Consider the following 58,185-nt stretch of genomic DNA (forward strand, 5'->3'; position numbering starts at 1 on the left):
TACATATATATGTATGTATATGTATATATACACACATATATATGTATATATACACATATATAACATATATCATATATGTGTATATGTACACATACACATACACACACACATATATGATATATATCACATATGTTACATATTATATTACATGTATGTATATATTATATATTATATATTATATATATTATATTATATATTATATATATTATATTATATATTATATATATTATATTATATATTATATATATTATATTATATATTATATATATTATATTATATATTATATATATTATATTATATATTATATATATTATATTATATATATAATATATATTATATTATGTATTATATGTATTATATATGTATATTTAGAATTGGCCAGCTTTTTAGATGATCTCAATTTTGTTGGCAACACCCAAAGCATTGTAATCAGGATCCAGTCAAACATATGCCTTCTTCTCTCCATCAGGCCGAATCAGGGAGTTGACCTTGGCCACATCCATGTCATAGAGCTTCTTCACAGCCTGTTTGATCTGGTGCTTGTTGGCTTTAACATCCACAATAAACAGAAGTGTGTTGTTGTCTTCTGTCTTCTTCACGGCCGACTCAGTGGTCAGCGGCAACTCGATGATAGCATAGTGGTCAAGCTTGTTCTCCAGGAGACGCTCTCCCGAGGATATTTTGGCGCTTGTTCTCCCGGTGGGGGGGAGCTCTCTCGAGGATATCTGGGCTGCTTGTTCTCCAGGGGGAGCTCTCTCGAGGATATCTGGGTGCTTGTTCTTCGGGGGGCGCTGTCTCGAGGATATTTGGGCTGCCTCCGGAGTCGCAGTGTTATCGGAAAGTGGGTGACGTGCGGATCTTCTTTTTTTTTTGTGGCTGTGGACGCCTTTCAACACTACCTTCTTGGCCTTCAAAGCCTTCACTTTGGCTTCCGCTTCAGGAGGGGCAGGAGCTTCCATCTTTGCTTTCGGCGCCATCTTGTGAAAAGGCTACGTTGTTTTTTTTTTTTAATTATGGAAAAATCTATATAACATAAAATTCACCATTATAACCATTTTTAAGTGTGCAGTTCTGTGGCACTAACTATATTTGTATTGTTATGCAACCACCACCACTATCCATCTCTAGATATTTTAAAATCTCTCCCAGTGGAAACTCTGTACCCATGAAACACCAACTCTCCATTTCCCTGGTAACCCCCATTCTACTTTCCATCTGTATGAATTCAGCTACTCTAGGTACCTCATATGAGTGGAATCATACAGTATTTGTCCTTTTGTGACTGGACTTATTTCACCTAGCGTAATGTTTTCAAGGTTCATTCATGGAGTAGCACGTGTCAGAATTTCCTTCCTTTCTAAGGCTGAATAATGTTCCATTGCCTGTGGACGACCCATTCTGTTCATCCATTCTGCAGTCCATGGACACTTGGGTTGCTTCCACCCTCTGGCCATTGCGAATAATGTTGCTGTAGACATGAATGTACAAATATCTGTTTGTATCTCTGCTTTCACTTGTTTTGGGTATGGATATGGTTTGGCTGTGTGTCCCCACCCAAATCTCATGTTGAATTGTAATCCCCTGTGTTGGGGCAGAAACCTGCTGGGAGGTGATTGGATCATGGGGGCGGATTTCCCCCATGCTGTTCTCATGATAGTGAGTGAGTTCTCACAATATCCGGTTGTTTAAAAATGCATGGCCTCTCCCTTCTTCTGCTCTCTCTTGCTCCTGCTCTGGCATGTGAGATGTGCCTGCTTCCCCTTTGCCTTCTGCCATGATTGTAAGTTTTCTGAGGCCTCCCCAGCCATGCTTCCCGTACAGCCTGTGGAACAGTGAGTCAATTAAACCTCTTTCTTTATAAATTACCCAGTCTCAGTCTCAGGTATTTCTTCATAGCAATGTGAGAATGGACTGGATCATATAGTAAATCTATGTTTAATTTTTAAGGAACCACCATGATGTTTTCCATAGCAGCTGCACCATTTTATATTCTCACCCATAGTGTGCAAGGGTTCTGATTTCTCTACATCCTCATCAATAAATGCTATAACATATAGTTTGCAGGCATCATATTTCATTCTTACAACAACCCAGCAAAGCAGACCGTAATGCCCAAATATAGACAGGCAGTTTGGAGATATTAGTGAAATACAAAACAACCTTTCCAGGGCCAGCTAGGAAAAGAGTGAAGTCAGGATCCAGACTTGGCTTTGGATTCCAAAGCCCATGCCCTTCCCAGCCTATCAGACTATATCTCTAATAGATGAATGCATTCTTAATTCACCTAAAATGTTAGTATAAATTATTACCTTTTAAACTGGGTACCTGCTCAATAGAGTATTTTGGGCACTGGGTTGTCAACAAATCATCTCTGCACCATGGTGTGCCTTGGTTCCGGGAGAGCATATTCTAATGCATAATTAGTAGAAATAATGGAGTCTATCATAGATTTGCTCTGATCTGAGATGGTTAGTAACAGGGCACACGGTGCACAGATTCCTTTCCTTTTACTCATTTGGCAAACAGTCACGGAGCCTATCCTCTGTGCCGGGATGTGCATGGGGCTGGGATTTTAGGGATTCAAAGGTTTGGTTCCTGCCTACGAGCCACTGAAGCCACAGGTGGCAGGGACAGTAAACAAGGTCTGCCCACAGCCGGATGAGATAAAAGCTGGTGGAGGTTAAGTGAAAGCCATCCCTGCTCTACTTTTGAAGGTAGGAACCACAGCCAGGTTTCACAAATAAAACTGATGACAGAACCCATGTGTCTCATTGCGCTGGCTGCTGAGAAATTGCGCAAACCGTGGCAACAATGAGCTTTTGTTTTGTGAACCCAAAGTATTAGAGACGGGTCTCAATCAATTTGGAAAGTTTATTTTGCCAAGGTTAAAGACTTGCCCGTGACACGGCCTCAGGAGGTCCTGATGACATGTGCCCAAGGTGGTCAGGGGACGCCTTGCTTTTTAAACATTTTAGGGAGATATGAGACAAATCAATATGTGTAAGCTGTACATTGGTTTGGTCTGTAAAGTTGGGACAACTCAAGGCGGGGGCTTCCACGTCATAGGTAGATAGGAGCCCAAAGTTTGCGTTCTTTTGAGTTTTTGCTCAGCCTTTCAGTGAATATACAATATATATGTGAGAGTGGGATAGGGGAATAGTCACTTATGTCTTAGTCTGGCTCAGTGAATCTGCATTCTCCATCAACAAAAGGGCAGAGGAAGCAATCAGATGTGCATTTGCCTCAGGTGAGCAGAGGGATGACTTTCTGTCCCACACCTGGGAAGGTAAGCTATCAGTTTACACTGTCAGGGTAAAATTCAGCAGAACTGTTCTAGGGGAAAAATCTTGAGGCCCACAAGGAATTTCCTTGTGGGAAAATTGTGAGGGAGGTGTGTAGCTTTTTAAATCTTTGCAGCTATCTTATCTAGGAATAAAATGGGAGGCAGGTTTGCCTATCGCAGTTCCCTGCTTGAATTTTCCCCTTGGCTTAGTGATTTGGTGGTCCCGAGATTGATTTTCCTTTCACAGGTTAAATAAATATGCCGTGCAATATTCTTAAATAGATGAACAAGATTATTAGTTGTTGAAAATCAGAGTCTTGAAATTTTTTAATGCATTCTTTTTTGTTTGAGACCAAGTCTCACTCTGTTGCCCAGGCTGGAGTGCAGTGGCATGATCTTGGCTCACGGCAACTTCTGCCCTCTGGGGTCAAGCGATTCTGGTGCCTCAGCCTCCTGAGTAGCTGGGACTACAGGCATGCGCCCCCACAGCTGATTAATTTTTGCATTTGTAGTAGAGATGGGGTTTCACCATGTTGGCCAGGCTGGTCTCGAACTCCTGACCTCAAATGATCAGCCTACCTTGGCCTCCCAAAGTGCTGGGATTACAGGCGTGAGCCACTGCGCCTGGCCCTTTCTAGTGCATTTGAATCAGTCTAAATATCAATGGGTTCCTTATTAGTTTGCCCATTTATTCATGGATGTTGATTGACTGCTTGCTGTGCATCTGGGAGCCTCCTGTCTCCCAGCTGGCTGTGCCCTCAGCAGCAACACTCTTGTCCCTCCCACGTGTGGGCCTGAGTCAGGGTTCACTACTGTGGGGAACTCGTGAGGGATTTGGACAGTTTTGGTGAAGTGCAGGCCACCATTCTTGGAGATTGGTGGAGGTTTCTTAGCCTTCTCGGCAACAGGCCTCAGCCATGGGTGGGGAGGCTTCTGTGACCTTGGTCTGCAGCCTGGAGGACGACACTTCCCCTGCGCCCGCCCTCCCTGTTTCCTGGCTCCACTTGCAGGGGCTCTGTCCTGATGCCAATCACATGGAGTCACAGGACAAGCAAGGTTCCTTCCCTCCTAGAACTTCTGTTTTACTAGAATAGGTTAACCCAGTGGAAAAGACGGACAACAGACCCATAAACTCTGTGTGTGTGTGTGTGTGTGTGTAAAATATGGTGTCAGGCAGGGGAAAGTGTGTAAAAAATTAATCAGGATAAGTGGATGAAGAGGTTAGTTTAAGAGGAGGCAGTCTGAGAAGGCCTCTCTAGAGAGGGAGCCACCAATATTGTATACACGCACGCGCACAGACACACACAGCCACACATACACACACACACACGTAGACACACTCACACATACAGACGCACCCACACATACAGACACACACAGACACACACACAGACACATAAGCACACAGACACACACACATACAGACACAGACACACATGCACAGACACACATGCAGACACACACACACAGGCACACACAGATACATAGACACACACATGCACAGACACACATACACACAGATACACACAGACACACAGAGACACACAGACACACACGCACAGACACACACACAGACACACAGAGACACACACATACAGACACACACATGCACATGCTGACCCACGGGTGCACATACACACACAGGCTGAGCCGGCTGGTATTTCCTCTCTTCCCCTGTTTTGCCCAGACACGCAGGCATCACGGTGTCTGCTGGCCACATCCTCCACCCAAACGCAAAAGCTGGGAGAGGAGCCTAGAGGGTAGGTAACAATAAGGTCAAGGGCAGTTGCTGCCTCAGAGGACACATCCCAGATGAGGCACAGGCTGGGAAGGAGCCCAGGGGCAGCAGGGACCCAGGGGGAAGAGAAAGGACAGGGGGAAGAGAAAGGATGGGGGAAGAGAAAGGACAGGCTGGATGAAGCCCCCCCACGATTCTTTCTGACCCAGCATGCCCTCCATCCACCATCCCTCAGCCCCAGTCACCAGCGTAGGCGCTCCAAGGACTGGTGTGAACTGAGGGCATGAGTGCAGCCTGGGGCACAGAGATGACTGTTCTCACTGCAAGCCTATCAAGCCCTCCTGGCTTCCACTCTGTGCTGCCTGAAATGTCTATAAATGGTGTCTGTAAGTCTGTGGCGTGTAAAGGCTGCCTTCCTCCTCCCTGATGTGCATAAGGGCAGAGCTGTAAGGTGAATTCTAGCCCAGTGGCGTATGCGAGCTGGACAGGTAGAGTGCAAGTACTTGCCTCCCTGAGTCTCTGTCTCATCCTGGGAGATAGGGTGACAGTGGCCTTATAGGACTGTTGCTGTGGAGGTCAAATGGGCTAAGGCCCAGTGCCTTCTGTGTGGCTAGGCTCATGGCTGTAGCATTGCAAGAATCCCAGGCTTTAGTGTCTGCGACTGTGAATTCCAGCATGGCTAATTATTAGACAAGTAACTGGGAGTATATAACCAAAGTGCCCGGGTCACATTTTCTGTAGCTGCAGAACAACACCTGTTTTGCATAAGACCAGATGGCAAAATGTGGGAAAATGCTGCACTGAATACAAGTTTGGGTTGACTGGCTCCACCGGGCCCAGGCGTGTGGCAGTTGTGATGGAATCCACTTCACGTCTTCCTCTGACAGGGTGTGTGTACTCAGCCCAGGAGCTGGGGAGACCTCATGTTCATATTAGTTTGGTGCAAAAGCAATTGCGGTTTCAGACTGTGAATTTTAAAAAATTATAACTAGGCTCAAATACATTTTTATTAGTCAAAATAGGAACCATTACAATCAACACATTTTTGCCAACAAGAAATAAGTTTGTTTATTCCTGTAGTGTAAAAATTTGTGTTTCAGGATTTGAGTAACTGTTGGAAAGCATTTTTCTGCATCCTGCTGGTTGCGGAAGTGTATTCCCTGCAAAAAGTTGTCCAGATGCTTGAAGATGTAGTTGGTTGGCAAGAGGTTCAGGTGAATATGGTGCATGAGGCAAAACGTCATAGCCCAATTCGTTCAAGTTTTGGAGCATGGATCGTGCAACTTGGGGTCGGGCATTGTCGAGGAGAGAATTGGGCCCTTTCTGTTGACCAGCGCCAGCTACAGGCATTGCTGTGTTCGATGCATCTCGCGGATTTGCTGAGCATACTTCTCAGATGTAATGGTTTCTCAGGGATTCAGAAAGCTATAATGGATCAGACCTGCGCAGACCAGACCACCAAACAGTGACTATGACCTATTTTTGGTGCGAGTTTGGCTTTGGGAAATGCTTTGGAGCTTCTTCTCAGTCCAGCCACTCAGTTGGTCTCCACCGCTTATCGTATAAAATCCACTTTTCATCGCATGTCACAATCTGATCAAGAAATGGATTGTCGTTGTTGTGCAGAATAAGAGAAGATGACACTTCAAAATGATGATTTTGTTTTTTAAATTTGTGTTTGGCTCATGAGGCACCCACTTATTGAGCTTTTTCACCTTTCCAATTTGCTTCAGATGCCGAATGACCGTAGAATGGTCGACGTTGAGTTGTTTGGCAACTTCTTGGGTAGTTGTAAGAGGATCAGCCTCGATGATTGCTCTGAACTGGTCGTGGTCAATTTCCCGTGGCCGGCCACTACGCTTCTCATCTGAACCCCCACTGTACTGTGTGTTCATTAGCAGTTCCTGGACCAAATGCGTTGTTGATGTTGCAAGTTGTCTCTGCTGCTTTATGACGCATTTTGAACTCAAATAAGAAAATTGCTCAAATTTGCTTTTTGTCTAACATCATTTCCATAGTCCAAAATAAATATAAAATAAATAGCAAGTAACAAGCCGTTAGCCAAAAAAAGTGAGAAATGTGCATTGAAATGTATAATATAACCACATTTATTTAGGAAGCTATTCCAATGTCAATTAGCAAATTTCCACAATACAAAAACTGCAATTATGTTTGCACCAACTAATAGAAAGCTTTCTATGCAGATACATGGAAAAGTGGGAGCTCCTAAACAGCAGGGACCAGGCCATATTTCTTATAGTTCTTGCACTCTGGCCACTTTTCGCATAGTAGCTGCTCAGTAAATAAGCACAGAATGAGTGTGGCTGTAGTTCCATGTTCAGCTTAACGGTACAACTAAAGTAATTCTTGACCCACAGCTGGGTTGAGCTATGCATGCCGCTGGAGCCCACTCACTGTGTGGTCCTGTTCGATTCCAGTCATCCACCCACCCATGAGCACAGAAGAGAGGGGTCCTGTAGAAGTCTAATACCCCTTCTTCTCAGGCCTCTGTTATCACAACATCACCAATTCCCTGCAAACCCTCCCAGAGCTTGCAAAATGCCAAATCCCAAAGGTGCCATGAAAGGATCCATGGCGCCCTGGATCCCTGGCAGAATCTTTTCCACGGCAGGATCTTTTAAGGGAGTGGTGGAGAGGGTGAACATTTGACTTCAGTTATCTTTTTCAGTGAAGAAGCCACTAAAAGTGATTCTACCATGGGAGGGACACCAGTGGAGGAGAGAAGTGGGGAGCACCAGGGGCCACTAGGATTCTGGGTGCTTTGACTGTATTTTCTCATTTAATTTCAGAACCCCAAATCTGAATAGCACCATGTCAAAATAACTAAAGAGATAAATTTCATGAGAGCTAGAAATAATATTGTCATGACGGTTATTATTTAAATATTTTTGGTACAATTTGGGATTTTTTTTCTAAATTCTCATGGCACATCTGAGAGGTCTCACAGAGCACCAGTGTTTCAAGGAATAGGAAGACATGACCAAGAGTGCAACTCGTGGATGGCTGAGTTCTTGCTTCTGCCTCTGGAACAATGTTTGGTCAGGTCAAAACAATTTCTTAAGGTGCTTACAAATCTTGACAGCAAAAACATCCATTTTTTAAAAATTTTTTAAAAAGAATGGAAATCTGAGAAGTAATCAAATTCAAAGAAAAAATGTTATTTTGACGCTCACAAACTGTTGGCAGTTCGGCAATACTATAACATGTACACACCCTTATTATTATTTTTGAAAAATGAGATAATTAAAAGTATTTTATGTATGTTTGTTTTATGTTATAAACTTGAAATATTTTTAAATTGCTTATAAACATACATAAAATACATATTAAATATAATGGTTGTAGTTAAACACAGGTTTCTGTGGCCACTATATCTATATTATATGGAAACTTCAACTTCATCTCTCCCTACCAAAAAGACTTCTGGGAACTTGAAATGTAGTTTAAAAACCACTTTGTTTTTCTTTTCTTTTTCTTTTTTTTGTTAGACGGAGTCTTGCTCTGTCACCAGGCCAGAGTGCAGCCGCATGATCTCGGCTCACTGCAACCTCTGCCTCCCCAGTTCAAGTGATTCTCCTGCCTCAGCCTCCCAAGGAGCTGAGACTACAGGCGCCTGCCACCACTTGGGCTCTGCTAATTTTTGTATTTTTAGTAGAGATGGGGTTTCACCATGTTGGCCAGGATGGTGTTGATCTCTTGACCTCATGAACCACCCGCCTCAGCCTCCTGAAGTGCTGGGATTACAGGCACACGCCACTATGCCCAGGTAATTTTTTTTGTATTTTTAGTAGAGATGGGGTTTCACCATGTTGGCCAGACTGGTCTCGAACTCCTGACCTCAGGTGATCTGCCCCCCTCGTCCTCCCAAAGTGCTGGGATTATAAGCGTGAGCTACTGTGCCTGGCCTAAAAGCCACTTTCTTAGCCAACCTCTTTAACAAAACTAATTTGCAAGAAACAGAATCTGGAAACTTAGCGTTTGGTTATTATTCATTGTACCACTCAACCAAAGCTTTACAAATTTTGACTTTGGCATATGACTTCAAAATTTTTAGAAAGACACACTCTAGCTAGAATTCCCAACTATCTCCTCTGTCTATCCTTCCATTTGAGCAAACATTTTATGCAGCTCTCTGTGGTGGACTCCAACTTTCAGAGACTCAGAAACACGGCTGCCTGTGCAATGCTGATATCATAGAGCAATAGAAGCAGCGCCATGAAAGAGGTCCTCTCCTCTACCTGATCATTTTGCAGAGGAGGCCCAGAGAGGGGGAGGGACGGCATTAATTCATTCCTTTATTCATTCATTTGGCATTTATTGAGCAAGTGTGCTGCAAGTATGCCATTAGGGTGTGGAATTACAACCATAAATAAAATACTGTTTCGACCATTTCAGAACATAGTTTAGTTGAGGAAAAAGACACACCAACAACCAAAGCATGATGAGTTATCATAGGAGCACCTTTCCTTCAGGAAACAGCTGTTGGTCGTTTGTTGTATGCCAGGTTCTGTGCTAGGCTCGGAGAATATAGGGGATAAGTCAGAGAGGTCCCTGGTCCTGATGGAATTTAAACACACATCAGGAAGTAGATTTGAACAAGATCATGAGAAATGTTGAGTGGCTGGTTGTGGCAGCTCATGCCTCTAATCCCAGCACTTTGGAAGGCCAAGGCAGGAGGATTGCTTGAGCCCAGGAGTTCGAGACCAGCCTGGGCAGCATAGCAAGACCCTGTCTCAAAAAGAAAAGTTAACAAATAAATAAAAAGGAAATAGCGTTCAGCAAAAATGTTGCAGGTCCTCACCACGTTCTTCACAGGCACACGTCGGGGAGAGAAGAGAGGGCATCAGAGGTTGCAGACTTACCAACAGCCGTGGTGGAGCCCGTTGGCTCCCTGGAACTCTCGGGACTGCATGGTGTGGCTCAGCATAGGTGGCCTGCGAGGATCTTGGTAGGCAGTCCACAGAGAGAGGCCTTGTCCTCCGTAGTGATCACTATTTCAGGGATGGACTAGAGGTTAGGTCAAGGAACAACTAAATGTCATAGAGAGTGATGCTCCCTGCTCAGAGAAGTGGCTCTCTTAGAAAGGGGACATCTCGGTGGCAGGGACTGGCACACCCTGATCTGCCACCGAGCTGACTCAGGTGTGCAGGGCCGGCCCTCTCTAAGCTGCATAATGGGGAGGAAATGGGCCCCCACGTCTCTGCATTTGCCTTTCCTTCAATACTGAAGGCCATGTGCATAGGGCTGTGTGATTATTTCAGCAGCGCTTGGCTGGGTAAAGGTGGCAGAATAAACGGAACAGACAGGATGATCCAGACCTAGGTCCGCCTAGACGCATGCATGTGGCACAACGTGTGACGGAGCCACTTCACAGCTGCCTTTTTGATAAGCCATTTACAGGACTTCAGGATGCTTCTTGAGGACAATGGGATGTCATCGAAGGTATTGAGAACGATGTGAAGAAATCGTTTTCATTTTTCTTTTTTTTTCTAGAGACAAGGTCTTGCTCTGTTGCCCATACTGGTATGCAGTGGCACAGTCATAGCTCACTGCAGTCTAGACCTCTCTAGTTGGAGCAATACTCCTACCTCAGCCTCCTGAGCAGGTGGGCCTCCAGGCTTGTGCCACCACACCCAGCCATTTTTTTCTTTTTTTTGAGACAGAATCTTGCTGTGTCACCCAGGCTGCAGTGCAGTGGTGCAATCACAGCACACTCCAGTCTTGACCTCCCACCTCAGCCCCTAGAGTAGCTGGGACTATATCCAGCTGTTTGTTTATTTTTTTGTTGAGATGAGGTCTCACTCTGTTGCGCAGGCTGGTCTTGAACTCTTGAACTCAAGTGATCCTCCCACCTTAGCCTCCCAAAGTGCTGGGATTATAGGCATGAGACACTGCACCTGGTCTAATTCCTTTTCATTTTAAAAAGATGTGGAGGAAGTAGATTGGAACGAGGGCAAGGAAGATCCAATGAGACAAGCTGAGTGGCTGTTGTAATGATCTAGGTTGCTGGAGATTTTTAAAAATGTATTTTGTTCACTGTTTTATTCCCAGAACCTAGAAGAGTGCTTGTTTCCAAATAGACACCCAGTAATAGTTAATCAACAAAATTCAGTTGCTGGTTTGAGGGTCAGTGGAACGTGGGTCCCTTTTACTGACACGTGGAATTGCTGATCAAATCTCCTCTTAGCATTATTATTTCCAGTGACTCTGGAGAGGGAGGGCCCTTTTCCAGGCTTTAGGGCCAACTGACAGAGAAAAATGAAAACCCAGGTACCACAAGGCTGAAAGGTGAAGACGGAGTCATCTCAAATTCTTCCCAACCAGCTCATCAAGATCTGCTGGTTGATATAAATGTGTTACCTGGAAGGATGACTTCATGTGTTTGTTTTCTGTTTTGAAGAAAGGAAGTGTATTTGGCAAGGGAACTTCTTCCTTTGTTCAGCTCTGGGAATCCTTAAAGTCAACAGATTTCCAGCAGGTTATACTCAAACAAGGTTGTGTCTCATGGCAAACAAGGCCTTAGAAACAGACAGGCCCAGTTTTGAACACCAGCTCAACCATTCTCAAGACATGCGATCATGGGCAATTAACCTATTTAATATCCATGACTCAGCTTTTTCCATCTATAAAATGAAATAATCCTGGTGCCTATATCATAGAATTGTTCTGAAAAATAAATGAGATAATATGTGTAGTGCATTAATTAAAACATGGAAGCAATAAGCACTTGCTGGATGTCAGGGGTCATTACTTCCACTACAGTTAAAGTGGAAAATGGAAAGAGGCCTGCTGGAGCCAGATGTCCCCTGGCGGACGCTCTGGTCTGGGGACAGGCGACACACCTGAGTGGCCTATTGCCTTGTGCTGATGGCTTAGCCTGGTATGTCTGCTGATCACGAGCCAGGAGGAGTGGGAACTGAGCCATAGCCACGTTGGAGGAAAATCCAGGAGCAAACTCCATGAGAGAGTCATGAAATCTGGCAGTGGAAGGGCTGCCGCCTGGAAGCTAGTGCTTGGTATATCTGCATGAGAAATTAAGGGATCAGGATGGGAATGTCTTTACGTTAAGCCTTTTCTGCTTGAGGTGACTGCATATGACAGGGGACCCAGAGTGACAGCATAAGCTGTGGTCTCCCTGCAGACTTACATGTGTCGTGGAGTCTGCGTAGGTGGCAGAGAGCTTGAGTTGCTCCACGGCCAAAGAACCCATGCTCAGTTAAGAGAATGTGAAGACCACACGCTTGGGCCAACCATGCTGGGCCGGTGTTGGATTTGCAGGCAGGTTCTGAACACAGAGTGTCAGCCGCTACTTAGATTGTTCTTTTTCACATGGGGTCGCCAGTCTGAATGCCTCCCTGATGGGATCCGTGCTAAAACCCTAGGCAGGGGAAGTGTAAGTTCCCAAATGAAAAGGGTGAGTCACTGAAGTAGGGTCAGAGGGAGGAGGCAGCTCCTGGGGTAAAACCTGCATCAGAGGTAAAAGGGAAGAGCCTCTTAGCAGGGAGCCGGCTGGCCTTGCTGCCTGGGCAGATGCATCTTTTACTTTCTTATATGTTTATCAGTCCAGGAAAATGTAAGCCCAGCGCATTCAGGGGGCTTAACGCCTTTGTTTTCCTGCTGTGTCCCCAGCTTGGAGAAACAGGCCTAGCACAGCAGAGATGCTCAAGACATATTTGTTGAAGAAATGAATGAATGAATGAATGGATGCAGATTCACTTACGCAGCAATCCCCTGTCAGGTGAGAAGGTAGAGAGTGCTGCTCTAATCACTTCTCTCTTTACCTCTCTGCCTTACCAAATTCCTCCTATCTTATGAGGTTTAGTAAAAATATCACCATTACCAGCTGTTTTATTTTCCCCTAAAATGGCTTTTTATCTGTTGTTGACATGTACCTCGGCCCTGGATGGTTTATGGTTTTGCCTTATTTTGCCTTTGTTCGGTTTGGTATGAATTTGATATGAGATTGTAAGTTTTTTGAGGGAGAGGCCATGCCTTAGAATCACAGACCTCTCCAGTCACAGCGTCCCGAGGAAAGGAACTGAGGCTCAGAGAAGCAAAGCCACACAAACACTACACAGCCCTTTGTGTGTTAAAGTGGCTCCACCATTTCTTTCTGGGGAGACTTGTGACCTTGTCCATAAATGCATTCTTAGCACTCCTCCAAATGGTAGTGTGCTGGCCTTCTGTGGAGGGATGTGGCCTCCTAAGATGCCTCAACTTTCTCCAGAGGATGACAGCCTTTCACAAAAGCACGTCATTTCCAGTTGAACTGTGGTAAAAAGAAACCAGGCGGCATTTCAATGAGAACATAGAGCGTCTGTATCCCAGGCATCTGCTGGGATGTTCCTGTCAATGCCCTCCCCACAGCACTTACCACAGTTGCAGCAGGAGACACGTTCTGTGTAGAGGATGCTTCGTTCTTTTGGTGCTTTAAAAATTACGCCTGGGTTCAGAGCCCAGGGTGCCCACCTTTACACGATGGAACCACCAGGAGAGATTAACTGAGGGTCTGACACCTTCTTAGGTCTGATTAGAGACATTTACCGTCTAATCTCCCTGAAGCCTCCCTGGAGGCTTCATCTGTACAATTAGAACCTTGGTCTCTACAACGCATTATCTTAATCCAGACACTCTTTTCTTTGATTCCAGGTCTTTAGATAATAACTCTTTCAACCAATTGCCAATCAGAAAATCTTTCAATCAGCCTGTGACCTGGAAGCCCCCAGTTCGAGCTGTCCCCCCTTTCTGGTCCAAACCAATATACATCTTACATGTATTGATGAATGTCTGCCTGTAACTTCTGTTCCCTTAAAATGTATAAGATAAAGATGTAACCCAACCACTTCTGGCACATGTTCTAAGGATCTCCTGGGGCTGTGTCGGGGGCCTTGGCCACTCATATCTGGCTCAGAATAAACCTCTTTAAATATTTTTTTAAAATCCCCCGATTAAGCCAGATTGACAGGGGAACCTACAGGGAGACATTAAGACATTCGTTTTTTGTTTTGTTTTGCTTTGTTTTGTTTTGTTTTGTTTTGTTTTGTTTTGTTGAGACAGGGTCTTGCTGTGTCAGCCAGGCTGGACTGCAGTGGCACGATCATGGCTCACTGTAACCTCAATCTCCTGGGCTCAAGCCATTCTTCTACCTCAGCCTCCTGAGTAGTGAGAGTACAGGTGTGTGTTACCACACTTAGCTAATTTTTGTTTTTTTTTTTTTTTTGGAGAGACAGGTTTCACCATGCTGCCTGGGCTGGTCTTGAGCTCCTGAGCTCAAGCAATCTGCCCGCCTTGGCCTCCCAAAGTGCTGGGATTACAGGCATGAGCCACCACATGTGCTGACAACATGAGTTTTCTTCTTTGATATATGTATATGTTTTTAATGAACTGAACTGTGAGTCTACATTGAGTGACATGATGACAACCAGCCTTCGAAACTCGCTGTGTGGACATTGGTGAGGACATCGTACCCAGCATTACACATTGAACAAGTGGGCTTAGAGAAAATGAAGGAAGTTTCCATTCAGGAAGGAGCTAAACCAAACCCCAGTTGTAGGGGACACTATTGTTCTAACTGAATAGTTAATTTCTTTGGAGCAGGCCAACATGAAAGTTATAGGAATGAAATGTCCATGTGAGGTTCTCAGCAAAACATAAGTAGGAAAAGCAACTATTTTCTTTTGGCGTCATGTGCCAACCTGCCCTGTGAATGCTTGGAGGGAGGACAGACTTTTGCTCTGGAGCATTTTCTATCCTCGTGTGTAGCCGACATCCTTAATCAATCCCAGCATGACTGATTTCCTGATTTCTCCACAGCCAAGGTGAATGGGATAAAATGACTTGGACCACGTTTGCATGCGATGGAAGCCTGGCCACCAGCCTTCCTTTAGGAGTAGCAACCTAGCTTGTCCTAGGGTGCAATAATCTCAAGACCTGGGGTCTAGACAGGAAGAATTCCTCCAAGGAATCAAATGGGCCTCAAGTTAATGATTTGGGCTTTGCCTCAACCAGAGGCTGGACTACAGAGCAGATCTGGTTTTTCAAACCATCTCTTATGTTCATAGGATTCGATTTCAAAGAATTGAGATAGTATCTCAATTCTTCCTTGTAACAACACCCAGAGATAAGAACTACCTTAAATTTTACAGATAAAGATAATGAGACTGAGAAAGTTTTAAGTGACTTTTTCTACACTAAGTAGCTGAGTGTGGATCTGCGCATGGGCCACTGAACATCAGCCACTGAATGTGGGTCACTTGCCCAAGCCTACTGGCCCTGAGGCAAAGGCCAGAGAAAGGAAGCCTTGGAAGAGATAGTGTAATAGGAGCTGTGGAGTGGGGATCTGCACACTGGGCCATGCTGCTTGCAGATGTGAGCTTGTTGTGATTTCCCTACTCTTGGGATGCCGCCTTCCTTTCCCCAGGATGTTCTGTACGCGTGCATCCTCCTTCCCTGCTCACTGTGGTGCCTCCCAATCGGTCACCCCACTTCTGTCCTTTCTCCTCTTTAACCCTTTCGCCACTCAGCAACCAAAGTGATTTTTCTTTAAAAAATTATTTTAGTTTGGATTCAGAGGGTACACGTGCATGTTTGTTACATGGGAATATTGTGTGCTGGTGGGGATTGGGCTTCTACTGTTCCCATTATCCAAAAGGTGCACATTGTACCTGATAGATACATTTTCAACCCTCACTCCCTCGCTTCCCAGTCTCCCCTGCTCTTCAGAGCCCCCAGTGTCTTCTATTTCTATCAAGGTGAGTTTTCTGAGATGTAAATCAGAGATTACGCCATTTCCTTGCTCATTACTCCCTCGTGACATTTCGTGGTACACAGACAAGGAGCACGTCCTCTCCCTTGCACTCACCTTCTCCTCTGCAGGTGGTTGTTGCCCGCAGCTCCCTGCGCCCGGCTCCTCCTTGCCACTCAGACCTCATCAACACCTTTCCTGATCATCTGGGATGAACGCATCGCCCCCATGCTACTTTACTTTCTGGAGCTCTCATCCTCCTCCCTCTTTGTTTCCTTGGCCAGCTTTGTTTTTCTTGGCAGCATGGGTGGCTACCTAACATTGGATGCTGTGTTTAATTGCTTATAGTAGACACTTGTTTAATTGTTCACTCTTCACCCATAAAGGCAGAGACTCCTTTGTCGGTTGGTTGCTGCTCTCTCTCACCAAAATGTAAGCTCCCTGAGGGCAGGGGCCCTGACTTTCTTGGCCATTCCTGAATTCCACATGGCTAAGGCAATTGCTGATACATGATAGACCTCAAAAAAATGTTTGTTTTTTTTCAATCAATGAGAAAAAAAGGCAGCGTTTTGAATTGCAATGGAGAGAATAGGGAAATAAAAGCTTCAACCCAGACCTCATCCCTGGACAGAGAAAATCCCATGTACTGCATATATGGACACCAAGATGGGAACACATACCCCACCCTTCAGTGCATTAGTCCCTCATTCTGTTTCCAAACCTCACCCCTCCCTCGGCCCCACATCCCTCAGAATGTAGCTCAGTGTCACTTCTACGGCCCACCCTGATCAACTTGTTCATATCCCTTTAAGCACCTACCTGGCAATTTGGTAACTGTAGATTTCTCTGTCACCCCAACCCTGGAAGGCAGGGGTGGGCTTCTCCATCCCAGGGTCCCTTGCATCGTCCCTGCACATCACAGGGGCTTGGGGAACACCTGATAAATGATGAGGAGAGTGGATGAGTGACTAGCAAAGCCTGGAGTCAACTTTTGATGCCCTGAAGTCAATAAAATGACACAGGATGAAAAGGTCAAAAAGTTTCTTCAACGGCTCCTGCAGGAAGCATTTGAGGAGAGGAAATGATATTACTCAAACAGCATTGACTGTATTTTCTACTGTATTTTCTATATTCTTGATGCTGTGGTGTTTGGTGCCTTGATCCTGTAGGGACTGCCCATCAGGATCAGTGAGGAAAAAAAGACAGTGTTTTGAATTGCAGTTGAGAGAATAGGGAAATACAGGCTTCAACTCAGGCCCTGCCCCTGAACAGAGAACATTCCCATCTACATAGAGGGACACCAAGATGAGGACACATGTCCTGTCCTTCAGTGTATCGTCCCCCTCATTCTGCTAGAGCTAGCAAGCAGCTCCCTGTGAGCACACTCACCGAACCAGAGCCCATACCCTAACTACCTTCTCTATCAAACTTGCGCATACCAAGTAATATTTCCCCGGCCTGCCCTAAGTCACCCTAGAGCCATGTACCAAAAAATCAGGGGTCACCCCTACAGCTCAGAGCCTGTCAAAATTATCCCAAGTATCCAATTCTAAGCGTGGGGACCTAGGAGACCTGCCCTGCTTCATCCATTCCTTGCTGTGAGAACCCAAGGAAGGCTCTGGGCCATGCTCTCCCCTCTTCCTGCTGCTGCCTCCTGACGCATCGTGGTGATTCCCTCATGGCCTGGTGTGGCGGCCACACCCCCTGCTTCTGGGAATCTGTGAGCTTCAGCTTCTTCCTTCATAATATCACTTCATGCGTGTGTGAGTTTACCATGACTAATTAAAACAAACTCAAGCATTTTTAGAACACAGATCCTGTTCCGATGCTTTTTTGCATCCCCCAAAAAATAAATCCAATGAGGTCATGCATTCGATATACCTAAGAGACAGTGATCAACTTGCTAGACATCTTTCTATGCAAATAAAGCATAAAAATGATGTACAAATCTTTACTTAGCCAAAAAAATGTTTCTGGTGGATTTTATGCAAGAAGATGGAAAAAGAAAATGATGATCATGGTTCAAAATGTTCTAGTTTCTTAGGGTTCAAAGTACAGGGAAAAAAAGAAAGAGAAAAAAAGTATTTAAAACAGAAAGAAAAAAATTTAAAAAAAGAAACAAAAAGAAAATAACAAAATGTTCTTGCTAGCTTCTTGGGGTTCAAAGTAGAAGACAAAAAGAGAGAGAAAAACATAGTTAAAACAAAAAGAAAAAAATTAAAAAAAGAAACAAAAAGAAAATAACAAAATTTTCTTGCTACAAAAGGAAAAAAGACAGTCAAGGGGCCTGACAATATCCAGGGAAGAGAGAGACACAATCTGCTCCTACTCTGCAGTCCTGTGTGTGTTTGTCCATGTGAGTCCTCATAGCAGACCAGTCAGAGAAAAAAGTCATCTTGGCATCACTTTCTAGAGTTAATCATTTCATTTTTCTTAAGTTAATTAAACTATTTTTTTCTTAATGGGAGAGCGTCATAGTTTTCCCCTTTCATTCTTTGAGAGGTAACCATGTCCTCCCTGAAGTGGCAGAAACCTCTGTTGACTGCTCCTATCTGAAAGGAAATACAGTCCCTCTCCCCTTCAGGAGAATTTATGCTTTTTCCACTAAAGATGCGGATATTACTTACATTCCTACAGTGCTTTAAAATTTTGATGATCTTTCAAGTCCATTTTGTCATCTAATTCCTCCAATAAGCAGTGATATAGGCAGAGTAGAGAATGTTTTTACCCATTTTACAGATGGAGCTCGAAGATGAGGTAAAAGACTGAGGCTTGGAGATAAGGCCACTTTTTCCCCGTTAACTTGACCAAGATCAGCTGCCTAGAAAGTGGTAGAGAGGAGACAAGAAACACAAGGCAGCAGGGTTCAGCCCCTCATCAGTAGCTAGTTTCAACATGTAATAGTTTCATTTTGGCTGGGCGCGGTGGCTCACGCCTGTAATTCGGCACTTTGGGAGGCCGAGGCGGGCAGATTGCTTGAGGTCAGGAGTTCGAGACCAAACTGGCCAACATGGTGAAACCTCGTCTCTACTAAAATTACAAAAAATTATCCGGGCATGGTGGCACATGCCTGTAGTCCTAGCTACTCAGAAGGCTGGAGCAGGAGAATTGCTTGAACCTGGGAGGCGGAGGTTGCAGTGAGCTGAGGTCGTGCCATTGTTCTCCAGCCTGGGCAAGACAGCGAGACTCCCTCTCAAAAAAAATAATTTTATTTGAATTATCTTTCTGTGAAAGAAATAGGTTCTGGCTCCCGCACTTCCTGTGCACTGATCTTATTTGATGGAACAAAATTTGAATGTGCTACCTATATCATAGGCTGTTCAGGGATACCAAGAAAGATAGATAAATAGACAGATAGATTACGAATATAGATAGATAGACATAGAGCTAGAGATAGAGATATCTTCCACCTATCTGCTCACTATGCCAGGGTATCCTTGAAGCATTTGTTAACTCGACACAGCCACAGCATAGAAGAAACTTGGGTCTTGAATGACTGCATGGAGCAGAGTCTGCTCTTGCATAGGAGCCCCAATACCCTGTATTCTGGACCCTGCTGCATCCACTCGGGCTGAAGAATTCAAGAAAAAGCCACCTATCTGTTATAGCCCTTCCCTCCAGAGAGATCAGTGTATTAGTAATCGCCTTATTTATTTTGACTTTGATAGTATTTTTTGTTATAAAACAACTCTTGATGTTATTAATGTGAGATAGTCCGAAGATTGTTTCTTCTCACTGTATAATGAAAGCAACTGGGGCAGAAATAACCAAAATCAAAAAGTGCATTAAAAACAGATGGCTGCAGGTGTCCTATTATCTTTCATTTGTGTTAATTAAATTTAGTGTTGGCAGATAATATAAAGAGATACTCAGTTCAATCTGACTTTTGGAGAAATTACAATTTTTATTAGTACAGTTATTTCCAAATATTGCAAATATGAGAACAAATAACCCCCAACTCATAGTGATTCAATGCAATAGAGGTTTATTTATGACTCATGGAATAGGCTGCAGGATGGGGGGCATTGGGGCACTCATGTGGGGGCAGCCTTTGCTCCTTGCAGTCATTCAAGACCCAGGTTTCTTGTATGCTGTGGCTCTTTTAAGTTCAATAAATGCTTTGAGAATACCCTGGCATAGTGAGCAAACAGGAGGAGGATATCTGTATCTCTATCTCTGTCTCTATCAGACCTGTATCTAAAATCTCTGTCTCTCTCTCTCTCTCACTCTCTCTATCTTTGTATCACTGAACAGCCTATGACATAGGTAGTACATTGAAATTTTGTTTCGTCGAATAAGATTGATGCACAGGAAATCCAGGAACCAGAATCTATTACTTTTATTGAAACATAATTGAAATGAAACCACTACTTGTTGAAACTGGCTGCTGATGAGGGGTTAAAGATGAAATCTAAAAATACAGTGTCATTTTATTTTGTATAAAAGTTAAAGAATATTCTGAGTTTGCTGTAGGTTTTTACTTCTTCTTTTATTTCTGCAGATAACTCTGAGGTTATTTTGTTTCGATGTGTTGTTGAAACAAAGCATAGAAATTATTCAGATACATAGTATTTCCTGCCAGTAGCTTTGTCATCAATCTGACTGAGACACATCACCAAGGAAAAGCAAACTTTAAATATGAAATAGGCAGTCTTCATTCAAAATATTTATAGGCATTTAATATGGATAACCACTGTTTCACGTATAACTTTTGCTTAATTATAATTGAGAAAGAACAGTAAGTTACGAAGAGGACGGTGATTCTCTCTGTTTCATGCCTCCCAGCACACTAGCATTAAACAACAGGCACAGAGATTTTTTTTTCTCTGTACCATGTTTTGTTCTGGTTATATTTATTGGCATGTAATTTTGTGTTTATGGAAACAAATAATAAAAATAGAACTAATTATATATATGCCTTAAAAAATGTACAGCTTGGCACAAGAAAAAATGGAAAGAAAGAGAAAAGGGTCTTTCACTAGAGAATATTTGGGAGGGAAGATGGAGTGGGTGCTGCCAGGTGGATGTGTGGCGGAACCTTTTTGCCAGCTTGTTTCCCTTGGGCCTTGGGCCACTTTGTTTTCTCTGAAAGTGCTTTCTCTTTAGCAGGGACTTTGGTAGCATGAGCGGAACCCCTAGGTGTTCATGGAAACCTGGCTGTCCAGGGGCTTGGGGACACCATGGGACACGCTGCCACCCTCTAGTGGTAGAATAGAGACGCACTTCACCACCAGGGGGTCTCCTCTCTGTCATTGTTTTCCAGCCTCAAAAAGTCACATCCTAGCCCTGCGCTCATGGTGGCTCAGGCCTGTAATCTCAGCACTTTGGGAGGCCGAGGCGGTTGGATCACTTGAGGTCAGGAGTTTGAGACCAGCCTGAACAATGTGGTGAAACCCCATCTCTATTAAAAACAGAAAAACTAGCCAGGCGTGGTGGCAGGCACCTGTAATCCCAGCTACTCCAGAGGCTGAGGCAGGAGAATTGCTTGAACCTGGGAGACGGAGATTGCAGTGAACTGAGATCACGCCACTGTACTGCAGCCTTGGCAATGGAGTGAGATGCTGTCTCAAAAAACAAACAAACAAACAACAACAACAAAACCTCACATCTTTTTTGGATAACATGAAAACCCTATACTTAAACCCCCTTCCCTGACCCAGAGATTCTTAGCGGTGTCTGTTTGAGAATCACTGAATTTGTTGCACAATTTTGACAGCTGAGATTTGGTGTAATCATTGTTGAGGCTTGTAATACAAAAAGCAAAATTTCTTTTTGTCTCTTTCACTTGTCAAATACAGATAATACTGTAACCCTGAATATGCGTACGTCTATTCAATAGTTACCCTCACCCTAGTGTTCCCTCAGAGGGGCACACAGAATCCTGGTTGCTAAGCATTGCTTTGGTGCATGCTGAAGATCCCAGTAACTTCAAGCTCTCTTTATTTTGAATTGTATGTCTACTAAGGGGAGTGACCTGGGTTCCAGTGAAATGGTTTCCACTGCACCTGCTCCTTTCACTTCCTCCCCTGCTCTGTCCTCCCCTTGCTCACCTCTCTTTCAATTTCTCCTTAGCCTGCCTTGCCTTTAGCAGGAGAAGAATGGTGAGAATAGAGAGAATCTAGTCCTGAGCATGGTCGACCTGGGTTCTGGGCAGGTTACCTGTGCCATGCCCTTATTCTACCCGTTGGCCTGTGCAGGGAGGTGAGCACTGAGGAAAGACAGGTGTGTTCACTCTGCCCAGGTGAGCTCCGGGATGGGACTCCCTAGGAGGGATCGTGGGGAGGGACGTCCAGGCTACCATTCAGGGCTGGCCATCTGGGCTTCAGGGACATCCTGACGTCTTTGCCTTGTCCTGTGGTCTCCACAGAGACAGTGTTGGGGCTCCCCTGAGTTGCTGTAATTCCACAAGTGGGGAGCTCCCCTCACATCTCTCTGCTTCCTCGGCCAACCCTCCTCTCCAGCTGCCAGGGCCCTGTCTACCTGACACTTGGACCTTGCTGCATATTTCTCAGCTTCCGTCCACCTCTCCCATCTGGCTGTCTTTGTGTGTGTGTGTGTGTGGCTTTGTCAGTTACGGCGGGGTTTCTGGGCCACGTGGTCCGTGCTGTTTGAGCCATCCTGAGCTAGAGGCTGTACCATGTCTCTAGGGGAAGGGGTGGGTATGAGGCCTGGAGAACTTTCAGGGCTGTCTTGCGTGGAGGACTGTCTACAAGGTTTAGGAGCCGGGATAAAGGTAGTCCCTGCAAAGCCCGGACAGCCACAGCCCACCTCGGGGGCCATCGAGTGCTACCTGGGAGGTCTCCTCCCCATCATTTGCTCAGGCTACGTGTTAGTCAGGTTCTCCAGAGAAGCAGAACCAATTCCTTAACTGTGTGGTGTGGTGAGCCACAGGCCAGCAGGCTGGAGACCCGGGGAGGAGCTGCAGGCCAGTCCCGAGGCCACCTGCTGCCAGAACTCCCTCTTGCTCTGGGGAGGTCAGTCTTTGTTCCATTCATGTCCCCTCCTCATTATGGAAGACCATCTGCTTTACCAATTTAAATATTTATCTCATAGTCCACCAACTTAAATATTTATCTCATCTGAAAACAACCTTACATAAACATCCAGAGTACTGTTTGTCCAACTGTCCAGGAACCATGGCCCAGGCATAACATCAACCATCAAAAGGCATTTCTCGGGTTTGCGTGTTCTCTGGCGTCTGACCCCCAAAGCCACATTCTCCTTGTCCTCAAGGATGGGTTTCTGGCCCTTGGCAGCTTTGAGACAGATTTGAGGTATTTGAGGTTCCTTGGAAGCGCCAGTCATGCCCTGGTATTCTGTGTCCCGGGGGCCCCGATGCTGAGCATGGACATCAGGCTGGTTCACAGTCGGTGACTGCAGCACCCTCACCAGCCTCGCATAAAGCAGGAATGTTTAGCCCTGTCTTAAGGGTTTGCTTGGGGAAGGAAATGATGGTGAGCAAGGTAGGACTTTTCACATGGGGAGTCATTGTGCTTACATTGTGGATTACGATGATCCCATCCGTTTTCAGAGAGTGTTTTCTCTATTTGCTTATTGCCAGGGTCTGGTCCTGGGGAAAGAAGCAATTGGGGGCTCTGGTGAGAAGGCACAGGGGCTCCCCCAGAAGCAAGGACAGAGAGAGCACGGCTGTGCTTGCTCAGGTGTGCTCAGCAGGCTGCGACGTCTGCAGCCTGGGGCTCCTGCGCCTGTCTCTTTGATGTGAGCTCTACCTCTCCTTCACCATCCAGGCTGTCCTGGGGCAAACTCCAGGTGGTCACTTTTAGCTGTGTCTCTGGGCAGACAAGTCTAGACAAGACACCACTTTCTTCTCCACTCCTGTTTCCTGAGTGTACCTAGGGAACTACACCAGGTCCTCCCCCAGGCACCTGCTCCATTAGTGACTGGTGGCCATCTTCACACTCCCGGTGAGCAAGGAAGTGGCACCAGCTGGGATCCTTCTTCTCAAGCCACACCCAGCTGAGAAGGCTGAAGTAGGCACCGCAGCCTGTCCTGTGGACTTGAACTGCTCCGCTGCTGCAGGCGTGTCCTGCCAGGTGGAACAAAAGGAAGAACACACTTCACATGCACAGTGCACACTAGAATGCTATTTAATTCTGAGGGGAATTGGGTGACCCTTGACTCCCTCCTCCCTCTGACTTGTTAATTTTCATTTTCTAGATCTCATGGACTTTTTCATAAAGCTTACGTTTTATATTTTACAATTTGTATTGAAGCATAATGTGCAGAGTGAAAAGCACCAATCTTGGGAGTTCAGCCAGGTATGTTTTGGCGAATGTGTTCACCTGTGTGACGCCGGTCCCCATTGTGACATGGAGCATTCCCATCCAGCCCCAGACTACACCTTCCCCTTCCCTGCCTCCTCTCATGATCTGCTGCACTGCATTCCCTACACAGCAGACAGAGCAGGAGTCATGCCTTTCTTCTAAGGAACATCCTCCAGTGACTTCATTGCACTGAGAAGCCCCTCCTGGCCCTTGCAGGCCGCTGTGCTCTGGGCCCTACTACAGCTCTGACTGGTCCTGCAGCCCCCAATCCCTGGCCTTCTTCGTGGCTCCGAGCACAAACCCCGTCTTAGCACCTCAGGGCCTTTGCATTTGCTCCCCTGCCTCCATTTCTGGAATTCTGCCCCTGAGATCTGCACGAATTGAGCCCTTTCATCATCTGGGTCTCAGGTCAGGAACGCTAACCAAGACTCTGCCCTTGACCAAACTTTAGTCAGGCTCCTCTGAGCCATCTTTTCAAGTAGGTCCTGTCTGTCTTTGGTCTGTCCAGCCCCATCTTAGCAAAGAATCCTGCTAGGTCACCCCTCGACTTTCTAGGCCATCCCCCCACTTGCTAGGCCACCCCCTCACTTGCTAGGCCACCCCCCCACTTGCTAGGTCACGTCTCCCCTTGCCAGTTCACCCCCCACTTACTGGGTCACCCCCATTTGCTAGGTCACCCCCTCACTCACTAGGTCACCCCCACTTGCTAGGTCACCCCCCCACTTACTAGGTCACCCCCACTTACTAGGTCACCCTCCACTTGCTAGGTCACCCCGTCACTTGCTAGGCCACCCCCCTTACTAGGTCAAGTCACCCCCCCCGCTTGCTAGGTCACCCCCCATTTGCTAGGTCACCCCCTCACTCACTAGGTCACCCCCACTTGCTAGGTCACCCCCCCACCCTTCCTATCTGACTGTGTTATTTATTCCCCACCTTTGATGTCTAAGTCTCTGACCACCGTTATGAAGAATCCTGTTAGGTCCCATAGTCAAGTTTTGAGACAGCTGCCACAAGGTTATGGAGGAGGAAATGAAGCCTCCATTTTCGTGCTGGGTTTGTCAAGTCCATTCAGGTAGAAAGTGGCAAAGTCAGGCTTGGAAATGGGTTTTGTGACTCCATGTTTCTCCTCGTTCAGACCTGCCTTGGAGAACCTTTCCCTCCACGTCTTCTGTCTGTGTTTTAGAGAACTGGAAAATAGGCCACTTTAACATGGTCTCTCCTACAAAGAGGTAAGAAGACCCAGCAGAAGGGCAGAAGAACTGGGAGTCTGGCCAGACCTCTGGATGAATGTCAGGGTTGTTGTTATACCCAGGACTGTTGTCACCCTCTTGTCTCTGGACATAGTGACAAGGGACAAGGCAAAGAGAGAGGGCCTGTGTTCTTGTGGACATGTGGTTGGCAAGGTTCTGGCCAGAGTCGGAAGGGCCAGGACCCCACGTTCCTTCCTCCTATGTTTGTATCCCATTCAAACCAAGATTAAAATTCTAAGCCCTCCAGCCAACTGAATGGACGCCTCCTCTCAGCCCAAGGCATTCTAGTGTTAACCTCAAACACTGGTTCAGGCCATGATGGGACGTGGGGATCAGGAATACCTCATGATATCCTCCTCCCATTGGAATTCAGGCACAGCTGGCCAGCATTAACATTAAAACAGAGTGCCTAAGGCCACGTGCGGTGGCTCATGCCTGTAATCCCAGCACTTTGGGAGGCCGAGGTGGGCGGATCACTTGAGGTCAGGAGTTCGAGACCAGCCTGGTCAACATAGTGAAACCCTGTCTCTACTAAAAATACAAAAATTACTTGGCGTGGTGGTGGATACCTGTAATCCCAGCTACTTGGGAGGCTGAGGCAGGAGAATCACTTGAACCCAGGAGGTAGAGGTTTCAGTGAGCCAAGATTGTGCCACTGCACTGCAGCCTGGGCAACAGAGCGAGACTCCATCTCAGAAAGCAAAAAACAAAAAAACAAAAAACCCAAATCCTCTCTTCTCTCAACATCCTCTCTACCACTTCTCTGGTCTACATAGAAAACTCTTTCGAAGAGCTAGTGTTCTGAGATACGACTTGGGTTTTTGTTTTTGCATCTGAAGAATCCTGAATTATCAAACACCAGAAAAGCACAAACACAAAAGAACTTGCTGAAAGGACTTTATTTGAGATGAGGAAACAAAGTTGATGGCAATGTATAGGACACACGACAGTTTCCTTCTAGGTCATAAAGTAAATTATGAATATATTTCTCTCTGTTCTCATCCCTCAGAGGCAGCAGAATCTGTGGTTAATACCCATGACAGTGCAGGTCCCATAGGAATATTCTGTTGAATAACAGGACCTTCTGCAATGGCAAGTGAAAGCCCTTGTTGAGCCTGGGGACAGAGAGAGAGAGCATCAGAAATTGAGCACCAGGGTCAGCAGCGGGCAGTAAAGAGAATCTTCAGGAAGTTGCATGCTTGCTGACATGTAATGCTGGCTGCATTACAGCCAATAGCATGATCACACCATCAATAGGAATAAATACGCAGAGCAGTGTTGGTCACACACAGGATTAGAGAGCCATTCTGATATGCTGTACTTATCTGCTCCTTCCCTGTCACACACACATCTGAATGCACCCATATGACTGTCTCCAGTTTGCAACGGTTCCTATAAAAGTCAGATTAAAAAACATTCCTTTAGCAGCTGGATGTGGTGGCTTACGCCTGTAATCCCAGCACTTTGGGAGGCCAAGGTGGGTTTATCACAAGGTCAGGAGTTCAAGACTAGCCTGGCCAAGATGGTGAAACCCCGTCTCTACTGAAAAAAAAAAAAATACAAAATTTAGCCAGGCTTGGTGTCTGGTGCCTGTAATCCTAGTGACTTGGGAGGCTGAGGGAGAGAATTGCGTGAACCCAGGAGGCAGAGGTTGCAGTGATCTGAGATAGTGCCACTGCACTCCAGCCTGGGTGACAGAGCGAGACTCCATCAAACAAAACAAAACAAAACAAAGCAAAACAAAACATTCCTTTAAAATTAGGCTCTCTTCCTTGAAGTAGAGACTCCTCAATACATTTCTACATGGCAAAAAATTAGAAAATTTCATAGACTTATCATAGAATTAAAAAATCTTTAGAGAAAAGTCATGCCTTGAATATCACTGATTCTTCCTTTTCAGTACAAACATAAAGTAATTGAGGCCTGGGGAGGTGATCACCTAAGAGAAAGAGCCAGCTGTTGGATCTAATTCTAGAAGTGCTTGGTTTTCCTCTCTACACTCCTAGCTCTGCAATGCTGGTGTCTCTTACCCAAAGCTCTAAGACTTGAGCTTGCATCCTCTGCAAAGGAGACGGCAAAGTCCTGGTCATTTGCCCCACGCTGCTCCTGGGCATCAGCCTCATAAGCTTTTGCCTGCAGTGGATCATCCTCAGCTTGGAGTGGCTCAGCCTTGGCCTGGAGGGCCACGAGGAGAACAGCAGTGAGGATGGTGAGGGTTCTCATGGCTAGGGTCGCTGGAGGAGAGAGAGCAGGAGCAGATGTGTGGGGAGTGAGGAGCCAGCCTGGATTTATAGGTCTGCTGGGAGAAGGCTCAGGGACAGATGTTGCGGTGAGACGGGGAGTGCATGTGATTGGGGAGCAGAAGAGCTACCCTTGCCCTCCATGTCCCTTTGATGCTCCTTTGTTCTCCAAGCTTCATTGTAGTGTGAGGCTGTTTATTGAGTGTCTGTTCTGGTCCCAGCTGATAGTGATGATAAGAACAGTGTTACATTGTCCTGTTTTCCATCTGCTGGAATATTTACTTGTTAATATTCAAAAAAGAAAAGAACAGTGCTTTCAATGAATAATTTCAGGAATCAAATGCCTCTTATTTTCTGAAGGTGGGGCTGGCCACTCTCTGGAGGTCTAGACCTTGAGGCCAGAGCTGGATCCCGCTAGAGTAGAGAGTTAATTCATTGCAGGATTCAGGGGGCATTTCTGCCCTCATGAAGGAGGCTTTGAGATTATGGGGTGAATAGGCTCTTGTGGGGCACAGTGTGGAGAAGATAATGACCTTATCAGCCTATAAGGGAAAAGAACTCAGTGGGATACTAGGTAAAGAGTTAGTAAAACTAAAGCCAAAAGATTTATTTCAAGAAACCCATGTGATCTGAATGTATCAACTAAAATATGTACTAGGTATTTCTCTCCACTTTGAGAAACATCGAAACAATTGACATGCCCACAATCCCCCTCTGAAATTTTATTTTATTTTTAATTTTAGAAAATGTTGAATTGCCCACAAGGACCATTCAAAGGGTAAAAGGAGTAATGAGCCTCCATCCTTGCCCCAGCCCTGCAGCTCTGCTCCAGGAAATCTCCACTTAAAAATTAAACATTGGTTTGTGCTTTGTTTTTTCTCCCTAATGCTGTAATTTGAATACTTTGTAGCTCAAAACATATAGAACTCTACCATTATTTTCATAGTCTCTTGTTTCTGGTCTTCTATTCAGGTATTTTATCCATTTTGAGTTAAGTTTTGTATATGCCAAAAGAGAAGGGTCCAGTTTTATTGTTTTGCATATGGAAATAGTATTCCCACCACCATTTATTGAAGAGACTCTCCTGTCCCTATTGTGTCTTCTTCATGCCATTGTCAAAAGTTACTTGACCATATGTGTTTCGATGTGTTTCTGGACTCTCAATTTTATTTCACTGGTATGTGTCTGGTTTTATGCCAATACCATATTGTTTTGATTACCGTAGCTTTGTAATATAATTTAAAACCAGGAATTGTGATGTCTTCAACTTTGTTTTTTTTTCTCAGAATTGTTTTGTCTATTTGGGTTCTTTCACCATTTCATACAAATTTTAGGATTTTTTTTTTTATTTCTGTAAAGAATGCCATGGGGATTTTGATAGGAATTGTGCTGAATCGGTATATTGTTTTGTTTGGGATAGACATTTTAACAATCTTAATTCTTCCAATTTTCAGCCCAGGATATCTTTCCATTTATTTTTACATTCTTTAATTTCTTTCACTATTTTTTTTTTTTTCATTTTCAGTGTGTAGATCCTTCACCTCCTTGTTTCTTCCTAGGTGTTTTATTTTTTGATGCTATTGTACATGGAATTGTTTTCTTGATTTTTGTTTCAGTTTTGTTAGGGAATCTATGGGCATTTAAAAATGCATTTGTTCTGTATTTATTTGAATTTTGCCTTCATTTACCCAGCAGGAGATGACCATTTAACTAACATCTAAATTTCGAATTAAACTTTCCCTCTCCAACCCAAACTGTAATTGTCCATTGTGACTTATAGCTGTCTATGCCTCTTTCCCCAGTAGTTCATGGGACAGGCAATAATTACTCTATCACCTGGAAATCCTACCCTGGAGCTGTTACTCAGATACCCTGATCTAGCTAACAGGACAAGATACTTCTGTAAATAAGTGATCTAATTTGTCTTGACTTAAAGGAGCATTTTGGAATTGTATGCTCTATCTTTGGAAACTAAGAAGTGTTCCCAGCCTATTTTAATTGAAATAGAAGATAATGCAGACCAATCCCCATGGGCATTGGTAAATGTTTAGACAGATGGGGTGCAGGAAGGCTTATCAGGATCCATATCGCAGCTTGTAAAGTCACCACAATCACCACGCCAACAGACGGAACGCCTGGAAGTAAACAGAACTTCTAGAACAGTAGAACATCAAAGGGTGTCAGGGACAAGGGAACTTCACGTAGTTCCTTTCCCTCTCTCTACTTACCTTCCTGCCCCTAGAGTCACATACATGCAAATACTGAAGCACAAGCTCTATTTTGAAGAGCCCATTTACTCTAGGATCCAGCTTTCAATGATCATGCACAAAATCGAGGCAGGTATATCTCCCCCTTGTTTAGCCATCAGGCTCCTGCAAGAGAAGTAACCTCCCTACCGTGACCCGCAGTCACGAGGACCTCATCTCTGTTAACTGCCTTTCTTGAGTTAACCCCACCCCACTCCCACATGGAAGCCCTAATAAGAACCGAGCATCTTGGAGATGCCACCGAGATGAAGTTGACTTAGGCCAAGGGCTGTCTCTGTTGTCCTCAGTGGCTCCAGCATACCTCCACCCTGAGATGTCCTCACACATCAGACGCTGACCTAGCAGAGCCCACACTATCTTCCAGTAAAGAAGAACCTGCCCTTACAGAGAACTGGGCGCGCAGCACTGCAGTAGCACCTTAAGGACAGCAGGTGGCCCTCCTGCCCTTAAACAGGAGTTGACCCAAGAGGGACTTCAAATGGGAGCGCTGTAAAGTGCTGTTCAGCAAACACATTGCTTTCTTCTGCACCCCAAAGTGTACATATTACAACATTAGTTCAGGGGGCACAGAATACACTGCTGCTGGTTCCGTGTCAGCGGTAGCTGCTGGCCCTGGAAGGCTGGCCTGCCCCGTCTCTAACCTAGTGTCATGATGTCGTTCCCCCTTGTGCTGGCTGCGGGGCTGAGGACCTGAGTCTGGGGGCCTCTGCTCTTTCTCCTGGGTGGCAATGCTCCTGTCCCTGCCTCCTTCCCAGTCTGTGGTGGGGACTCGACAGCCAGGGCAGGTCAGGTTCTCAGTCTGTGCTGAGGTCTCACCTGGGCCTTGCCTCTGTCTCCCCCAGGTGGCTCCCAAACCCCAATTAGAACAGAGTGAGTCTGTATCTCGTGGTCCCTTTCACCTTTCTTTCTGGGCTGCACCAGAACCTTGGCAGAAATCAGTGGTTTAAGCAAAAAATGGTGCTACATGTAAAAGTCTTTGCAACACTTTCACTTCCACCCCCACCCACCCTGCCCCCAGCACAGTGTCCTGGACTTGCCACCAGTGTCAACTCTGAGTGTAGACACAACTGAAACTGTTCCTTCATACACATGCAGTTCAGCTTTCAGACACTCAACAAGAGCCTTGACACCCTCAAGCTGGGGTAAATATCCTGGGGAAGCTACAGGTGGGGGTGCAGGTGTGGGTGTGAGAGGAGAAAGGCCTTCAGCAGCAGCAAGGATATTCCCACACTCTCTGAGGCTGTCTGGTGACCCCAGCAGACACAGTGAGTGTGGACCTTGGGCAGGGCCCTGGGACATGGTTTTGACCCAGTGTGGAAGGGCAGTTTTGGAACAGAGTGTGTGTGTTAGCGTGGGGTAGAGCGGGGGCTGCGTGGGGGTGAGCTCTGAGAACTGTCCATCTCCCAGCCCCTGAGAGTGCACCGCCCTGTCCCTCCCCTCAGCCTTTTGTCCACCTCCCTGCAGGGAGGGTCCTGGTGCTGCCTGTGCCACACAGCAACTCCCGGGCCTGCAGATCCAGCTGGGACAGGCAGGAGCTCCAAGTCCCCTGCCCTTTGTCTGCCTTTCCCAGCCGCCTCTCACATGCTGTCTATGTGTCTGGTGTTGTTGCCTGCAGCAATTTTTACAAATGACTATGAAAGAATAACTCTCTTGGGCTGTTTTAAAATGTGGTCCCAATTCTTGGACTCTTCTCCCACAGAAAGGGAGGTTTACTTCTTTCCTGTTGGATCTAGGTCGGGTGACATCTTCACCAATAGAATGCACCTGACTTAGTACCATGCCGTTTGCTGGGCCCAGGTGCTAAGACACTGGTATTTTTCACTTTCACCGTCTTGGATGGCGCTGCAGTTGGAATATTTTTGTCCCTCTGAAATTCATATATTGAAATATTAAACCACCAGGTGATAGCATTAACAGGTGGTGCCTCTGGGGAGGTGAGTAGGTCCGGAGGGCACCTCATGAATAGGATTAGTGTCCTTATAGAAGAGATCCCAAGGAGCTCCTTCATTCCTTCCATCAGGTGAGGACACAGTGAGGAGGTGCCATCTATGAACGAAAAAGCTGGTTCTCAGCAGACACCAAATCTGCTGCCACCTTGATTTGGACTTCTCAACCTCTAGAACACTGAAAAATATATCTGTTGTTCATAAGCAACTCAGTTTATGGTATTTTTTTTTAAATAGTGGCTCAAACGGACTAAGAGGGCTGGTCACTTGGGGGCCCAGACACCGTGTTTTGAGGAAGCCTCAGCCTCGCACAGGAAGATGAACTGAGGGCACCTGCGAGGGTGAGCTAGAGAACACAGAACAGCCAGCTTTCTGGGAAAAACCAAAACTCTGATTTACAGTGTTTGTAAATTTCTGTGGTTAGAATCCTCCCAGCTCTGGACCGTTTAAAAAATGTCACACAAACCACCTTTCTCATGAGCCGGCATGATCTGGCCCCAGCGCATCACAAGGTCCCATCCCTCAGCCCTGTGAGAGCTCCCAGCTGAGCCAGCACTGCCTGCCACCTGTGCGCGAGTGTCTCAGCCCTGAGCTCCTCAGATCCCAGCAGAACCTCTCCTCTGAGCCAGGCCCAAATTGCCAAGGTATGAGTGAAGACCTGATGGTGCTGTTTCAGTCCACTATGTTTGGGATATCTTTCCACACAGCAGTAGATGAACAGAGGGCATTGTCACAGTCTTGGCGAGAAGTTGGACTTGTGCATTTCTGCGTGTGTAAACTTCTGCTTCTCCAAAATATTGGCGAAGTAGGACTGAATCCTCTTACCTTATTCCCAAAGTGTCACAAAGAGCCCATGATGGTGGGAGCATGAGATTGTGGACTGTTTGGAGTGACCGAAGAACCCTCTCACCCATTCCTAGTTTAAATTCTTCCCGCTGGGAGCAGGGGTGGTGTGGGAGCCAGGTGGGGTCTCAACCTCTGCCCTCAGTAACAGACTCAGAAGAGGCCATAGGACTCAGGAGTTGGCTGAAACAACAGGGAAAGAAGTAGGGATTTTCTCTAGGAGATTAGCTGCGAAGGGCACAGAGAGATGACCATGAATGACATGGCTGTCACCTGGGGAGAGATCCCAAAGTAAGATCAAGAGAAACAAAGGGGAAAAAAGGTAAAGACGACAAAGTAACTCATGCTTTGAGTCCTTGGACCAAGCATTTCCTAAAGCCAGAATTCCTTGGTATGGGAGTGAAAATGTTGACTCAGGGCTGGACAAGGTAGCTCAGCTTGTAATCCTAGCACTTTGGGAGGCTGAGGAGGAAGAATTGCTTAAGGCCAGGAGTTTGAGACCAGCTTGAGCAACATAGCAAGCCCCCTGCCTCTTAAAAAAAAATGGTGACTCAGCTTGACCTGATTTCTAATGTTTTACTCCAAGACTCCACTAAGATGCCTGAAAAAGATCAAAAATACCAAACTCGGAGAGCCTGAGGCAAAGACAGTGCCGTGCACAAGGACAGGAGATGAGAGCAGATGACAAGTGTCCCAATGCAGCTTGAGGGCAGATGACAGGTGTCCCAAGAGCAGCTTGGGTATCAGGCTCCCTGGTGATTCCCATGCACAGCCCCCGGGAGAACAGCCTTATTGATGCTGATCAGCAGGGAAGGAGGGACGGCTACATTAGAGGCTGGAAGGACAGCGGGTGAGTCAGGGATGGGGAGCTTCATAGTTGATGTTCAGAAATGGAGGAATTCCAGGTGGTGGCAGGAGCTAGTGGGTGGCCATGGGTTGGAGGGCTGGGACAAAGAGGGAGTGGGGTCACTGTCATCCAGGCGGACAAAGCACTGAGAGGCTGGGAGGGTGACCGGCCAGGTAACATTACAGTGAAAGACCGTTTCCCGTAATCTTAAGTTTCTGAGTGAGTTGAGTGGCTTTGAGCAGCAAAAGGGAAAAATACATAGGTTTAGAAAAGAGAATAGGTAGTTGTCTGATGTCTTCCATTCTGGTTCTGCTTGTAAGAAGAGTTCAAGTTCTCAAACAGAGAAACAGAAGAGAAAAAAATGGCTGTCTTTTATTAAAAAAAAATCAGAAGGCTTTTAAGAAATGTCAAGGAAGTATTTATTGAACACTGTTGAAATAAGAGTCAAAACGCTGCAATAGGGTGAGCCGTTGAACTCAACTGTCCTGAAGCCCAAGGCAGGAATATGTAGGCCCTGGGTTAAGCTAGTGGAAAAGTTCTGGTGGTTGTTGGTGGGGAAGTTGAGCAGTGTGATTGGGCAATCTTTGTTTGCTAATTTATTAGGAGATAGGCTCCTGTCTTCCCACAGAGACAAGGCTGCTATCCCCTTGAGTAATTACATTTATAGGGATGAGGCATCTGACTTACTCTTTATTGTTCTACCACTCAAGTGATTCAAGGTAGAAAATGTCTTGTATGTCATCAGTAAACATAGAGTGCATCCACATGAACGTTTCTGGGTCTCACTTGAGGCTGAGCAACTTGCCCTGGTTGTTTGGAGACCCTCACACCTCTCCCTGCATTCTCTGTCCCCAGAGTTTGCAGCTGTCATAGCCCACCCTAGACTGCAGTAGCAGAAGCCACATGTGGTGCTCCCAGTGTGTCTATCCACACAGAGGAGCAGGGAGGCTCCTTCCTCGTCTGGCCCTTTCCTTTGGATTGATGGATGCTTCTCAGCACATCAACCTGAATTCTACTCCATCCTTCTGTGTTGCAACAGCAATTCCTCTTAATTCAATGGAGGTTGACCTCCTCCTGCATAGCTCTTGCCCTGATTCTACATTCTCTACCTAATTTTCTGCTTTAATCATTCTTTTATTCTATTGAAAGTTTAAACATCTTTATGTTTCAGTTTAAGATTCACCATGAAATCTATCCTTGGCATTCCATGACAGAATGGTCTTTTCCTACTTCCAAAAGTCCTAATGCTTCATTAAACCACATTTTACCCATCATAGTCTCCTATATTTTAGTCTTTTTAATTAGTTTTAATTAGTCTTTTTTAAGGAATGTTGTCACATGGACTAGACACACGGGCTGCTTTACCTCTGTAGGCTTCAGTATTTTTTTCGTAAACTCACATACTTTGGAGCACAGAAGTATCCCTAAGCCCATGAACGTGTTTGAATGCTTTCTCTGCATGTGAGGCTCCAACCTTTCCGGCCACAGACTGAGTTTGTGCTGAGGCATCATTAGCTGGTTTGTATTCATGCCTGGTCATGGGGAAGGCCACCTGCCTCTGATTGTGGGGGTTGCTGGTGTTTAAGCTTTAGTGCCATGGGTCCCATTCAATATCTAAGGATCGGGTTTCCTGGCTTGGATCCAGTCAGGTGGCATTTGGGGTTTTGCCCCTCTAGCACATTGCCTCAACATGCCACAGTTTTCCAGCCTGGGGTTCAATTTTGTGTCAATATAAATTTTGAGTACAATTAATTAATTTAGTTGAAATTAATTTATTGATCATGTGCAACGTATTAGGTGGTCATCTATGCACTGTGGTAAGATGATGAGGAAAACATGCAGCTTCCCTCCCAGTGTTGGGAGACAAATGTTCCAGAGAGTAAATGAAATGCACAGATGTGAGATAGCTTACAATTCTACAGTTAAAAATAAAGAGAAGAGGGGGATAGAGGTCACCAGGGGGAACTAGTTGCAATTTGAAATTAAGAAATCAGCAAAGTCCTCAGTGACAAAGGGAAGTTCTAGCAGAGACCCCAGGATCTAGGGCGCAAGCCAGGTGGACTTCTGGGAAGTGCAGAAACCGCGTGATGGAGTCAGCCGGACTCAGTGGACGGTTAGGAGCAATATGCAGAGTTACAGCAAGAACCGCGTGACTTCAAGTCAGTGGCGGTTACAGGAACCCAAGGAAGACTGTCCCCCTTTCACATCCTGAAACCCAAAATGTCACCTTCACCTTCAATACAAGGGGAAGACCTTGGACCATTTCTTTGTCAATCACAGACCCACTGTGTCTTCCCTGGGACCTGTATTGGGTTCCCCAGCTGTGAAGTGTCTCAGTGGGGTGCCTGGACCCCTGAGCTGCCTCTTCAGACAGGCAGAGCCTCAGTCTGGGGCTGAGACCTGCTCAGAATCTGCATGGGTAGATGTGGAGAACACCTGCTTCCTTCTCCTGGGCTCTGGGCATTGTGGGTGGTTGGTGTTGGTGGTCACAGCTGTGTCTTGGCCCATCAGATTGTTTTGGTCAAGAATGGGGAATAATCCTACTAGAATCACTGTCCCTTTATTTGCAAACTGTAGTTTCTCTGTCACTCTTGGAAGTTGTGGGGGCATTCTATGAATGACCCTCCAGATAAGAGGAGCCATGGCTTGAACAGAGAAGGTATTTTTCCAAGCATGTGTAGTGGATTCATAAACTGGAACTGCTAGATCCAAAATATAAGAAATCTGTGGGCCAAGCTGGACTTGTCCCTGGAGCTTTGTGATCATGTCCTCATAGGCCGTTGACAAGACATCCTCAACTATTGTTAAAGGTACAGTGGGTTTCTAGGGTAGGGACAGAGAGGAGAGACAGGAAGAGAGGTCACATCACACCCCAGCAAGATGTCAGCCTGGCCCTCAGGGACACCCGGGTTAGGCAGTGACCCTGTTCTCTTGGAGGGGAGGAGGAAGACAAGCTCAGGAAGGTACAGACCCCACGTGTGCTGTGCCTGATGGGGAGGCTGCAGTTGAAGGTAGGACAGCAGGGGACGCTGTGGCCTTTCCGGGAAATGCTCTGAGCATCTCAGAGAGCGCTCCTGGTTCATTCCCTTTCCCTAGACCTGGTTTCTTGCTCACTCACTGATGTGCAGGATGTTGTGGTTATCAGAGCCGCAGCCTGCAGCAACAACAGGAATGTAAGGTTTCTGGTGAAGCTGTATTTTCCCAGCAGAATCAGGTTCTCAGCAGCTTTAAGGCAACCCAAGAGAGTGCGCGTTGCAAAGTGTAGTGGAGCATTTGTGTGTGTGCGTTTTCTGGGTGTGAAGACGACTTTATGGGTGTGAAATCCAGGTCTTCATAGACGTGGCTGAAGGGTGCTCTTAATGAGGACATCCCATTGTGGGCTGCTGTGTTTTGTGTTCCATGCACCCCGCCTTTGCTAACAACCCATTTCCCTCTTAATTAAAGTTGTTTCAGTGGATCTCCTATAACCCTATGTCTTAAAAGGCAAATGTGTGACCTGGACATGTTCAATAAAACTCCAATATTTTGACGCAGAGGATGGTGGTTTTTCCCGAGAAGTAGTGAGGTTGTGAGTAGCTAAACTGGAAGCTGACGTTGATTCTTTTGCCTAGTATATGAGAGTTGTCTTTGAGAGTGAATCCATTCAAAATGAGGCAGAATGAAAAGACAGAGCAGTGGATGGTGAGATCAGTGGCATCATTTGTGCCTTCGTTTCAGTTTGTGTCTGAAGCCATGGCTCCTCCTTAAAAATTCTAGATTTTGAAACTTTAATTTGTTCCAAAATATTCATGTAGGATTCTGGCAGTTGCTTTCTAGTGTCTTGACACAGACACATATCAAATTTTAAAGAGGTGTAAACAAAGACATCTTGTTACGAGATATATATTTAGGATCAAGAAAGATGTTAAGGACAAAGTATAGGAGAAACAACCATTTCCTGTAGCTCTCAAAGCAAATTATGAGCTCATTTTTCTCTATTCTGCAAGCTCAGCTGCAGAAGCATGTGAAGCTAACACCACCGATGATGGCGTTCCCAGCATGACATTCTCTTGGACAGCAGAACGTTAATCGACACGCGTGCAGCAGTATGTGAAACTCACACCACCAATGAGGCAGTTCCCAACACGAAGTTCTGTTCGCCGGCAGAATACTAATCTGCAAGAGCAGACCATGCCCCTTGTTGAGCCTGGGAACACAGAGGAAGCATGAGAAATTAAGCACCAAGGTCAGCGGTGGGTGGTAAAGGGAATCTTGGAGAAGTCACATGCTGGCTGACCGGTGATGCTGGCTGCATTAGTGCCGGTAGCACAAACAACCTTAGTCAATAGGAATAAATACACAGAGCAATGCTGCTCATACAGGATTTGAGACTCATTCTCTTTTGCTCTGATTTGTGTGCTTTTGCCCCATCAGACACACACCTGAACATACTCTTAAGCCCATCTCCAGTTTTTAAAATTTCCTTTGTTGGCAGAATGAAATATTTTCCCTATAATATCTACTTGTTTAGATCCAGAAAGAACTGGTCAATCTGTCTCTCCGTATCTTAACCCTAGCGAATTTTATAGACATACCTTGGAATCAAGTCTTTGGAGAAAGAAGACTACTTACATTTGTTTGTCTCTCTATTCAGTTTGGAGATAAGAAAATCGAGGCCCAGAGATGGTAAGTAAAGCCACCTAAGTGACATCCACCATTGAGATGTGATTCCAGAGCCCATCTCCCATCCGTCTCTCTAGACTCGGTAGCTTTTTTATGCTGGCCTCTCTCACCTGAAACCTGAAGAGCAGAGCTTTTATCCCATGCAAAGGAAATAGATATGTCCTGGTCTTCTGGCCCACGCTGCTCCTGGCCTGGAGCCTCATCACCTCTTGCCTGGAGTGGGCCTGCCCGGACCTGGAGGGCTACCAAGAGAATAGCAGCGAGGAGGGCGATAATCCTCATGGCTGGGGTGACCTGGAGGAGGGAGAGCAGGAGCAGCTGTGTGGGGAGGGAGAAGCCAGCTTGGATTTATAGCTTTGCTGGGAGAAGGCACAGAGATAAGAAACCTTTGGCCTTCTGAGTGAGAGGAGGTGTGCATTTTGTTAGAGAGGATGCCGACTCCTATTGGCCTTGACATCCCTGGAATGCTCCTCTGCTCTCCCAGCTTTCTTCACAGGAAGCTCTATGTTTAGTGTCTGTGCTAGGTTGAAGTTGATGGTGATGATGAGGACCCTGGCATTTTTTCCTGTTTTCAGGAAATACCTAATATTTCCTGGTTAAATCTTTAATATTCTAAAAAGAATGGAAACAGTGCTTTCATTCAATAATTTAAGAGAGCAAATGCCTCTTATTTCCTGATAATGGGCCCTACTATTCTCTTCAGGTCTAAACACTGGTGCCAGACCTGTATTCCGGTGGAGTAGAGAGTAACTCATTGCAGGCTTCTAGGTCATTATACCCTCATGAAGGGGCGACTGAGGTAATGGGGTGAGTAGTCTCCTGTAGGGGCCAGAGTGAAGAGGACAATGACCTTATCAGGGTACAGGTGAAATGAGCTCAGTGAGAGAGATAAAGAGTTGTGTAAGGTTCATGAGTTGCTAGGTGCATACACGTGGTCCTTTCTCTCACAGCATGTAAAAAATCAGCTCAACATGGATTGAAGACTCAACATAGACTTGAAAAGACCTGAAACCATACAACTACGAGAAGCACATACAAAGATAAAGCTTTGGACATTGACGTGAGTAATGATTTCTTGGCTATGACACCAAAGGCACAGGCAATAAACAAATGGGAAAATAGACAAGCGGGGCTGCATTGAACGCTAAAGCATCTTCATAGCAAAGGAAACAATCAACTGAGGGAAACGGCAACCCAGAAAATGAGAGAAAATGTTTGCAAAGCCTACGTGGTAGAAGGGGTAAATATCTGAATACATAAGGAAGTCAAACAACTCAATAGCAAAAAACAAACAACCTGATTGAAAAACAGACCTAGGACCTGCAGAGGCTTCTCTCACAATAAAATAATGTTTTAAGAAGCTGTGATCGTCTTTATTGGACATGTCAAGTAGGACACGTGTGTTTGGAAGGAAACTTTTTGAGTTTCTCTATTGACTTAGCTAGTAGCCATTACCCCCAGCAGCCGCCAGACACCCAGATAGAAGTTCACAGCAGGGGCTTCACCCGCTGGGTCCCTCTGGGGTGGCCCCACAGTGAGAGGTCAGACTGGGGACACAGCTTCAATATTGAAACCTCAATGTGAAAGTTTAAGTTTTGTGTTACTTACAGATCCTCAAGCTAGGCAGGGCGAGCAGAGAGGGCAGACAGCAGTCCTGTGTTCCAGGTCTTATGTAGCAAGAGCAGCCATGCACACAGAGGAGAGGACTTCCTTATTTAAGGGTCTTTTGGTATCAGGTGTCCTAATTTTTCAGGGTTACTTTCTATTGGGTACTTTAAATAACTGTTAACAAGGGCAGTTGAGAAATTTGGCAGAAAGCTGGAGTTCAAGCAGGAGTCCACGGAGGTACCGACCCCTCGTCTACTTTGGTCAGCCCTGGCCAGGCCCAGGCAGCAATCAACTATGGATTCCTCATGACTCCTAAGACAATTGACCCCATGATACCTATGCTGGTGGCTGAGGCTGAACTACCTGGACCGAGGGAATATTTAAAGCCACCAGGAGAGCCTGGCCTGCATATTGTTGTATACACCTTGCGAGGAGACTAGGATCAAAATGCCACCCACACACAGATGAGGATTTGGAATGTGGTCTGAACTGACCTCCCCAGGCCCTGGGGTCTAACCATAAAAACAAATCCAAGCCATTCAGACAAGTAAGGTTGGAGAATACCTGGATGAGACTGAATACCGCCTGGGCTTGTGTTGCTGGATAGGGCAGGTTGCAGGCTCCCGAGTAAAGGATGTGCATATAGCATGTGGTTCCCTAGAGGGGACAGTCACCTTTTTGCTTGGCCTTAGATAGTTCAAGCCTAAATGACTGTCTAGGTCATCCAGGCCAAGGACTCATCAAATGATTGCGTGACACCTAATGTCTGTCAGAAGTCCCTTAGGATGGTGGCCAAAGCTGCAGCGAGATTGGTGTTAGCTTGCATCACCTTGTGTTGTGAGCTCAAATACCCTGTTCCCAAACCAATCCCGTAGGCTTACGAGTCTCCCTACACCCAGAGTTAGGAAGATGGTCACTGGGTGGGGGGGATGCATAAGCTTTCCCTTGTGTGGTCCCTCCTGGGTTATTTGAAGGGGAGTCCCAGGGAGACTAGTGCACATTTTAAAATGTACCACTCTCCACCATCCTCCTCCTTGTAGTGAGGTAAACGGGATGAGGTTTCTGGAAATGAGAAAAGAATGCAGTTGTTCCTGAGGGAATGAATACCTATAGTGAGGTTGCTGAACCCAGTATGCAGTCCAGGCAGCCCCTGCCGCCATGGGAGGGCCGTGCACAGCGCTGGTCCAGCAGGCTGGGTGCTCAGGGCCTCCCCTGCAGCTCTGCGTGAAGGCAGCAGGCACTGGGCTATGGAGGACTGGGGGCAGCGGCGCTCTCAGTCTTAAGGAGGGAAGAGGCATCTCAAGCCTCGCTAGGGGTGGTCGCTGTTCCAGAGCAGTGAAGTCGGCTGCCCCTATGAGGAAGCAGTGAGTTCCTGATCTGTTGCAGGCCCAGCAATTTCACCTTTGGAGGAAGTGGGCACTGGACTCATTCCAGCAGAGGAAGAAATTAGGGCTATTTGGGGAACTGGGCCCCAGATGATGGTTTTAGGTTCTAGGGCATTAGTAGGTGCCTGAAGGGCCCAGTGGATATGGATGTAGAGGCAAAATGAGAAGGGGTGTGTGTGCACGTGGGGAAGGTCTGGTGGTTGTGGGGATGTCCAGTGTCCTGCAGAAGTGAAACCTGGACCAGCCTCCTGCACACAGAACACACTCCAATCCATAGGCATTTTCCTAGTAACATAGGAGAGAGCTGTTATTGGCAGAGCTGGTTAGATTTGGGTGTGATATTATAACAGACAGGTCTTCCAAGTCCATATTTTTTGGCATAACTTGTAGGGCAGCCTCCTGATCTGATCCAAGCCTTGTGGTTTCCTTGCAGTAGGCGGTTTAACTAATGGGTTACACTGAAGACAAATGGGGATCCCAGCAAAATACCATTCTAAGGGGTCATCTGCAGGGTCCTCAGGAAAGCATGAGCTAAGAAAGCACGGGTCCAGGTACTGGACGTGAGCCAACTCCATGTCCCGGGGGTGGTGAGATCCATACCTTGCGGCAGGAAGGAGAGTAAGGTGAGTCTGGTTTGGGGATGACCCCACAGTCAAGATGAGATTCCTTGGTGTCTCTGGTTCTGGTGAGGCCACTGTTTCCCAGGACAAACCCTTGGATCAGAGCACTGTCTTCTGAGGTGATGGCCTTTCGGGTAGGGGTGGCCTTTCCAGCTGGTCACTCAAGAAGAGAGAGGGTATGGGCTGGTGTTGCACAGGCCTCTGGCCTCTGTGGGACTCCATGGAAGCGTTTAGTGAAAGCTTGAGTGGTGCTTTCCTTGGTCGGGGGATAGGACATTTCCATCCACAACTCACATACTTTGGAGCACAGAAGTATCCCTAAGCCCATGAACGTGTTTGAATGCTTTCTCTGCATGTGAGGCTCCAACCTTTCCGGCCACAGACTGAGTTTGTGCTGAGGCATCATTAGCTGGTTTGTATTCATGCCTGGTCATGGGGAGGGCCACCTGCCTCTGATTGTGGGGGTTGCTGGTGTTTAAGCTTTAGTGCCATGGGTCCCATTCAATATCTAAGGATCGGGTTTCCTGGCTTGGATCCAGGTCAGGTGGCATTTGGGGTTTTGCCCCTCTAGCACATTGCCTCAACATGCCACAGTTTTCCAGCCTGGGGTTCAATTTCTCACAGTGGCTGTCCTGTTCCAGCAGCTCTCTGGGATGCCAGGCCCCAGGCCTAAGAGCAGCCGTACAACATTTACATACATAAGATACCCAGCAAGGCCAAAGATAGAGAGCACTGACAGCTTATAACTCAGGGATTTCCTCAAGGTACTTTTACGTCGATATTGATTATGGGGTGGGCTTTCACCAACATTTCTTCAGAGCATTTTTCTGCAATCGACACAGGACATGGTGATGGTAGTTCCATGTGGTCTTTGTCTGATGTAGTTGGCGTCCTCTAGTTTGATGGCTTTTTCTCCTCATTTAGTGACCCAGACTGTACCCTCTTTGGGCTGCAGAGAAACAATCCCCACTTCCTTCAGGGAGGAGTGAGTGGGAGATATTAGCTACCTTTCAAAGCAGGAAGAACTGGAGCTTCTGCTGGAGGCTGTATGTCAAGAGGTGAGGTCTGGTGTAGCAGAAGCATCTTAGGGCTGCTCTGTGGCAGCTGCCTGGACCATCAGTCCCCAGAGGATCACAGCTCACTATCTGTATTAGTCCATTTTCATGCTGCTCATAAAGACCTACCCGAGACTGGGTGATTTATGCAGGAAAGAGATTTCATGGACTCACAGTTCCACATGGCTGGGGAGGCCTCACAATCATGGTAGAAGACAAAAGGAGCAAGTCAAGTCTTACGTGGGTGGCAGCAGGCAAAGAGAGAGCTTCTGCAGGGAAACTCCCTATATAAAACCATCAGATCTTGTGAAACTTATTCACTACCATGAGAACAGCATGGGAAAGACCTGCCTCCATGATTCAATTACCTCCCACCAGGTCCCTCCAACACATAGGAATTCAAGATGACATTTGGGTGGGAACACAGCCAAACCCTATCACTGTCCATCCTCGATCGAGTCTTTAGTAAATGTTTGATGCTGAGACAGTGGACATCTTGTGATGGTATGAGGGGGTCTCATTATTGCAGAAAATGTGGGTGATGGTATCCATAAGGGAAAAAGAGCTCAACTCTTCTGTGATCACCAGGGTGGGTGCCATGGTTGGTCTGGTCCAATTGTAGAAGAGCTGGTGGCCATGGTGTTGAGAATTAAGATAGTTAAGGCTCTCAAAGGAGCTTGGTTCCCTTGATGAACCACTTGTAGGGGGACTGGAGCCTTTCCTAATTTGACTTAGTCTGTGCTCATGCCACAACTTTAATAAGCATGACTTTAGGAGGCCACTGTGTTGCTTGAGGAGGCCAGTGGCTAAGTGAGGGTCCCCTAACCCCCATGCTGAGTTGCCCAGCACCACCCTGAAGTGGGAGCCCTGATCTGCATCAGTGATATCTGGTGGTTCACAAGAGGTAATAGAGCAAATGTCACAGAAAGAGAGCACCTTTCTCTACCAAGAGCCTTGGGTTGGAAGAGTCAATGGAAGTGCGGTGGATGTGTGTCTGCTCCTGCACAGCAGAAGGTGGTGGCTGTGATGGGAGAGGCCCAGTGAAGTCCATTTGCCACCAGCTGAAAGGGTGATGGCCCAGGAACAAGGGATTGCTGGCCACAGTTTTGCTTGCCTGAAGCTATGGTGGGAGACAGCTGTGGTGTGGGTTGCCCTCTAATGTGGCTGTAGCTCTCATGATCTGGGGCTGTAGGACTCCACTCTGTCAGCACCTGAGGAATACAGAACTTGAGATTCTGGAGTCTGTAAAAATAAGAGGATCTCACCCAAGCCCTGGGAGGTGCATCTGACCGCTAACCTCCTGGGGACAGGACATCAGGGGCTGTCAGCAGGCTCAGTCTGGAGGCCAAAGATGGCAGTCGTCTCACTGTGGATGCCTCACCCTTCGAGTGGTGGAAAGTAGCCTGGGCATGTTTGTTCTGAATGCATGAGGCATGAATCACCTATAGGAGGACTGGAGTGTCCCCTAATTTGACCCAAACAGGTCCACGCCACAGAGGCCATTCCAGAGGCATTGGATCCAGGGCACTCACAATATGTTGGGCACAGCCCAGGAATCTGTAAAAACTGTCCCCGAGTGGGGGTTATGGCCACAGCAACCTCCCCTGCAACCGGCACCACCAGCTGTATGGCTGGGCTCAGCATACCCTCCCCTCCTATGCAGGCCCTGCTGTGATAAATGTGGGAGGTGGTTGCCGGCCAGTGGGCTCCCGGCCTGCAGGGCAGTGCTGCCTTCCCTGAGGTATGTGGACTCCCCATGTCCAACTCTTCCCATGGCCTCATCAGGTCACCAATTGTTCGGGCAATAGGGTCGCTGCTGCTATTTCTCTCTGCTTGTAGGCAGGAGCTGAATAACAGGGAAACCATGGCCTCAGCTTCCTGTCACTTGAAAGGACTTAAGTGCCAGGTTTGCCTTGTCCTACAAGTGCTGTTCCCATTTTCCCAGGGAGACATGAATGGCTGAGCCTCTGTCAGGAGGAGTCAGACATGGGGCATGGCTGGAGTCTGGGGACACAGCAGCACCGGAACCTGTCCTGTAGTGCCTATGTCTATACGGGCATTGTGTGTAGTGGTAGCCAGCTTTTTAACGGGGGATAATGAGCTGCAGCTGCCAGGAAGTTTATGCCTGCAGAAGCCCATAGCCAGGATGGACGTGCTTTCTCCAGAGGCTCTGGGAGTCATGATTGGTGGTACTGAGGGCCTCTATATGAAACTCAGAACCCGGGACCTGGGCATGGCCTGAGAGACCACCTGCTGAGCCAGCTGCATGCTGTATCCTGCTGTGGCCCCAGTTAAGACATGGAGGGCTTCTGGGTGACAGTGTCTGTGGGCCTCTGCAGAATGGACAAGTGAGGTGTAGGTGCAGGCGGAATGTCCCAGTATGCGCAGGGCCTGCCACAAAGTGGCTGGCACCCTAATGGTGAAGACTTTGGTTTTAACTGCAAGGTGAATTTGGTGGCCCACTGAGGACCAGGTTATCTCTAGAATCTTTACAGCAGTGCGGGGCCTGAACTTTGTGTGGGTTGTGGCCCAGCCATGGTCTTGGAGGAAGCCACTAAAATGACCAGCATGGTTTTCACTTCCTTCTTCTAGGGGCTTCTGAGGAAAATGCTATCAATGTAATGCCACAAGGTACAGGGGTTCACACTGAATCACAGGAAGTCCCGGGGGCACGAGTTATGGGCAGTAGCTGGCTTACTGAGACAGCCTGAGTGCAATTTGGTAAATGTGCACTGGGTCCCTTCCAAAGTCAAAGCAAACACAGACTGCGACCCGTCTGTGATGGGAATGGGCAGAATGCATTGGCCAAGTCTCCTGCTGTGAAATGTTGTGCCCTGGGCCTTTGTATGCCCTCTGTTAACTTGACTGTATCTGGAATCAGGGCCTTAATGGTCCTGGAGGACAATCTGGTGGCTGCTCTACTTGGATTCCAGCGCCACAGAGTGGCAAGCACTGTTTCCGTCTTATATTTTAGTGGAGGAGACAAACAATAGGCAAAGTTATGATGGGTATGATACACTATGCAGCCAGTGGTTATTATACAGAATAAAAGGATAACATTGAGGTGACCTGGAGTGCCCAGGTGACACGGTGTTGGGGGCAGGGTGCTGCTCAATAGTGTCACCATGGCAGCCTCATTGTGGAGAGAACATCAGAGCAGAGGCCAGGAGGGGCTGGGTGAGTGCTGCAGAAACCTGGATGGGTCCAGGAAAAGGGAGAGCAGGTGTAGCAGCCCTGCAGCAGGAGTGTGGCCTGGCCCATGTGGTGGCCTCACCAGCAGCACCCGGAGTGGTTTCAGGAGGTCAAAGAGAACACATGCCCTGCAGGTTGCTCGAGTCAGTGGTGGCTGCTGGTGCTGCCTTTTCCATCCCCAACCCATTGTCCTGAGGTCATTCCCTCCCATGCATGGCTGGAGGGGTGGTAACTGTAGGCTGGGGGGCGCTACTCTGTGGCAGGGGCGGACTCAGCAGCCCAGGGCCCGTCAGGTTCTCAGTCTGTGCTGAGGTTGCACCTGTGCTTTACCTCCTTCTCGCCCACGTGACTCTCAAACTCCAACCCAAATTAGAAGAGAGGGATTCATCTCTTGTGGTCTCTTTCACTTTTCTTTCTGGGCTGCACCAGAACCTTGGCAGAACTCTAAGGTTTAAGCAAAAAACAAAAAAAGCTGTTTTGTCTAAAAATCTTTGCAACACTTTCGCTTCCGTGTCCATCCATGATCTCCCCAGCCTGAGTTTCCCATTCTTTTCACCAGTATCGACTCCCAGGCACAGTAGACGTGGCTGAAACTCTTCTCTCATCCACATCGTCTTGAATTTCCAGGGAATATTTAAACGAGTCTGGACACTTAATAAGAGCCTCGACACCATCAGCCTGGACACCGTCAGAACCTTGACACCACGTTCTGGTGAAGCTGTGGGTGGGGGTGCAGGTGTGGGTGTGAGAGGAGAGAGAACTCCAGGAGCAGCAAGGATATTCCCACACATGCTGAGGGTGTCCAGGGGCCCCAGCAGACCCAGGGTGTGTGGACCTTGCGCGGGGTTCTGGTACGTGATTTCGTCCTGGTAGGGAAGGGCAGTCGTGGAACCCAGTGTGCACGTTAGCATGGGGCAGGGTGGGGGCTGTGTGGGGGTGAGCTCTGAGGACCGGCCACCTCCCAGCTCTTCAGAGTGCACCACCCTGCCCCTCCCCTCAGCCCTTTGTCCACTGTCCTGCAGGGAGGGTCCTGGTGCTGCCTGTGCCACACAGCAACTCCTGGACCTGTAGATCCAGCTGGGACAGGCAGGAGCTCCGAGTCCCTGCCCTTTGTCCGTCTTTCCCAGCACCTATCAGGCTGTCTGTGTGTCTGGTGTTGTTGCATTTTACAATATACTATGAGAGAATAAGTCCATTGAACAGCTTTAAAAATATGGGCCCTACATCCTGCATCCGTGGCTCTTCCCAAAGAAAGGAATGTTTATCTCCTCTCCTCTTGAATCTAGTCTGGGTGATATTTTGACAAGTAAAATAATCCTGACTTAGTGCTATGTTCTCTTCTGGGATCAGATACTAATTAACTGGTATCTTTCACTTCTTCAGTATGGGATGGTGTTGTGGCCTGAATATTTTTGTCCCTATGAAATCCATATGTTTACATCTTAAACCCCAAGGTGATAGCATCAAGAGGTTTGGGCTTTTACCCAGTGATGAGATCAGGAGGGCACGGTCCTCATGAATGGGATTTGTGCCCTTGTAGAGGCGACCCCAGAGCACTACGTCATTCCTTCCACCAAGTGAGGACATGTCACTGAACACAGGTCCCGCTGCTCGCCACGTGCAGCAGTGATAACTGGACGGAGGTGGGGTAGAAAGAGAGCGACTTTATTAACCAAAACTACTAAGGGGGAAATGGCTGGATTCACATCAAAGCAACCACTTCAAGTTTTTGGGGAGAAGACAAGAGTTTAAAAAGGGGGACTTCACATGGGAGGCATGCAGGGGTTAAGCTGGGCGTGAGGTCTTTGTGTCTTGTTTCGGTGGCTACCTTGGGTCTCTGTCCACCTGGCCCATGGGCTGGTGTCCTCTCCACAATGGCTGCGCTGTTGACTAGAGGCCTTGAGGTAATCTGTGGAATATTCCAAGATATAGTAGTCAAAATGTTAACTTAGCTCATCATGCTTTCTGACACTCGAATTCAAGACCCAACTAAGATGACTGAAAAACATCACAACTACCAAACTCAGAGAACCTGATGGAAACACGGTGCAGTGCACAAGGACAGGAGATGAGAGCAGAGGACAGGTGTGCCGGGTGCAGCCTAGGCATCAGGCTCCCAGGTAAATTATTTGATGCACATCCCCGTGGGAGAACAGCCTTTTTTTTTTTTTTTTGACAGAGTCTTGCTCTGTCGCCCAGGCTAAAGTGCAATGGTGTGATCTCGGCTCGCTGCAACCTCTGTCTCCTTGGTTCAAGCCATTCTTGTACCTCAGCCTCCCAAGTAGCTGGGAGTACAGGCTCCTGCCACCATGCCTGGATAATTTTTGCATATATATATATATATATATATATATATATATATATATATATATATATATATATATGTATATTTAGTAGAGATGAGGTTTTACCATTTTGGCCAGTCTTGTCTTGAACTCTTGACCTCAGGTGATCCACCCGCCTTGGCCTCCCAAAGTGCTGGGATTACAGGCATGAGCCATTGTGCCCAGCCGAGAACAGCCTTATTGATGCTTATCAGCAGTGAGGGAGGGACAGCTACATGAGAGGCTGGAAGTACAGTTGATGAGATCAGGGTTGGGGAGCTTCTTGGTTGATGTTCAGAGCTAGAGGAATTCCAGGTGCTGGCAGGAATTAGTGGGTGTCCAGTGGGTGAAACAAAGATTATTGGAAAAAAGATTGTTGAGGGTCACTGTCATTCAAAGGTAAAAATAGTGAGAGATTGGGAGGGTGACCTGCCAGGTAATAGCAGAGTGAACTCTTTTTCCAGGATTCTTAATGAGTTATTTGGCTTTCAGCAGCAAAGAAAAAAAATACACATATTCAGAAAAGGGAACAAATCATTTTCCCATCCATTACATTCTGCTTTTTCTTGTAAGCAGAGTTCAGAAAAATCAAACAGAGAAACAGAAAAAATAGCCTATGTCTTTTATTGTAAAATACAATTTCACCCATACGTTTCAGAAATGCAAGGAAGCATTTATTGAAGACTGTTGCAAAAAAGTCAAAATGTTGCAATAGGGAAAACGGTTGTCCTACACTCTCCTAAAGCCAAAGGCAGAAGAATGTAAGCCCTGCTCGGAGTTAGGGGGATAGTTCTGGAGGTCGTTAGGAGGGAAGTTGACCGGTGTGATTGGGCCATCTGTGTTGGCTAATTTGTGCTTATTGGAGTTAGGCTTTTATCCTCCTACAGAGACATGGCTGCTCTACCCTTGCATAATTACATTTATAGGGATGAGGCATCTGACTTACTCTTTTGTTGTCCTACCATACGAGTGGCTCAAGGTAGAAAATCTCTTATACATCATCAGTGAACCTAGACTCTATCTGCATCCCGGGGAACAGTTCTGGATCTCATCCAAGGCTGAGCGAGTTGCTCAGGTTGTTTGGAGACCCTCACATCTCTCCCTGCATTCTCTGTCCCTAGAGTTTGCAGCTGTCATTGCTCACCATAGACTGCAGTAGCAGAAGCCACATGTGGTGCTCCCAGTGTGCCTTTATCCACACAGAGGAGCAGGGAGGCTCTGTCCTCATCTGCCCCTTTCCCTTGGATTGATGGATGCTTCTAAGCAAATAGGCCCGAATTCTACTCCATCCTTCTCTGTTGCAACAGTAATTTCTCTCATTTCAGTGGAGATTGACCTCCTCTTGCATATCTCTTGCCCTGATGCTATTCTCTCCATTGAACATGCTGCTCTACTCCTTTGTTAAGTGTCTCCAGGTTTTAAATATCTTTATGCTTAACCATACAATTTTTTACTGCCACTGCAAGCCAAAATAATCTCTTTTTTCTTCTAAAGTCCTAATGCTTCATTAAGCCACATATTGCCCAAGATATTTTTCTGTATTTCTGCCTTTAATGTTTTGAATTTGATTCTTAAAGGTATGCTATTACAGGAACTAGAAACAAGGACAGTCTTAACTGTGTAGTTTTCAGGTTTATTCGACAGTTTTGTAATAACAATGTGATTTTGTAATGATACGTGATGTTAGAGATTATTAATTAGTTTATTCATAATGAATGTATTGATCCCCTATGATGTGTTAGGCAATCATCTATGCACTGTGGTACGATGAGCCAAACATGCAGTTTCCCTTCTAGCATAAGAAGGCAAATGTTACAGAGAGTCAGTGAAGTGTACAGAAGGTGAGATGGTTATAATTCTAGAGTTAGCAATAAAGAGAACCAGTGGGATAGAGGTCACCAGGGGGAACTTGTTGCAATTTAAAATTGAGAAATTGAGGAAGAACACAGTGACAAAGTGAAATTTCAGCTGAGACCCCAGAGCTGGGGAGCAAGCCATGCAGAATTTTTGGTGAAGTGCAGATGCCCTGAGATGGAGTCAGCCTGGCCCACATGACAGTTTAGGAGCACATACAGAGTTAGTTCATGACCAGAGGACTTTGAATCAGCGGTAGTGAACCAGAAACCAAAGAAGGGTGCACAGCCTTCACACCCTGAATCCTATTGGGTCCATCACCGTCACTGTCTAAACAACGGGGAGAGCTGGGACCATTGTGTCTATCAGACCCACTGTGTCCTCCCTGGGATCTGTATTGGGTTCCCCAGCTGTGCAGCATCTCAGTGGGGTGTGTGGACCCCTGAACTGCCTCTTCAGACAGGCAGAGCCTCAGTCTGGGGCTGACAGCTGCTTAGAATCTGCATGGGGTGGATGTGGGCAACACCTGCTCCCTTCTCCTGGGCTCTGGGCATTTGTGGTTGGTGTTGGTGGTCACAGCAGTGTCTGGGCCATGAGAGGTCTTAGCCTGGAATGGTGAATAACCCACTAGAGACACCTTCCTTTCTTTGAAGCCTGTAATCTCTGTCCCACTCAAACTCCTTGCATCATCTTACCAGTGACCACCCGCTACGAGTAGCCATGGCTTGAATATAGTTTCTTTTTCAAACGTGTTTTAAATTGGCCAACTGCAACTACCAGATCCAGAGTAAATACGAGGGGCTCATGCTGGACTCCTGAAAATGGTCATGTCCTGAAAGGCCATTTGTAGGACATATTGGACAAGGATTCAAGGGTCAGTGGGAATCAGGGGAGGGAAAGGGAGGACAGACAGGAGGAAAGGTCATGTCACGCCCCAGCAAGATGTCAGTCTGGCCCTCAGGGACACCGGGGTTACGCAGTGACCCTGTCCTCTCGGAGGGGAGGAGGAAGACAGGATCAGGAAGGCGCAGACCCCTCGTGTGCTGTGCCTGGTGGGGAGGCTGCAGTTGGAGGCAGGACATCAGGGGGCGCTGTGGCCTTCCCGACAAATGCTCTGAGCATCTCAGAGGGCTCTCCTGGTTCATTCCCTTTCCCCAGGCCTGGTTTCTTGCTCACTCACTGATGTGCAGGATGTTTTGAGTATCAGAGCCTCAGTGCCCTGCAACAACAACAGGGCCGCCAAGCTCCTGATGAAATTTATTTCCTCTCTTCTCTTTTCCCCTGCGAAGCTGTATTTTCCAAACAGAATCAGGGTCTCAGTGGCTTTAAGGCAACTCAAGAGAGTGCGTGTTGCAAAGTGCAGTGGAGCATTTGTGTGTGTGTGTGTTTTCTGGGTGTGAAGACAACTTTGTGGGTGTGAAATCCAGGTCTTAGTAGACGTGGCTGTAGGGTGCTCTTAATGAGGATATCTCGGTGTGGGCTGCTGTGCTTTCTGTTCCATGCATCCCACCTTTGCTAACAACCCATTTCTCTCTTAATTTAAGTTGTTTCAGTGGATCTCCTGTAACCCTACGTCTTAAAAGGCAAATGTGTGACCTGAAGATGTTCAATAAAACTCCCATTCTTTAGCACAGAGGATACTGATTTTCCTGGAGAAGTAACGATTTTGTGACTGCATAAACTTTAAGCTGACACTGAGTGTTTGCCCAGCACACAATGGATCCGAAGAAAATGAGGCCGAGTGAAAAGCCAGAACAGTGAACAGTGAGATTGGTGGTGACACTGGACCTTCATTTCAACTTAGGTTTGAAGCTCAAATTCCTGCTTGAAATTCCTAGAATTATGAATTATAGTTTGTTCAAAAATTTGATTTAGGTTTCACGTACATGTATCCCAAATGTGTTGACACAGACACATACCACACGTTAAAGAGGTGTAAACACAAAAGTCTTGTTAGAAGACATTTATTTGGGATGAGGAAAGGAAACTGAGGACAGGGTATAGGAGTAACAGCAATTCTCTGTAGCTCTGAAGACAAATTATGAGCTCGTTTTTCTCTCTTCCGGAAGCTCAGCTGAAGCAGTATGGGTAGCGTACTCCAGGAGCACTGCAAGTCCCTCTACGGTGTTCTCCAGGACTGTAGGAATCTCATCTGCAGGTGCAGGTCAAGCCCCTCCTTGAGCCTACAGACACAGAGACAGCATCCAAAATTGAGCACCAAGGTCAGCAGTGGGTGGTAAAGGGAATCTTGGAGAAGTCACATGCTGAGTGATAGGTGACGTTGGCTGTATTAGGGCCGGTAGCACAAACAGCCTCAGTCAATAGGAATAAAAACACAGTGGAGTGCTGGTGTCACAGGATTTGAGACTCACTCTCATTTGCTTTCATTTTTGTGCTCCGGCCCCATCACATACACACCTGAACACACTGTTAGGCCCATCCCGAGTCTTTAAAAGAGATTCTCTATCGACAGAGAAAAATATTCTCCTAATAATTAAGTCTACTTGTTTAGATCCAGAACGAACTAGTTAGTATGTCTCTCTGTATTTTAAACATAGTGAATTTCACAGACATATCTTGGAATGAAGTTTTGGGAGAAGAAAATCTCTTAGATTTCTTTGGCTCTCTACTCAATTTATAGATGAGAAAATCAAGGCTTAGAGATGCTAAGTGGAGCCACCTAAGTGACATGGACCATTGAGACTCGATTCCAGACTCTGTCTCCTGTCTGTCCCTCTAGACACTGCAGCTCTGCATGCCGGCTTGTCTTACCTGAAACCTGAAGAGGAGCTCTTTCATCCCATGCAAAGGAATCAACCACTTCCTGATCATCTGCTCCAGGCTGCTCCTGGGCTGTAGCCTCATCAGCAATTGCCTGGAGTGGCTCCGCCCGAGCCTGCAGGGCCACCAGGAGAATGGCAGCAAGGAGGGCAAGGCTCCTTATGGCTGGGGTCACCTGGAGGAGAGAGAGCAGGAGCGGATGTGTGGGGAGGGAGGAGTCTGCCTAGATTTATAGCTGGGAGAAGGCTCAGAGACAAACCTTCTTGAACCTTCTCAGTGAGAGGAGGTGGAGATTCGTTGGAGAGGGTGTGGATATCCATTGGCTTCAATGTTCCTCCTTTCCTTCTCTGCTCTCCCAGCTTTCATTCTAGCATGCATCTCTATGTTGAGTGTCTTGGCTGGGTTGGAGCTGATGGTGATGATGAGGACCCTGCCATGATGATGTGCTTTCATTCAGTGAATTCAGGGAATAAAGGCCTCTTACTTTCTGAAGATGGGCTCTACTGTTCTCTGGAAGTCTAGACCTGGACCCAGTGGAGTAGAGAATTAATTCATTGCAGGCTTTGAAGGCATTACCACCCTCATGAAGGGGTTTTTGAGGTTACGCGGTGAGGAATCTGCTGTAGGGGCCAGGGTGGAGAGGACAATGACCTCATCAGGCTACAGGTAAAACAAGCTCAGTGACATAAAGAGTTGTCTAAGGCTAAAAATGTCTATGATTTCCATCTCTATTTAGGTGTGAGTGACAAAAATTATATATGTGTAATGTATACTACCTTATGAGTTGATATATGTATATATTTGGACCTTTATCTTATACCATGTAGAAAAATCAAGTCCAAATGATTAGAAGACCTAAACATAGACCCGAAACCATAAAATGATGAGAGGAACAGATGAAGATAAAGCTTTGACGTTGATGTGGGTAATGATTTCTTGGCTATGACACCAACGACACAGGCAATAAAGGGGAAAAGACACAAGTGGAGATGCACTGAATGCTAAAGGATCTGCACGTCAGAAAACAACCAAACAATCAACTGAGTGAAAAGGCAAGCCAGAAAATGAGAGAAAATATTTGCAAACCCTACATGATAGAAAGGGTAAATATCTGAAGACATAAGGAAATCAAACAACTCAATAGCAAAAAACAAATAATCTGATTGGAAAACAGACCAATGACCTGAATAGACTTCTCTCAAAAGAATGTTCTAAAGAGCTATGATCATGTCTACTGGACATGTCAATTAGGACACGTGTGTTTAGAAGGAAACTGCTTGAGTTTCTCTGTTAACTTAGCTGGTAGCCAATGCCCCCAGCAGCCACCAGAGGTTCAGACAGATGTTCACAGCAGGGGATTCACCTGCTGGGCCCCTCTGGGGTGGCCTGGGAGTCACAGTTCAGATTGGGGGCACAGCCTCAATGTTGAAACCTCAATGTGAAAGTTTAAATTTTGTGTTACTTACAGATCCTCAAGCTAGGCAGGGTGAGCAGAGAGGGCAGACAGCAGTCCTGTGTTCCAGGTCTTATGTAGCAAGAGCATCTGTGCACATCCCAGAGAGGACTTCCCCTATTTAAAGGTCTTTGGGGATCAGGTGTCCTAATTTCCAGGGTTATTTTCTGTTGGGTACATTAAATAACTCTGGTGACAAGGACAGTTGAAAAACTTGGTGTGAAGCTTGGGTTCAAACAGGCATCGACAGAGGGACCCCTCACCTACCTTGGTCAGCCCTGGCCAGACCCAGACAGCAACCACCTATGGATTCTCCATGACTCCTAAGACAATTGAGCCCACAATGCCTATGCTCGTGGCTGAGGCTGAACTACCTGGACCGAGGGAATATTTAAAGCCACCAGGAAAGGCCAGCGTGCATAGCGTAGTATACACTCTGTAAGGAGACTAGGAAAAAAGCACCAACCTACACACTGAGGAGGGTTTAGGATTTTGTTCTCTATCAGCCTCTGCAGGCCGTGGGGTCTAACCGTAAAAACACATCAAAGCCATTCAGCCAAGCCCGTAGATGTTGGTGAACACCTGGGTGAGACTGAATACCACTTCGGCTTGTCTTGCTAAGCAGCTCAGGTTTTGCTGGACTCTCCTGAGTTAAGCAAGTACACGTAGCACGTGGTGCCCTAGAGGAGATAGTTATCTCCTTGCTTGGCAGTTAGATACTTTAAGGCTAAAGAATTTTCTAGGAGTAAGAGTTAAAGTGTTTTCAGTAATCTTAAGGTGGTATGAGGCATCTCAGGTCTCTAGGTGTGATTGCTGTTCTAGAGCACTGGGGTCGCTGTCACTCTGAGGAAGCAGTGAGTTTCTGATCTCTAGCAGGCCCAGGAATTTCACCATTTGAGGAAGTGGCCGTGGTTTCATCCCAGCAGAGGAACAAATTAGAGCTCTTTGAGGAACTGGGACCAGGAGATGGTTTTAGGTTCTAGGGCATTAGTAGGTGCCCTGTGAGGGCCCAGTGGATGTGGGTATAGACAGAAAATCTGCAGGGGTGGGCGTGTATGTGGGGAAGGTCCAGTGGTTGTGGGAACATCCAGTGACCTGCAGAAGTCAAACCTGGACCAGCCTCCTGCACACAGAACACTCCAATCCACAGGCATTTTCTCAGTAACACATGAGAGAACTATTATTGGGAGAGCTGGTTAGATTTGGGTGTGGAGTTGTTACACACAGGTCTCAGAAGCCCATATTTTTTGCCTAACTTGTAGGGCAGCTCCACGATCTGGCCTAGTCCTTTGGTTTTTTGCTGTTGGAGATATAGCTAATGGGGTTACTCTGAAGGCAAATGGTGATCTCACAAAATACCATCGTATTGGGTTATCTGCAGAGTACTCAACAAAGCCTGAGCTAAGGAAGCGGTATGGCAAGGGTCGGGGTATGTGCCATAAACCAGCGTCATGTGCTGGGATAGGGAGTGCAGCAGTAAGGAGTAAGGAGTATCCTGTACTAGTAAGGAGAGGCTGCTTTGCTGGTGACCCCACAGTCAAGGCAAGTTTCCTTGGTGTCTCCAATTCCAGCAAGGCCATTGCCTCCCTTGACGACCCCTTGGGCAGGGGCGATGTTGTCTGAAGCCATGGCCATTCCCATGGGGATGGCCTTCCCAGGTGGCCACCCACGACGGGAAGTGGGGGTCTGGGCATTCGCTTTACTGCTGCTGTTGCACAGGCTGTTAGCCCTGTGGGTCTTCAGGGAAGCATTCAGCGAAAGCTTGAGCCGTGTTTTCCTTAGTGGTATAGGACGTTTCCATCCACAACTCTTATACATCAGAGCACATGCATATCCTGGAGCCTGTGATCATTTTGGAAGCTGTCTTTGCATGTGAGGTTCCAATGTGCAAGCTGCAGTCTGGGTTTGTGCTGTGGCATTGTTAGCCGGTTTGAATTCACACCTGGCATTGGCAGGGCCACCTGCTGGTTTTTTTTTTTTTTTTTTTTTTTTTAGACGGAGTTTCACTCTTGTTGCCCAGGCTGGAGTGCAATGGCGCGATCTTGGGTCGCCGCCATCTCTGCCTCCTGGGTTCAAGCGATTCTGCTGCTTCAGCATACTGAGTAGCTGAGATTACAGGCATACACCACCATGCCCGGCTTATTTTGTATTTTTAGTAGAGATTGGGTTTCTCCATGTTGGTCAGGCTGGTCTTGAACTCCTGACCTCAGGTGATCCGCCAACCTTGGCCTCCCAAAGTGCTGGGAATACAGGCGTGAGCCACCTGCCGGTCTTTAAAATGTTATTTGTGATTGTGAAGGCTGCTGGTGTTTAAGCTCAATGCCAATGGACCCACTCAATATCTAAGAATTGAGTTGCCTGCCTTGGACGGAGGTCAGGTGGCATTTGAGGCACAGCCCCCCTAGCATGGGATTCCAGCACTTCCCAGCTTTCCAGTGTGGGACACAAGTTCTGACCAGGGCAGTCCTGTTCTAGCAGCTTTTGGACTTTGGATCCTGAGTCTGACAGTAGCTCCACAAGCCATGGGAACATAAGATACCAAGCAAGACCAACCATAAAGAGCACTGAGATTTTATCACTCAGGGCTTTGATATTGACATCGATTATGGTGTGAGCTTTCACCAATGTTTCTTCAGAGTCTTTCTCCACCATTGACACAGGCTACATTTGGGAATGATACTTCCATGTGATCATCAGCTAATGTAGTCTATGTCCACTAGTCTGAAGGCTTCTGTTTGTTTAGTGACTCATTCTGTGCCCTTTTTGGGTCTTGGAGCAATAATCCCTACTACCTCCAGGAAGGGGTGAGTGGGAGACATTAGCTAAATTTCAAAGTAGTAAGAACTGGAGCTTCTGCTGGAAGCTGCACGTCAAGATGGGAGGTGTGGTATAGCAGAATCACTGTGGCCCTGCTGGGTACCAGTGGGCCTGGGCTGCCAGTCCTTAGGGACTCACAGCTTACTATCCATCCACAATCTGTTTTCCAGTAAATGTATGATGTTGAGACAATGGACCTCTTATCACAGTATGAGGAGTTATCATTATTGGAGCAAATGTGAATGATGTTATCTGTAAGGGAAAATGAACCTTACTCTTCTGTGATTACCAAAGTGTTCACCATGGTGGGCCTGGCCTAATTATAATGAGGCACTGGTGGCCACAGGGTAGAGAGTTAAGAAAGTTAGGACTCTCAGAAGGGGCTTGGTCCCCTTGGGGTTTCATGCCACAACTTCAATAAGAATGACTTTAGGAGGCCACTGTGCTGCTTGGGGAGGCTGGTGGCTTGGGGGCAATGGGCCAAGTGAGAGTCCCCTAAACCCTCATGCTGTGATGCCCATTCCTATGTCACCACCACTGCCTTGAAGTGGGAGCCTAGGTCTTGATCAATGATATTGGGTGGTTTCCGAGAGGGAAATGTCACAGAGCAAATGTCACAGCAAGAGAGCACCTGCTACACCAAGGGTCTTGGGTTGGAAGAGTTGATGGAAGTGCAGGGTTGTGTGTCTGCTTCTGCACGCAAAGGTGCTGGCTGTGTGGTAGGGGCCCAGTGAAGTCAATGTGCTGAAAGGTTGATGGCCCAGGAACAAGGGAGTGCCGGCCACAGCCTGTGTTAACCACGGCACGGCATCTGCAGTTGAGCATCCCTTGCTTGGTTGGAGATCTGGTGAGAGGCACCAGTGGCCTAGGGTACCCTCTAAAGTGGCCACAGCCTCCAGTGTCTAAAGTTCGGGGGCGCCACTTTGGTTTGAGGGCCAGGATGCCATTCTCTCCACTGCAGATGCTGCTC

At 46.7% G+C, this 58,185-nt stretch overlaps 2 protein-coding genes and 2 pseudogenes across 3 annotated transcripts, besides 2 other annotated features; all 4 read right to left on the reverse strand.

The window, feature by feature from the left end:
* RPL23AP96 (ribosomal protein L23a pseudogene 96) lies at positions 353 to 989 on the reverse strand (annotated as a pseudogene).
* Positions 25,430 to 25,930: an enhancer, noted in NCBI's record as "H3K27ac hESC enhancer chr8:6781443-6781943 (GRCh37/hg19 assembly coordinates)". NCBI's record gives its function as "activates a minimal SCP1, AML or CMV promoter by ChIP-STARR-seq in naive H9 embryonic stem cells {active_cell/tissue: H9 hESC(naive)}" and the evidence as "EXISTENCE:reporter gene assay evidence [ECO:0000049][PMID:30033119]".
* DEFA6 (defensin alpha 6) lies at positions 26,206 to 27,585 on the reverse strand. The gene is made up of 2 exons (NM_001926.4): positions 27,352 to 27,585; positions 26,206 to 26,436 (listed from the first exon to the last, which is right to left on the reverse strand). Exons 1-2 carry the CDS (start codon positions 27,542 to 27,544, stop codon positions 26,327 to 26,329), a joined length of 303 nt encoding a protein of 100 aa, NP_001917.1. The 5' UTR covers positions 27,545 to 27,585; the 3' UTR covers positions 26,206 to 26,326.
* A 9,743-nt stretch (positions 27,586 to 37,328) lies between these two features.
* DEFA4 (defensin alpha 4) lies at positions 37,329 to 39,815 on the reverse strand. The gene is made up of 3 exons (NM_001925.3): positions 39,735 to 39,815; positions 38,237 to 38,420; positions 37,329 to 37,650 (listed from the first exon to the last, which is right to left on the reverse strand). Exons 2-3 carry the CDS (start codon positions 38,406 to 38,408, stop codon positions 37,529 to 37,531), a joined length of 294 nt encoding a protein of 97 aa, NP_001916.1. The 5' UTR covers positions 38,409 to 38,420; positions 39,735 to 39,815; the 3' UTR covers positions 37,329 to 37,528.
* Positions 39,551 to 39,620: a silencer, noted in NCBI's record as "silent region_18889". NCBI's record gives its function as "represses an Ori minimal core promoter by ATAC-STARR-seq in GM12878 lymphoblastoid cells {active_cell/tissue: GM12878}" and the evidence as "EXISTENCE:reporter gene assay evidence [ECO:0000049][PMID:35858748]".
* A 12,419-nt stretch (positions 39,816 to 52,234) lies between the features above and the next one.
* On the reverse strand, positions 52,235 to 53,108 carry DEFA8P (defensin alpha 8, pseudogene; annotated as a pseudogene). Its single transcript, NR_073407.1, has 2 exons — positions 52,937 to 53,108; positions 52,235 to 52,347 (listed from the first exon to the last, which is right to left on the reverse strand). The product of NR_073407.1 is annotated as a defensin alpha 8, pseudogene (transcript).
* Between the last annotated feature and the right edge of the window lie 5,077 nt (positions 53,109 to 58,185).

The sequence above is a fragment of the Homo sapiens genome, chromosome 8 (assembly GCF_000001405.40).
Source record: "Homo sapiens chromosome 8, GRCh38.p14 Primary Assembly".
Classification (NCBI taxonomy): domain Eukaryota; kingdom Metazoa; phylum Chordata; class Mammalia; order Primates; family Hominidae; genus Homo; species Homo sapiens.

What these genes read in the sequence shown, in the direction of transcription:
- DEFA6 (NM_001926.4), bottom strand. Translation starts at nt 27,544, where the DNA reads ATGAGAACCCTCACCATCCTCACTGCTGTTCTCCTCGTGGCCCTCCAG. An exon ending in CTCAAGTCTTAGAGCTTTGG is followed by an intron (nt 26,437 to 27,351) that starts GTAAGAGACACC and finishes CTCTGTCCCCAG; the next exon opens with GCTCAACAAGGGCTTTCACT.
- DEFA4 (NM_001925.3), bottom strand. Translation starts at nt 38,408, where the DNA reads ATGAGGATTATCGCCCTCCTCGCTGCTATTCTCTTGGTAGCCCTCCAG. An exon ending in CTCTGCTCTTCAGGTTTCAG is followed by an intron (nt 37,651 to 38,236) that starts GTGAGAGAGGCC and finishes CTGTGTTCCCAG; the next exon opens with GCTCAACAAGGGGCATGGTC.